This window comes from Cololabis saira, chromosome 4 (genome assembly GCF_033807715.1).
Source record: "Cololabis saira isolate AMF1-May2022 chromosome 4, fColSai1.1, whole genome shotgun sequence".
Classification (NCBI taxonomy): Eukaryota; Metazoa; Chordata; class Actinopteri; order Beloniformes; family Belonidae; genus Cololabis; species Cololabis saira.
Window position 1 is genome coordinate 33677577 of NC_084590.1, and position 58293 is coordinate 33735869.

General features: G+C 39.3%; 2 protein-coding genes across 13 annotated transcripts; one reads left to right on the forward strand and one right to left on the reverse strand.

Moving 5' to 3' along the window:
- Positions 1-10012: 10012 nt before the first annotated feature.
- Positions 10013-14385, reverse strand: zpld1b (zona pellucida-like domain containing 1b). Its single transcript, XM_061720382.1, has 10 exons — positions 14217-14385; positions 13021-13241; positions 12715-12896; positions 12250-12322; positions 11677-11774; positions 11269-11349; positions 10896-11067; positions 10710-10815; positions 10403-10432; positions 10013-10185 (listed from the first exon to the last, which is right to left on the reverse strand). Exons 1-10 carry the CDS (start codon positions 14353-14355, stop codon positions 10013-10015), a joined length of 1275 nt encoding a protein of 424 aa, XP_061576366.1. The 5' UTR covers positions 14356-14385.
- An 18129-nt stretch (positions 14386-32514) lies between these two features.
- Positions 32515-57836, forward strand: picalmb (phosphatidylinositol binding clathrin assembly protein b). Of its 12 annotated transcripts, none has more exons than XM_061719524.1 (24): positions 32515-33169; positions 41674-41816; positions 41912-41987; positions 42091-42193; positions 43476-43569; positions 43828-43939; positions 44051-44157; positions 44271-44312; positions 46327-46350; positions 46769-46854; positions 47619-47742; positions 47815-47966; positions 48710-48810; positions 48988-49140; positions 49516-49599; positions 50619-50711; positions 50878-50988; positions 52493-52609; positions 52705-52735; positions 52832-52931; positions 53362-53421; positions 53830-53934; positions 54274-54379; positions 56333-57836. In XM_061719524.1, exons 1-23 carry the CDS (start codon positions 33040-33042, stop codon positions 54364-54366), a joined length of 2241 nt encoding a protein of 746 aa, XP_061575508.1. In that variant the 5' UTR covers positions 32515-33039; the 3' UTR covers positions 54367-54379; positions 56333-57836. The 12 variants fall into 12 exon arrangements, with proteins under 12 accessions (XP_061575508.1, XP_061575509.1, XP_061575510.1 ...); XM_061719525.1 differs by having other exon boundaries at positions 41912-41975; XM_061719526.1 differs by having other exon boundaries at positions 32516-33169; positions 47833-47966.
- The last annotated feature ends 457 nt before the right edge of the window (positions 57837-58293 follow it).

Here is a 58293-nt window from a genome sequence, read left to right on the forward strand (position 1 = left end):
ACTGATAGTAAACTGAGAAGAAGGATGACAGAATTCACTCTTCTCATTTCAGCTATCTAGGGACATTGTAGATGCTGAATGCATCCCAAAATGCCTGTTGAAATGAAGGATTAGAGTGATGAGGGACTGTGAATGCAGCAGAGCCGAGCAGGACACAAAAGCAGCTTGGGACTGCGACACGTGATGCACCAGCCACCAACAAACATTTAGATAGGTCATTAGAGATGAAAATCAATATGGCAAAAACTAATATATATATATATATATATATATATATATATATATATATATATATATATATATTAGTTAATTAGTTCATATTAATGTTACAATATATATATATATATATATATATATATATATATATATATATACATATATATATATATATATATATATATATATATATATATATATATATATATATATATATATATATATATATATATATATATATATTGTAACATTAATTAAGGTAGCCATATCAAATAGGCTTGAGTAATTCCTCAGTTTTGCTCATTTTCTTGAAGAATGGCCTCTCGCAGGATCATGATATTTGGAAAATCTGAACAGATGAACAGATTTGATACTAAAGGAGAAGAGGCCAACTGTTTTGTGAGGTAAATGGAATCAAACCTATGTGAAAATGCCCTTTTTAGGGCCCGAGCACCTTCAGTGCGAAGGCCCTATTGTATCTGTAGGAATTTTTCTTTCTTTCTTTCTTTCTTTCTTCTGACGAAAGGAGGGCCTTTTTGCCCCCCTAAACGTGCCCAAAAAGTCACCAAATTTTGCATGCAAGTCAGGCCTGGCGAAAAATTTGATATTTAATGGTTTACATTAATGGGCGTGGCAAAATGGCTCTACAGCGCCCCCCGGAAAACTTTGTGCCTCAAGCCCCACAATACGGTTTGACGTACATGCACGAAAATCGCTACACACCTGTATCATGTCACAACTAAAAGAAAAGTCTCTTGGCGACATGGCCGAAACCGAACAGGAAGTCAGCCATTTTGAATTAATCGTGTCACTTTGGTGCAATTTATGCCATTCCTTCGGCAGTTAATACAGCCCGAACCGTAACGTGCCCCCAAGTGTGTTATACATCAAAATGTGCGTCTCCATCCTGCGACAACACGCATTACTTTTCTCTTTCAAAAGCGTTACCGTGGCGACGCTAGACGCCAAAAAGCGCGCCCACCCTTCATCTGGTTGGTTCAGACAGAAAAAACTTTGCGCCTCAAGCCCCATAATACGGTTTGACGTACATGAACAAAAATCGGTACACACCTGTATCATGTCGCAACTTAAAGAAAAGTCTCTTGGCGCCATGGCCGAAACCGAACAGGAAGTCGGCCATTTTGAACATTCTGAATTAATCGCGTAATTTTGGAGCAATATGAGCCATTCCTTCGAGAATTAATACGGCCCGAACCGTAACGTGCCCCCAGGTGTGTTATACATCAAAATGTGCGTCTCTATCCTGCGACTACACGCATTACTTTTCTCTTTCAAAAGTGTTACCGTGGCGACGCTAGACGCCAAAAAGCGCGCCCCCCTTCATCTGATTGGTCCATATTTGATAGTTCCCCAAAAGTCACCATATTTTGCATGCAAGCCAGGCCTGGCGATAAATTTGATATTTAATGGTTTGCATTCATGGGCGTGGCAAAATGGCTCAACAGCGCCCCCCGGAAAACTTTTCTCTGCCATAACTTTTGAAAGGTTTGACATAAAGAGTCGTGGGTGGTGTCATGGGACTCGGTATGGAGTCCTTGACCTTCATTGGCCTGAATTAGCCCCGCCCCTTCTTCTGATTGGTTGTCCCGATTTTCTGCTATAACTTTTGAATGGTTTGACATAGAGAGTCGTGGGTGGTGTCATCAGATTCTGTATGGAGTCCTTGACCTTCATTGGCCTGAATTAGCCCCGCCCCTTCTTCTGATTGGTTGTCCCATAATATGCTTATGTGGGCGGTGGCCGTGAGTGCGAGGGCCCGTTCATCGCTGCTTGCAGCTTTAATTTTATATTTACATCTGTACTTTTTAATGTTTAATGTGTCAAGGGCTCTTTTTTTACACCTACCCACTTTGATCTGGACTTCCCACAGCTTCACTGTTATCCAGACTAATCTCACCAACCTATAAACAAAAACAAATAAAGAAAAAAACTAAACCCAGAATTCCTCTTTGGACTAAAAATTGGAAAAGTCTGAAAAAAATAGATAATGTCAACCAGATCAAACTGATTTGGTTTGATAGTAGGATTTTTTAGGATGGTTTGGACTGTTGTACCAACCACCACAAGATTCATTGGCTATAGCGCAAAAACAGGAAAGAGGAAATGTACACCTTTAGAGATCAGACTTTCTTCATGTTCTGCAATAGACGTCCACTTGCTTTAGCAGTGTGAAAACCTGGAACTGTCACACCTCTCAGGAGTGATTACAGATGATAGTTTGTGTGTAATGAGAAACTTGATTTGGGAAAATCAAAGTAGGCAGGTATATATCGCATTTGAGTTTGCGATGTTGGAAGCGATTTCCTTTTATCACTACTGTGGCAGCCATATTAATCTGATTTTTCATTTTTCATTTTTGGAAAACATCCTTGCCCAAGGACCAAACATTGTCAAGTTTAGAGAAGCGGACTGAGTGAATTTAATAACTGGATATATTTTATTCAGTTGTTATATGCGCTTAAGTAAAATAAAAAAACAGCGTGACTGGGTCAAGAGTATGCAGCTTAACAAACATGTGAACCTTGGTTCAAAATTTCAGACAAAGAGATGTGTCTTGTTGATGTAGTATCTTAGTTACAAATGTATGAACATAGCAGCGTAATGCTAACCTTTCAACTGCAAAAACTGTCCAAACAAGCTTTAGCAAAAGAGAAGTCAACAGATCTCTTTTCCCCTGAAATAAAAAGCTGTTCTACAGCTCAATCTTACATTTTCATAATTATTTCCAGCAAGGTTTAGGGTCAGAGGAATTGGATGAATTCACAAACAGCAAAGTAAATTATATTTTTAAAGTGTTTCATTGTGACACCCACAGCACCTCCATCACTCGTTCAAATGATGTCTTCTAGTTGGGTTAAATATTGGGCAGCTTTTCCTTTTTGAAGATAATGTGACCTCTTATCATTTTGGAAATGGATTCTGTCTCAGATTTTCCTGATTCGGGGGTGGACAGCAGCAGTCCAAAAAGGTTGACATATTTTGCACCTTCCCATATCAATCAAGATCCAAACTTTCCTGCGGCCCTGTGAGCAGTTCGGATCTATAATCAGGACTGAAGAGACCTTGACAGAAGCCAGTCATTCAGAATGAAGAAGAGGACAGATGTTCTCATATATCCAGAGGTGGGTAGTAACGAGTTACATTTACTCCGTTACATTTACTTGAGTAAATTTTTGGGAAATGTTGTACTTTTAGGAGTAGTTTTGAATCACTATACTTTTTACTTTTACTTGAGTAGATTTGTGAGAAGAAACTGTTACTCTTACTCCGCTACATTAGGCTACGTTGAGCTGTTACTTTTCTTTTATCCCTTTTATCCACGTACCGTCAATCTCATGACATCACTGGTGATTCTTTGGGAAAAATGTTTGTTTTTGCATGTTTTGTCACATTTACACAGACTCAAACACACAGAGTTTCTATGAGTTCATGGGCTTGTTCTAGTTCTGCCTGGTTAAAAAAGAAAAGTACAAAGGCTTGAAATTTTGTGCTACTTGTGCTTAATTTTTTTTTTTTTTTTTTTTTTTTTTTTTTTTTTTTTTTTTTTTTTTTTTTTTTTAAGATTTTTTTGGGCTCTAGTGGCCCTTTATTGGAGATGCAGACTGAAAAGGGGTAGAGAGAGAGAACAGGGATGACACGCAGCAAAGGTGCGCGGGCTGGATTCGAACCCGCGACCGCTGCAGGAGGAGGACTGTAGCCTCAGTATATGGACCGCTGCTTAACCCACTGCGCCACCGAGCGGCCCCTTAATTTTTTTTTTATTCTGTTATTTAATTTATTTTATTATTTATTAAAGTACTTGAATTTGCTTTAAGCTTATTTAAATTTAAGCTAGTTTTTATTTTTTATTAATATTAATTTATTTTATTGATTTAATTTGCCTGAAGATGATTATTTTGTACTTGTGTCTGTTTGAATGGTTGTGTTAAAAAAAATTAAATCAGACGTTACTCAACAGTTAAGTACTTGAGTAGTTTTTTCACCAAGTACTTTTTTACTTTTACTCAAGTAATTATTTGGACGACTACTTTTTACTTCTACTTGAGTCATATTATTCTGAAGTAACAGTACTTTTACTTGAGTACAATTTTTGGCTACTCTACCCACCTCTGCATATATCCCCTTAAACACACGTGAGTCTGTTCATTTAATGGTATTTAAAGGTCTGTCTGATTGGTCACATTTTCTCTCTCCTGCTGTCTCAAAGTTGTTCAAAAAAAACAACAAAAAGGCGGGTTTTGCATCAGAAAACATTTTAGCAATGCTCTTTGTCTCATCTGTTGAGTTTGAGGAGACCCAACATCAGAGTCTCATTCAGGCTTGTGGAACTTCAGGATTATCAGCTGTTGCTGGGACACAATTCACATGTAGGAGACTAAATATTAGGGTGTTTTGTCCGCTGGAAGATGCTTACCTGCTCAGCATTTGAGATGTTTGGTTTGAGTGGCTGTGAAGCCTCCTGAGCAGCAGAGTCAATGCTGCATTGTTGGGATGAATGGAAACCACCTCTGTAGGTGGTCTAGAGTGGACAGTTAAACCCAAACAACCAGCAGGGCGGAGAGGTTTACAGGAATCAGTGTCCCAAGAACAGTTAACAATCCTGAAACCACACCAATCAGAACCAAGGCCTCACAGATGAAACACCGTCTAGAAAGTCCTATTTCTAAAGGCTATTGTGGCCTGGATGACTGAAAGTCGGCACCAGCACACTTTGTACATTATTTTTCCTGTCTTCTCCAGCTGCCACTCGCCTACAGTACATGACCACAAGCTATCCAAACCGCTTTTTGGTGACAGTTAAGATGTTCAGGCTGCATTATGCACCCAAGTTAGAGAGAGTGGCATCAAAAGAAGATCTAAAGACCTTCCACCCTGCCACACACTGCCCTGTATTTTTATGTTAAATGTTTGATCAACTAAATGTCTGCTTCCCTTTTGAGACCTGAAAACAACCCGTCTTTCTTCCAGTTGATCAAAAACCCACCACAAGTTGAAACTATCTAAAAAAAACGATGTTGAACTAGTTTGAAATTCACTGTTTTGTTTTTTCTTGTTGATATGTAAATATATATATGTACATATATGTATATATATATTGTCCAATTTATGTGCACCACAAAAAAAAATTATTTTAAATTTGCTGAAATGTATATTCATATTTGCCTTTTAGATGATAGCTGAATTAACATTGATGCACTAACATTGTTTCAATGTTTGATTAACCAAATATTACTCTCAATAATGTTTGGCCAACAGCTGAATCAACATTGATTTAGTATCAGTAATCACTGAGACAGGGACGTTTGTTCAGTGTGTGTACACACACACACACACACACACACACGCACACGCACACGCACACGCACACGCACACACACACACACACACACACACACACACACACACACACACACACACACACACACACACACACACAGGGCAGAGTGCCTAACAGTACCGTTGAAGGATGGATGTATGGACCCCACCACAATCCAGGGGAGAAGGGGACCTGGGACCAGCGCCATAGCAACCACAACCAACAGGCCTCTCAATGCAGAGCACACCCACGGAGTTTAGAGCTGAATACTAACGAAAATGTCTGACATAAAAATACTGGTATACATACTAATTAAATGACAGCAAAGTCAAATGTAAAATGTTAAGATATGAGATAAAAGATAAGAATTCATAAATACTTAATTAAATAAATATGTTTTAGTTGATTCCACTACAGTTGAAAGGAACAGAAAACATTGTGCACTTTCTCCTTAAGATGCTGAAAGTGTACACTTTTAGTATCTTGTAACATAAACTCCTAGAAGAGCTGAATCAATGAGCAGTCGTGTTAGAAACAATAAGAGCTTTAACTGCTCACATGATCCTGAGTTAGACTGACGCATGCTGGCATATCTGAACTACTTTACATGCATACTTCGATTTAAGAACAAAAAAGCCGTTTGCAAACCCCCCCCCCCCCCCCACACACACACATTTTAAACCACTGATAGATTCATGCGTTGCTCTTTTATGTCTCTTTGAACTCTACAATCCTCAAATGTTTAATTTTCTTCAACTATTTGTCCATCACTCTAATGGTGGGCCGCGGTCTTGTATGGTTGTTTAATTCATGATTTTAATAGATTGATAATCATGACTCCAGGCCCTGTGAAAAAACTCACAACAGGCCTTTAGCATGTATGATCCTTCCCTTTAGAGAATCACTGTATTATATCATCAAAGTCTACCCCCTGGACGCGTTGATTCAAAAGCCATGAGTGTCAGACTGTCTCTGAGTCATCCTTACCCTTAACTCATTCTAAATTGTCATTTGGGAAAAGGACCACGTCCCCCTGAAGCTGCTGACAGGCGGTGTCAGACACACAATTAACACGATGTATATTATCTTATCAAAGCATTGTCAGTTTTTGACCAACAATCGAGATTCAGTCAAAATCTCACACATTCAGACAATAATTTGTTATCTCATTACTAAATGCACATTCTGGCTTGAGCAGGACTCCAAACAAACAAAAAGCATCAAGTATAGGATTCAGACTCCTAATTAACTCATCAATAGTCGCTTTGAATGTTTGAGGTCAGCTGATAGTGTGAAACAAAACATTTCTGCACAGTCATTAACTCTATTGCCCCCTTTTGGTGGGCTGGAGATCATATTTTTGCATTTGGATTTGCGCATGGCTCATTACTATTAGTCTTCCTTTAATCTGGATTTATTGAAAGCAGAAAAAATAATTTTCTTTTAGTAAACAAATAAAAGGTAGACACAAACAAAAGAAAAATGTTTTCATTAATATAAAAGCTAAGGACCCTCACTGGCTGGAGGGACCTAGACATACAGTAAGTCCACTTTGCATGCAGTTATACTGTATGTCCTACCACCCTTTAAAAAAAATATGATCATGTTATAAAAGATTACAAACTCAGAGATCAATGTCATGGTCATTAGGTTTTTCAACTTTTATTTTAGAACTACATATGAAAAAAATACATATTCAAAAGCTCAGTGATGTTTCAAACTACAAATGAGAGCTTAATCTGCATCAATCGACCATAAATCCACTTTTTTTGCTTTAAAAACGCTGCATGAAATTCATTTGCTGATTTTAACTGTTTACATGGTTATATTTCAACACTGTTTCCCTGTGAAACAAATTAGATGAACAGTCAATTTCCAGAAAGATTGGTAAGTTTTGTTAAATGCAGCAAAAATGTTTGTGAAACTGTTTAAGCCTTTATTAATAAGAGACACAGGCAACAAATGAAATCATTTTTCAATGTCTTCACTGATCATGTCCACACTGTAATTATAGGAAAGAAACAAATGAACCATTTGATTCCAGCAGCGCTTTCAAGAAAGTTAGATGAAAGACTTATTTACCATTATGTCACATAAGCCTTTTTTCTTAATTACATCTCTGCATTTAAAGGTATAGTCTGCAATGTTGGAGAGCTAGCAAGATTTGAAAGTGGCACCTCCTCTAAGCCCCGCCCCCTCCTCCCCCTCCCGTCAGCGCTCCGTCCAAAGCCACGCCCCCACAAACTTTGGGGAACGCGCATTTGCAGGAGTCGAATTTTCCAGGACATTTTGGACAGCACATTTTCAACAAAACTACCCCATGTCTCATTCACCTGTAAGCGAGGGCGGTTTTAGGGGGGGGCAGGGGTGGGCTGTGCCCACCCAAACATGCGTCCGGCCCACCCAATCAAAGTTATAGGGATCCTTTATTTTTTTATAATTTTATTTTTTTATAAATATAAAAAAATATCACAGAATAGCTGTACCGTTTCTGATTGGGTGTGCATCATTTTTAAACACAACAATGAACGCATACCACAAAAGTTGTGTCTCGGCGGAGGGACCCGACGTCCCAGCAAAATGAGCACAACAGAGAAGTTCAGAACAGCACACAGAGCACACACTGAAGACTGATTTATGGTTCCGCGTTACACCAACGCAGAATGGTGCGCGTCGGCGCGTACCCTATGCCGTAGGCTACGGCGTACCCTACGGCGTAGCCGTGGCAACAGAGCCTGCACGGCACCGCAGCGCACCGCCACCCGCACCGGCGCTCTCCGCCCTCGCCGGGATGGAGACGCCTCCATCCCCACGGACCCCCATACTGGGGAGGTGGTATTTTTGGCTGCGTTTTTTCGTTTTCTGCACCATTCTTCAGCAAACGTGACTCGAGTGTGTGAAGTTTTCCGGCAAGATTTTCGACGTGACGAGTGCGCGCATGGGACGGACGGGGGCGTGGGTGGGACTTAAAATGAAGGCATCTGATTGGTTCTTTCCCCCCTGCCAATTCTCTGGTCCTCTGACCAATCCGTGCCACTCGGTGCGCAAAAAACAGATTGGTCAGAGTTTTTACAGGATTAAAGCTGTCAGAGAGGTCGGATTTTTTTCTTTCCTTTTTCTGAACACATTATTCACTGGCTACTCTCAGGATGGAAGGACCATTTCACCCAGTATAACAATAAATGTTTTTGAATACGATTACAGACTATACCTGAGGATACTATTGCAAGAGACATAGCAAGAGGAACCTGCGTGCAGTCTTGCTAATTATATTCATTCATTCATCCATTCATTCATTCATTCATTACCTTTCTGTTCATCTGAGATGAGCTACTTTTTTGTTTTACATACCTGGATGCAGCACATGGACTGAAAATACTTTAGGCAGCCCCGCCCCGGCAATACCGAGTCAGAACCACAGACTGTATAGAAAGAACTGGACGAACCCCAGTGACATCATCCACTGGTTTTATGAAGAGTCAATTTGAAGCCTTTTATTAGCCGTCGACTGTGGCGAGCCGTGGCTGAACTGAACATGTCCCACAATCCTAAACCGCTGTGCTGCACCTGTCGTGGGGGTTGCCTTATGGGGGGGGGGGCTGTTCAGAGATTACATCCTTTCAACACGGGTTACCACTTAGGCTCAGAGACACAGAGCTCCCCAAACTCCCTAAATCCTTTCAAAGGTTCTTCTCCAACCTACTGAGATATTTTTTTTCTTTTTGTTAATCAATGATTCTCTGACAGAGTTTTGTAAAAAGAAATGAGCCTCAACCAGTTTACACTTGTAAAAGATTTTGCCTTTTGTGAAAACTTCATACCCAACCATGGCCCCCTCATCAACCACAGATTCATCTGCTGATTAGACTCTGCCAAAACGATGTTTCTGTGTATTCTACCAAATTTTCTATTCACTCGTCTTTTAATCAAAATCTTTTGTTGTGAAATTCCAGGTTTCTTCATATGTCTATATATGATGCATATTGACTGAATACAGCGACACCGAACATAATCTCCTTACTAAATGTGACTCTTAGATAAAAGTTCAAATGTTTTTAGGTTTTTTTTTTCATTTTAGAAGACTACTCAATTTTTTCCAGAAATGGAGGTCAAACAAAATAATGTTTCTCTTTCATAATAAAAAGTAAAAACTTTGGTCCAACTATGTATTTTTTTTATATTTTGAAATTGATCCAACAATGACAGGAAGAAAAGGAGAACTTCTGTCATTAAAAAAGAAAAGTCATCCATACATTTCATTACGCAGAGCAGTTTCTATTTATTTACTGACAATGACACAAATATGTAAAAATGAAAATGAGGTATTGAAGACAATAAATACCTAAAATATAATGTAAAAAATATTAATTATATAATAACGTGTGTAACAAAGAGAGCCAACACCTGCCAGGGAATAACCAGGGAATAGTTCTTGTGGCTCATTCTATTGTACATGAATCATTTAAAAGTTGGGTTCCAAACACCTGACGAGCCAGATGTTTGGAGGCGGGACTTCTGAAGGAGGCGGAGCGACAGCAGGAAGAAGCTCACACTGATCCCACTTAGGATGACCACACCTGAGATCAGCGCTCCAGTCACAGGGCTCATTGTGTGGGAGGGATCCCCGGTCGCTGGGTAACGGAACAATTTGAATAAAAGAGAAATAAAAGATAGATAAACAATGTCTTTCATGTAACTTTAATGCATAATCCATTTGTGTGTTTCTGTTTAAACAACAATAGGTGGAATTGTTTAGATGTTGCCCAAATTAATGATGTCCTTTAGTATTTATTATCTTTACTGAGGCCATAAGTTTGTTTTACATCAAATTGCAGTAAGGTTGCTTACCTAGTTGGGAGTTGTTGACAGGAATTTCATCTGGGGAAAAAAAAGTCTTTATTAGAATATAATGTTTTTGAGATCCTTAATGGCTCTGTGTATTACAATAATCAAATCCACTTAAACTTGAATTTTATAGAAACTAACTCATTTTCTTTCTTTGATACTAGAAGAGAGTAAAACATGTCCTTATTCTTGTACACATTTCATTAAAAAGATGCAACAGTTTTATGTCTGAACACTGATTTTCTTTTTCTTTTTTTTCATTTCTAAATATGTCAGACTCTCTCTGTGTGAATCAGTTCACTGTTCATACCACTCCTGGTGATGATCGGACCAGCAGTGATAATGGCGCTCCCGGATGCTGCTGGCTGGGATTCAAGGCTCTGCTCTTCATCCCGCCTGCGTCGTCGCCCACAAATCTGCCAATCACATGTTAAGATTTCAGCCCTCATCATACAGTGTGCACACAGGGAGCAAAAGCTGACATTTTCGCCCTTACTGGCATGAGCATGATGCAGTCGTCTGCCCGGCAAAGCTTGGTGACGCAGTGCAGAAACACGGTTGACATCTTCTGATGCCTGTGTTTCACAAACCGGAAAACCTCAAAGGAAAAGCGGCCCATCTGACTCTTGCCATTCTCAAAGACAGTCGTTTGCGAGTCCTTGGTGCAGCTGTGTCAATGCAGCACAATGCAAACACTATTTTAATCATGTAAAAGCACACACTGAAATGTGGAAGCGACTGGATAGCATTCATGAGGTAGAAACAAGCAGTATTCATGAAGACGAGCCATGTTGAGAGCATGAAAAGGTTATGATTTCCTTTTGTGATTTATCAAGTGTTCATCTTGGGGGGAAAAAAAGCAGGATTACCCAAAGAAAAGGTCATAGCGGAGTTCATCATTAGGATTCCCTGAGGGGGTTGTGTAACAGTAGTCCATAAAGATATTCCATCTGCAAAGAGACAAAACTGTCAGATGGGATAGAGATCTAACTGGACATGGGAAAGCACAGATCAGGCTTTCTTTGCAGCAGACTGGCGCCTTCAAGTCCAATAATAACATAATGGCATAATGAACGTAAGCAAAGCTTAGAAAAAGAACTAAATCTGTAAAATTGATGCTGGGAAAGATGATGTGGAGGAAAGATAATCTTTTCACAAGCGGTTCTGTTGCTGTAACGCTCAAATGTCTGCGATATTAGCGACATTCATTCAAGCGGTAACAATAGCCGTTCTGAAAGGAGAAAATCAGAATTCAATAATCGGGTGATACTCTGTACCGTTTGTCTAAATTTGTGGCTTTGACAGCAGCAAACACTCTGGTTTTCAGAGCCAGCCCACTCATCGGGATAGACAGTGGCTGGTTGTACGTGGAGTCCTGCAGGGAAAGTCAATGAAAAGATAATCAAATAAAATGAAATTACTTCGAGCAGGAGTTAATTGAACACTCTACGATGCAAAATCCATGTGTTCATACTAAGACATAAAAGACACTGCAGGCTTATGCTGTCATTTTCAAAAACTCTAGGCCAGAAAATGTCTCTAGCAGGAAAAAATTAATTTAGTTTCTGGGACTAATGTTAGTAATGGATTAATACATGTCTACCCAAGACTAATGTAAAGATTAAAAATAACTATTATGACATGTCATTCTTCATAAATATTAAAATAATGTTCAGCATAATTACATGTTAGTTATGATTAAATGCTTTAGATGATAAACTTTTCATAGAATAATTACAAACAATAATAATTCAAATAATGTCAAATCAGATTATTAGCAGATTAATAGCAGATTATTGACAAAGACCTCCTCTGAACCTCATAAATGTACCTCATAATGTGCTACTTACATTGTACAGGATCATACTCAGGGTGCTAACAAAAGTGCCGTTGCTGTCCTTGACGGATACAGCAGCAGAGGAGCTGTGAAGAGATGCAACAATTCGTGGAAAGGTTTTTCTTTTTGTTTTGTTTTTTTAGATAAAAACACTGTGATTTGATGTTATGCAATAATGAACTTTTGTCTGCTTGACTAAAGTACAGAAGTTTGAACGAGGATGCATCTAAATTAGCAAGCAAGTCATTAGAACATTTGCATATACTAAAATAAATGGTACTCGAAACCCTTCAGGACACAAACCCAGTCAGGCAAACAAAGCAGGAGTTGAACCGTCATTGCAGCGTTGGAAAAACAACAAGCAAAGCTCTAAATTAAATGAATAAATCTTAATATCTATCAGCGACTAAATCCTGAAAGGTCAAGCTCTCTTTTGGATCCTGAAGGATTTCTTTTCTTTCTTTTTGAAGTAACTTACGATGCCAGCTGTGAGCTATTGACCAGGTATTCCAGCGGGTAGCTGCAGCTGAATTTATACAGCAAACCAGGCAGGTAGCTGATTATAGTCGGCGGGTCAGGGGTGTCAATGTAGCCTGAAATATTCCCAATTTGTACTAGAGACATGTTCCCATAGGCGTTGGCCCCATAGGCTGTGCTGACCTGCAGAGAGACTCATCTCAGCCACTCACTTTGCTTTCTTCCATTTCAATCAACAAAATGTGGCCATAATCAACATAATTTTAATATCATTAACATTATATTCTAGTGTTTTGGTATTCTTTACCACCAGGCTGTTACCGCAAGCCTCAAGGGTGCTGAGGCTGACGCTGAACAGAACCGCTGTGGGGAAGGTGTTGTTGTTGATGAAGCCGCGGCACTGAGAATCACTGTGATGGCTGTTCAGGGCCAAATCCACAGCCGTGTAGCCTGAGTACAGGACCGGGCAGAAATTGATCTTCAGTGTGATGGTTTGAACCCCGCAGTAAACGCTGATGTCTCGCTCAGCTGGAGAGCAGGCGGGAAGAAAGGGGAGAGAGACAAAGATCATCAAAGCATGTTCAACTTCAAAAACTGTTATCTGTTAGTTGAAAATAGTGTCAGATTTTTTTAATTCGCATTTTTTTACATCCTAAATAGTTTCTATACTCTTATACAGCAGTATTTGGCGTCATAAGTGAAACATGTCAAAGCAAATTCAAGTTTTGTAAAATCAAACAAACAAATTTGGTGATGAAGGTTTCAGCAACCTCCACCTGCCACAGCATATATATATATATATATATATATATATATATATATATATATATATATATATATATATATATATATATATATATATATATATATATATATATATATATATATATATATATATATATATAAACAAAAGATAGTCAGGACAAGAATAAGCATTTTTATCAATCAGCAGTGTCAGATGAGAATTTTTCCAATTTAATCTGCTGCTAAAGGAAGAGGTTAAAGCATCTCTCAAGGTAAATGTAATCAGCGCAAAAGAAACCAAAGAAAAATAAATTCATTTTCAAAATAGCTGTTAAATAATTAGGTTATTATTCAGAATAGTATGAATGTGATTTTTCTGAAAGGTTTTTAAAATTATTGAATTAACTAAAGTCATGTTTAAACAACTATTGACGCTATCTCACTTTAAAAAATGCAAATTCATATTATGAATTTTAACTTTAAATGACTTTATATGAATGTATTCAAAAGTATGTAATCAACCAAACCTATGCCACATGTGTGCAGATATGAACTATTGAGAGAAGACATTATTTACAATATCTAATATATTATGCAGTTTGTAAGTAAAAGAAGTACCGGAAAAAATATAAAGTGTCATAAGTGAAGATATCCTCCTTATGACTGTTATATTAACCGTCCAGCTAATCTGTTAGTTTTACTGTCTTTATAAGTATGTTATATCAGGTTATATCAGGAGAACGTTGTCCAGTTTCTCACCTGGAAACCTGCTGTGGTAGTTGGCATCACAGTTGTATCCGTTAAACTGTGTGGAGACTGAGGCGGTGTTGCTCATCAGCAGGAAGACAAAGCACATTCGTGCCATTTCGGCACCTGAGAGAAGTTTGCCCAGTGTCATCTTCAGAGGGTCGGCATGGCATCAATCACATTCCTCGGATCGATGTCAAAAAACAGTGCTTATGTCAAAATTAGACTTTTAAAAAGCAAAGCTGCCCTCGTCCTCTAACCTTGATCAAAGCGGTTCGGCTATCTTTCTCCAGGTCCCCTAATCCTTCTACTCCTGCTCTGTCTGCTCCTCTTACCGCCTCTGTTGACCCTTTACCCACCCTCTTTTAAATTGAGGTCACCCCTCTTTCCATCTCATTTAATCCCACTCCCTCCTTTTATCCCCCCTCTTCCACACCTGTTTACCTGTCTCCTGTGATTTGCAAAGTAAATGGCTGGAACCCCTCTTCCCCTGACTGTGGGGAGAGAAACGTTCACAAGTGCGGCATGCACTTTTGGTGGCATCAAGGAATTAAACTAAACCCAACGTCAGCCTTCCATGTATCTCTTGTGTGTGCAGAGATGAAAAAGATACAGCAACAAAAACCTGCCGCAGCGCAGAACATGGGAACTTCCATCGGATCTGAATGGACAGGACAAATCTTTTCACAGCGCCAAGAAACCTGAGCGTACTCGGTACGTTCCCACTCGTCTCTCCTCAGTCTGATCTCCTGATACAAATGCTGGGCCCCAGTAGGAGGGGAGGTCCAGCTTGGGAATTAAGCTGTCATCAGCTACTGCTGCAGCCCACATTCACAGGGGCACAAAAGTCACCTCACGGTCTGATGCAAGGCTGTGTGTGGATAATTGTGATGCACAAGGCATCACTTAGAGTAAAGGTGTAATTGGTGTATACCCCTGCAGCTCGGTCTGTGCAGCATTTGTAGTGCTCTTGGTTTCTCTGCCTGAAGATAACACACCCACCTTTAATTTAACAGCAGTCGATCTGGCAAATAAAGACCTTCATTAAAATGTTGAACCTGTGGCAGAACAAGGCACTTGTTTCACTCCTGAGGATATGTGTTCTCCAAAAACAACCTATACCAAGTTTACACACAAAAAAGCACACAAAGAGGGTCTGGAGCCTTGAAGCAAATAACAGAAAAAGAACAAAACCAAATGACTCTTACAATAAAGAAGAAAAATAGCTATGTTGGTTAACAACACAAAGCATTTCAGCGTCCCGGCAGCTGTTAAACTCTAAAATGCGTATTTGTCCTCCTCCATCACACTATGAATTACGCATGCATCTGCTTTATTTTTAGGGTTGGTTTTGTTTTCAAGTCACAATATGTCGTTTTTTTAAGCCATAAGCTCCGTGAACATTTGTTTCCTCCCAAATAGGCACCTTTATGTGAACTTACAATTTCAAGGGCTATTTTGGATTTTAAATGTTGGTAGAGCATTATTTTTGGTTGCTGCTGAGTTCAGTTTCTGACAAATACAAAGACAGAAACACATTTCAAGTTATGTCTGCCTGTTTGGTAGCACTGCTTTTTTTTGTGTAGTTTTATTATGCTTTTTTTTCTTTTTTGGGGGCGTTTTTTTATTCACACATCCAATTATCGGCTATTGTTATGTTTGCAGAATGTGACCTTGCATCATCTTGCTGAAAAATGCCTCGAGATTGTATCAACTTTCTTCAGTTGTTCAGTGACTTTATTAACTGTAGGAGAAGAGACGTGCAAATGTTTCTTGATGGAACTTTGTTTTAAAAACATTTCAGTGATTTTCTTCCACATTTGTTGAAGCTGGATGGAGCTGACTCTTCTTCCCACATATGCTCCACCAAGACACCTGCTGAAATCACCTGTTTGATAGAGGTATAATATAAATAATGAAATGCATAAATTAATGTATTATTACTATTAAAATGAATTTGACAGGAAATGCAAGGGATTTATCCTGTCTGGGGTGAAATGATTGGTCCTTTAAGACACTTTAAGTGTCACCGTCTGTTTTGATTTCAAGTTGCCTTTCAGACATGGTTTGGTCAGGTTTACAACAAATAAGAGGACTGTCACCCAGAAGACTGGAGTTTGTGTTCTGTCTGCTATCTGTATGATTTTGTTGTCTGAAGGCCTAGTTTTGCTCACATTTACTTTCTTTTTTTGATCATAATTTATTTCATCTGTTTGCTGAAAGTAAACCCCCAAGTAGGTTTACAGTTTTCCATCAAGGGTGCCTGGTTAGTTTTGGAAAGTTACCTTAATTTAGGATCAAATAGCAGCTTGCACAGAGGCAATGACATGTTCGAAAGCTCCATTTCCCTTTCGCTTGGTTGCCATGGTGACAGGTCTGATCCTAAGGTTGCAGAATAAAAAAAAAAGAAAAAAGGGAAGTGGGCATCTCATAATTTTTTAATTAGCACTTCCATCCTGCAGACTAGGGCTTGAGATATGCCAATAAGGCATTGTAATATTATTATTATTATTATTATTATTATTATTATTATAAGATTTTATAAGTTCACTTTTCAGTCGCAGTTTAGTTTCTTTTCAAATTCTGTTAAGTTAGGTCTGAGTCAAATAACACATTTTTACTGAGGATACCTGTGATTGTGCCTTATCTATTCCCAGTTTATATATTTTATATTATTTCAAAGCTTAAAGTTTGTTTTTTGTTAAGTAAACAATTCCCAATCAACTCAGAGCGAAGCCCCCAGGTCAAAAAAGCCTTTTAATTGGGTTTTAAGAGTCAATGACATGGTTCAATGCTTCATCCAAGGTGGCCAGCTCCAGGACAAGAACACACGTCCAACAATCGTTACGTGAACTAAAGTAAGCATTTTACATTTTGCTGTGAGGCTGAGGATTGTGTTTGTGGGTCCGCCACATGTTTGCTGTGATGCAAGGACACATCGCCTTGTTTCGCCTGCAAAATTGTGGCTCACTGATTCAATTTCTATTTCATGGACAAAAACTGATTTCATAGAGTTACACAAAGCACAGTCAGGCCCTGTTACACGGTATTATGTAGTTCACGGTGGCTTTTGAAGTTTTCACAGAACTGGTTATGGGTGAAAAATAGAAGAGTTTGTGTTTTAGGGTATATAGATGCTTTTCCTCTCTTTCTTTGCATAAAACCTGCTGTTTTAAAGGAACAACTGTGAACAAAGCACCGGGATGGAAACTGGTGTAAACTAATACAGCTTTTGTCAGGCTTTGCAAGAGAGGGACTAGAAAAGCAGGGGGCAGGAGGAAATAGACAATGGAAGGACTAACAGAAAACCCAGACCCTATTTAATCAATAAAACTTTATTTTATCGCTGGGATGAGGATCTGCCCTCATAGAGAACATTTCAAAGCTGAACCTTAATGCTCTGTGAAGCATCTCTGCAGGTTGACGTACGTAATTATGATTAATGAAAGAAAATTCAGAAAACTACTTACCACAAATCCAAGAATATAATTAATGCGCATTCTCACATGATTAACATATTATTTTTGTGGAGCCAAAAGTGATGTTCCCATTGGATATCACAATTTAGATTTCTGTTTTTGGGTCTTCTGGTCTGCTAGAAGTCTAACGTAGAGTCTGCACTGGTGTCTCACAGGAAAAGCCCAAAGGCACATCAACAAAAGAAACTTCTCTTACAGGCTTTTGGGTCATCCCAAATATCATCTGTAAATAGTGAGGAAAAAAAGTGTTTGAAAAAATTGTCATCTTTACCACTTTATGCTGCCGTAACTTATTGCAATAAAGTAACCAGATACAATAGTTTTATCAATGCTGCTATCTCTTGAAAAAACAACAACAGTATCAATAATTCTGTATGAGCTCATGGGAACACTATATATATATATATATATATATATATATATATATATATATATATATATATATATATATATATATATATATATACACACATGTACAGTATATGCATGGACTTGTACTCCCACCCACATTTAACACATGCCCTGTTGGTCACTAGGCTCAGACTTCACTGCGTCTGTGGTGTCACGTGTCTCTCTCACATCCAGACCTGAACACTGGGGAACCTGCGGTCCTGCTGAGCATGAGACGCACCGCTGGCTGCTGGTGTTTGTTATTCAATGCTTCTCACCTGACTTTCTGATGAGGTAGACTGAAATCAACTATGAAGTGCTTACAAACATACTAATTCCACAGTTGGTGGTGGTGAAACCACTACAATGCTGCTTATTTTACAAATCCCACCCAGTAAAGTACCCATTTATTCATGTGTGATGGTTGTTGAGTACTATGTTGATTATTTTCGCATATTTCAGTAATAAGATGGTCAAAAGCTAAAAAAAAGTAAAAGTATTTCACCTTATGGTCAAACTCTGAGAACTTTCCTTTTCTCTTGCAATAAAGCAATACATCTCTGTGAAAGGCAGCACGGTGGTTAGTGGTTAGCACTGTTGCCTCACAGCGAGAAGGTTCCTGGTTCGACTCCCAGGCCCAGCAGGGTCTTTCTGTGCAGAGTTTGCATGTTCTCCCCGTGCTTGCGTGGGTTCCCCCGGGGTACTCCGGCTTCCTCCCACAGTCCAAAAACATGTGTAGTAGGTTAATTGATGATTATAAGTTGCCCATAGGTGTGAGTGTGAGTATGCATGGTTGTTTGTTTATCTATGTGGCCCTGCGATGGACTGGCGACCTGTCCAGGGTGGACCCCTGACTCTTGCCTGAAATTAGCTGGAATAGTAGTTTAATTCCAGCAGATCCCCGTGACCCTGCAAAGGATAAAGCGGGTATAGAAAATGGATCTCTGTGAAACTGCTGAACGTCTTAATAATTCCTGCAGGTTGTTGTGTTCGGCGACTTCTAATGGCTCAGGAGCAGCCGCCAAACTTAGATCTGCCTGATAGCGCTGTCTCTATCTGATCAACCTGAATCATCTACACTCATCAAACAGACAACCAAATCATACGATCTGGGCTGCAGCACAAAACCTGAAAGAGTTCAGCTGTAATCCAAAGCTCCAAGTACAACACAGCCAGGAAAGAGAAGCCCTCATCAAACACCCTGTTGGGATTTTTTTGCTTTTTTTTTCTTCTTCTTCTTTATTGCAGAAGGACAAATTTACAAGACATTTGGGTAATAAGTTAGCTTTTTTGCTTGTCACAAAATATTTGCAGAACTGACAAATTTAGACAAACAATTATAACTTGACTATAATTCAGATGTTTTTTTTTCTTGAAATGTCCTCTGAAAATAATAATCTGATGTTGTGTTGTGTTGTTGTGTCTTGTCAGATTGAGTGTGTTTCTCTGTTTCTTTTGCTGGCATAAGAATTTGACAATTCCCAGGTGTGCGGGGGAAACCGGAGGGGTTGTTTATGCACGAAACCCAATCCTATATATAGAGAACACTGTGTGAGAAGCTCTGCTGTCAGTAGCATGACCTCATCCGGGATTCACAGGAAACTGTAGGTATTTTTGTCTTTTATTCATGTATTCACATTCTGAACTAGAAACTTTTAAAGGAACTGGATTCTTCGTTTCCTCTGGATAAATACAACTTCAAATCAACCCAGCATAAGACCAAAGAATTAAGTCAACATCTGGTGTATTTCGTTCCAAAACTGACTGATCTAATAAACAGATTGGAGGTAAGGATTTAGAATTGTTTTGTTGAACAAACAATTGAAACAACAATGTGAAATTGACATGAACAGTTGGATTTTTTCATATATTCATGTTGTACTTATTATCTATATTAGTCAACCCCAAAACGTTCATTAGTTACACTTCATTTTTGCCTGCACTGAGACAAAGCCCTCAATCAGCATCATGGTTGTCCGTGTTACTGTGCTGCCCTCTAGTGGCCGCTCTGTTACACTGCATGCACCATCTGCTGAATGACTCCTTTGTTGTTTTGAATTTACATGTAACCTGCAACCTGTAATTTTTGTAGCCGAACTTTCTTCTGCTCTCCTTTCCTTTCTTTTTTTCCTTTCTGGTCATGGTGTTTGGCAGTGTTGTTCTTGTGCTTTAAATGCAGATCAGATGAACCCCTTTAACCCAACATCAATTAAAAAAAAAAAGTAATATATTCACCCAGGTGCAGAAAGATATGGAAGGCGCTGATCAAGACAAGAAAGCACCTCACAATACAAGGAGCATTTCACCCCATGTCCAACACCATGAAAGTCCACATGAAGTGAAAGGAGAAATACCAGAGATTAGCAAGCGTCAAAGCCACCGTCCAGGATGACATAACAAAGATCCAGAAATACTTGAAAATAGCCCTCAAGGATGAACTTCTAAGTAAATGTCTCGGGCAGCAGAAATCCACTGAGGAGAAAGAAGAGATGAAAGTGTAGCCATAATCGGAAAAGAAGTCCACATATGGCATGCATAAGAAACCGATGAAAGAAGCGGCTGACAGTGAGAAGTCCTACCAGAGGCTGGAAAAGGTTGTTCTGAAGGACAGCTTGGAGGTATTAATCACAGCCGCACAAGAACATGTCTTGAGCACATGAGTGATAGAGGCCAGAGTCTACCACACCAGACAAGAACCCAGCTGCATGATAAGCAAAGTTATCCCCGGATACAGTCCAGCACATAATAGCTGGTTGTAAGATGCTAGCAGGTAAGACGTACATGGAACACCACAACCAGGCAGCTGGAAGAGTATACACAAACATCTGTTCTGAGTATGAATGAATGAATGAATGAATGAATGAATGAATGAATGAATGAATGAATGAATGAATGAATGAATGAATGAATGAATGAATGAATGAATGAATGAATGAATTTTATTTTTGTGTCATATCCGAAGACCCATCCCTTTACGGGATTATAAGACACCAGAAACAGAAACTCATCAAATACACAATATCACACACACTTAATTGGGAGCTGCACAATGTACACCGGAAAAAACAAAATAAATAAATAAATAAATCAAAAACCAGAATGTATATTCTTACATATATGTTACTTTTCTTCGCCTATCCCACGCTTTCTCCAAATAGTCAGCAAGTGCAAATATTTTATGATCAAAAATCCATTTGAGTCTCTCAGCATCGCTTACCCACATCAAATCCAGATTCTTACATCTATCAAATAATTTTTGACACAGCTCATGATACAGAGGACAATAAAATAAAAAATGGAACTCATTTTCAATATCATTAATATTACAGTAAAGACAAATCCGCTCTTCTTCTGGGACCCCTGGATAACGTCCTGTCTCAAGGTGCAGAGGCCAGATTCCACAACGGATTTGGGCACATAATGATCGTTGTCTTTTAGAGAGGGAGGCACAAACATACTTTTCACAGCTATAACAACTTTTTATAAAACAAAATATTCTTAATTTTGGTTTATACAATATGTCTGTTCTGAGTATGTGTCGGAAATCCCAAAGTCAAGGTCGGAGATACCTCCAAGAGTGGTGGAGAATGAAAGGACGGGGATGCTTTTAAATCCAGACTGATAAACTAGTGACGGTTAACCAAGCAGACATTGTTGTTGGTCGATAAAACTCCAGAAGAGAGCAGTGGTGACAGACATAGCAACTATAGCTGACAGCAATATGAAAAAGGAGGAACATAGGAAGTTTGAGAAATACCGAAGACTGAAAATCTGTGGGCGAAAGTGACAGTGGTGCCTGGGGTAATCGAGGCACTCAGAGCTGTGGTGGCCTTCAAGCTGGTAGGGTGGCTACAGCAGATTCCAGGAGTAACATTTCAGTCCACAAGTCTGCAGTCCTAGGAACAGCAAAAATACTCAAATTGTGTAGAAACCCGTAAGCTTCCAGGCCTTCCAGGCAACCGCCCACAGACAAATGGGTTAGGGAGGTGTTAACACACGCACACTACACACATGCACATGCATGTACATATACAGCGGGGAAAATAAGTATTGAACACGTCAACATTTCTCTCAAAAAACATATTTCTAATCGAGCTATTGACATGAAATTTTCACCAGATGTCAGCATCAACCCAAGTAATGCACACATACAAAGAAATCCAAACATTTAAGTCCATAAATTAAGTATGTGTAATAAAGTGCAATGACACAGGGAATAAGTATTGAACACGCTTACTGAAATGTATTTAATACTTTGTGCAAAAACCTTTGTTGGTGATTACAGCCTCAAGACGCCTCCTGTATGGAGAAACCAGTCGAATACATTGCTCAGGTGTGATTTTGGCCCATTCATCCACACAAACTGCCTTCAAATCTTCAATGTTCCGGGGGTCTCTTCTGTGAACCCGGATCTTCAGTTCTTTCCAAAGATTTTCAATTGGATTCAAGTCTGGTGATTGACTGGGCCATTCTAGCAGCTTTATTTTCTTTTTCTTCAACCAGTTGAGTGTTACCTTGGCTGTGTGCTTGGGATCGTTGTCTTGCTGAAAGATCCACCCTCTTTTCATCTTCAGCAGCCTGGCTCGATACTTTTCTCCAGTCATTATTCCTTCAATGATATGAAGTCTACCAGTACCACATGCTGAAAAACAGCCCCACGCCATGATGCTCCCACCTCCAAACTTGACTGTTGGTATGGTGTTTTGGGGGTGATGTGCGGTGCCATTTTTCCTCCAAACATGTTGTGTCTTATGACATCCGAAGAATTCAATTTTGGTCTCATCTGACCAGAGTATGTTCTCCAAGAATGTCATGGGTTTATCCAAATGTTGTGTCGCAAACTCCAAACGAACTTCAACATGCTTCTTCTTCAAAAATGGAGTCTTGATGGGCCGCTCGGTGGCGCAGTGGGTTAAGCAGCGGCCCATATACTCAGGCTACAGTCCTCCTCCTGCAGCTGTCGCGGGTTCCAATCCAGCCCACGCACCTTTGCTGCGTGTCTTCCCCGTTCTCTCTGTCTACCCCTTTCTAGTCTGCATCTGAATAAAGGGCCACTAGTGCCCAAAAAAATCTTTAAAAAAAAAAATGGAGTCTTGCATGGAGGCCATGGCGGTTGAGTGCATTACTTATTGTTTTCTTTGAAACAACGGTACCTGCTGATTCCAGGTCTTTCTGAAGCTCTCCACGAGTGGTCCTGGGCTGTTTGAGAACTCTTCTGATGATTGTTTTGACTCCTCTGTCTGAAATCTTGCGAGGAGCACCTGGCCGTGGCTGCTTTATGGTGATGCCGTGTTCTTTCCACTTCTGGATGATGGCCCCAATGGTACTCACTGGAACTTTCAGAAGTTTAGAAATGCGCCTGTAACCAATGCCTTCAGTGTGTTTTGCAACAATAAGGTTGCGTAGGTCTTTGGACAGCTCTTTGCTTTTACCCATCATGCAATGCTTCTTCTCTAACACCTTGCTGGTGAGAAACCTTTTTAAAAGGCATCAATCAGGACTAAACTAGCTGATATTACTTTGCACTAATAGAGGACAGGTTAACTTTCTAAATACTGACAAACTCCAGCTGTTTTCTTGGCTTGGCTTTCCACACCTTTTTACCCCTCCTTTTCTTCATGTGTTCAATACTTATTTCCTGTGCCATTTCACTTTATTACACATAACTCAATTTATGGACATAAATGTTTGGATTTCCTTGTATGTGTGCATTACTTGGGTTGATGCCGACATCTGGTGAAAATGTAATGTCAATAGCTCGATTAGAAATATTTTTTTTTTGAGAGAAATGTTGACGTGTTCAATACTTATTGTCCCCGCTGTATATATATATATATATATATATATATATATTATTTTACATTTGTGTACGTTATAGATCCATAAAAGTCTGACCATTCTCTTAACTAATTAAAATTACACATATACTTTATTTCATTAGATAAAAAGGCAGACACCATCCAGGTCTTCACTAAGTCAATCTGGAGAAACTCTAGTTGATGGTTCTATAAATATTTATTAGGCTTGGAGATATTGGAAGCTGTCAAGGTTTCATCTGACTTTGAATATTATGGATATCCGGTATTCTAAACCAAAAATAACACAACATTTGTCAAACCTTCATAATAAGACTGTATTCAATTTGTGGTCTAAGAGATGTCTTATTTCTAAACACTAAAAGAAACCCATAGAATTCTATAGCTTTACACCACATCACAAGTAAAATTATAAGATGTTGCTAAATAAATTTAACATGAAAATCTGAATTTGGGGGACAGATTACAAATCTACATGAGTAAAATCTGTAGATTATTTTGAAAAGATAGAACCAAAATGAAGCCTAACATTACAGCAGCTGTTCAAATATGATTACCGGTACGTATCTTTTGGTCCCTTCTGAAAGTGACATTTTGGACAGCAGCCTTTCCTCTATCAATGATGCTTTGGAGACATTTCTGGAAATGAAACTACAGGAGTGCTGATATGCATATTCCCCTGGCTACAACAATGAAATGTGAGCTGGGTTTTACCAGAGCAATATCATAACTTCCACCGCAGACATGCAGTTTGAGGAAGGTGTATTAAAATGTCTTGTCCCATGAAGCAAACATCATAACTCAACTGTTATTAACTTTATGAGATATCTGTTTGTCATTTTCTGTTTTTGTTTGTTTATTCCCTTATCCTTCTTCTGTGGCCAAATATTTAGCTTCATTACAAAATGTTGTGAATCAAAATATATTGCAACTAATTTTTTTTTTTTTTTTTAAAGACAGTGGGCCCATACAACAGATGCACTCAGAACAATTATAAGGCAAGTAACAATGGACTGTGGAGGTCAGCAGAATGAAGGACAGATGTGTGTCATGTTTTCTGCTGAATGACTGCAAACACAAAACAAAGATGATGCGGTGTGGATCCTGACAGAGTGGGCTGTGCATGAGCTGGCAGTTACAGAAAGAGAGGCCCCTGTGGGCCTCTGAGGGATGGTGATCGGCAGAGCCAGTTATGTTCTGCATTTTTGCATTTTTCTACAGGTTTCACACAACAGCAGTATTGTTTTGCGTCATGCTGTTGTTTTAAACAACCACCTGTGGGTGCATCACTGCCACCTACTGGACTGCATCATACTGTCCAGTAGGAAGACTGGAAGAAGAGGGTCTGGACTGCCTCTCCCTTCTGACACAAATGTCCAGGAAATGCCTGATTGTTGGAAGTTTTTAGAAAACTGCGTTATGTAAGGTTTCACCACTGAAAGGGTGAAAAAGAAGTCTTTGATACTTGAAACACAACCACTCAAACTTTAATTACCACTTTTCTAATCTCCGATTTCAAAGGCAGTAAAAGCAGTCATAAAGACGAGCGCGTGGATAGGGTGAGAGTACATGCCTGCAGCACATGACAGTGCCTGGACTTTGAACTTGTATCCAGCAGACTATAAACTTACAGATCTGTTTTTTTGCAGAAACAAACACACTCAGGAGTACACACTAAGGACCACAGGCAACAGGAAACTAAGTTGAAAGTATGACCACAAGAACTTTTCAAAAGGCTGGATCCTAAGATCCATACTGAGCAATAAACTCATTACTAAAATAACAGTGGGAGGAGCATCACATGCAAAAATAGCACACAGCAGACGCCAGACTGCTGATCGTGGGTTAGACACATTTGGAAGGAGACTGTATTACAGTAAAGGTCATGAATATCCCTCCATAAAACTATATGTCTTACAGACCCCATAAATATATATATATATATATATATATATATATATATATATATATATATATACATACATACATACATACATACATACATACATACATACATACATACATACATACATACATACTGTATGCACGTCACAAGTCATACAGTTCATCAAAAACTGTCCAATCGTTTTCATTTTTCTAACCAAAAGTTATTTCAGAGGGGGATAAACTATTCAGCCCTTGTCAGAAATTGCTTTTGGTTAGTTTACTTTTGAATGTTTCCCTTTACCTCTTTACATGGTCATGCAGGCAGTAGTTTACACTTGATTTCTCATGTTGGTCTGATGTAATAATGAGCTGACTGGACATTTCAAACTGGCTAAAAGCACAATGAACCATCGATCGGACATTCGCTTTCCAGGTACCTCTGGCTGATAGGACGTACAAAATGTAATTAGAAAATGAAAACAATGTACACTAACTCTCCAATAAAAAACATGAATTCAAGAAAAATGATTTATTGCAACAACTTATAAGGATTTCAGTTGTGAATAGATATGCCTCATTCAACATGGAAATGCAACAGCTCTGTATCGATTACTGTGACTTAAAGCTGGACACATGTCAAAATAAGTAGTTTTTTTGACAACTTATTTATGATAAATCTGTCTTTAGACTAAGCTTAACAAAGTAGCAGTTTGTGGATGGCTTGTTTGTGCAATCAGGGATTGCAGATGGTATCAAACTGATGTAAGACGTAAGATAGATGTTTTATAATTTTTCGAAATCTTGAAACATTTTTCTTTGTATGCATAATTAATATAAATACTTTAACACTATGTAGCTGCGTTTACAATAAAAAAATTTGATTGGACCACTGCTTTGTTTAGCTTCATTTCATCCAGCGGTACGGTACGGTTCTGTGCAGAACTTTACACACTTATTTGTTATTGCTACCAACATCAGTGGGTGGATCGACAAAGGACATAAATACAAGATGCTCCATTTTCAAGTCTTTTCTCAATCTTAACGTGGAGAAATAATACAATGTTCTGGTTGCTGTCCACTGTTGTCCTTTATTAAATGAGTTGTGTACTACTTCCTTTATTTTAATAACTGGAAACACTGTTTGCGCAGGTATGTTACACCTGTTACACCTGGCTGTGGAAATGCAATCAGGATCAGGCCTTAACGTTCCTAGGTGTACTGAGCTGGAAAAAAGCTGGAATGGAAAAGTAGAAACCTTCACAAGAAGAGGGGATCCCAACCTGCCGTCATTTCAGCTCATGGCTTGATTTGGTCACGTTTGAACACATGGAGTTTGCATGATCTCCATGTGCCTGAGTAGGTTTTTTCTCCCAGCTGTTCTGACTCATCCCAGCCTGCATGGTTGTCTGTATGTCTTTGTCGGGCATCTGAAGGTCTGGTGACGTTTCACTCCCAGTAGAAACAAAGACAGGTTCCAGACCCCACAACTCCAATCAAGATAAAGTAAGCATTTCTGTTGGATAAATGAATGGATACTTAGCTCTGGGCTGCTTGAGCTCATTTCTGAACCTTTAGCCAAATTTGGTCTGACAACAGTGTGTGTGTGTGTGTGTGTGTGTGTGTGTGTGTGTGTGTGTGTGTGTGTGTGTGTGTGTGTGTGGTACCTTGCATTTGTTAAAGACACAGACCTGGTCCAGTTTCAGCACCTTCACTTAACAGTTTTTTCACATGCAGTACTTGGGCCAAGTTATTTCTCTGCTGTCCAATTGGATTTGGGCCCTTACAGAGCCAGATAATTTTAGCTCCATTGATGTAAACATTTTGGAAGGACAAAAAGACCATTACCGGTATGCAAGAAAACTCTCAACAGTCAGCACTGCAAGAGTTTTTAGTAAATTAAAATGTTGTTGGTACAGAGATTATTAATCCTGCCAGGGAACTCGATATGTCATTGAAGCATAACAATTAAATTAAAGAATGAACTAAAGAAAACTTGAAATGATCAGAAAATCAGATATACATCTCCTGTGGATAGCAATGGTGTGCAATTTTTATGCATGGACCTATTTATAATTTTGATAGGAATGAGAATATAAATCAGATATGTTTCCAATAAAAAAATGCAAACAAATAGCACATAGTATGCACTGTAGATCTGAGTTAAAAATTACAAAAACGTACACACTAGTAGGTGCAGAAGTGTCTGTTTTGAACAACATATGCACATATATATTGCCCTAAATGATGCTTTCATTTGTCACACAGAGGTGTGTGGTTGAACAGTGAACTGCTGAATGGCGGTTGATGTCTAAAAGCCTTCTTTATGACCGCTGTCTGTGCAGTGTGTCATGATTGGGGCTGGATAGATGGTCCATAAAGGAGAGCAGTTTGCTGAGTGACCTCCGCTTCCTCTCTAACTCAAAAGTCCCGGGGTTCTAACCGGTGATGGTTCCAACGCTGTGAATGAGTTTATTGATCCTGCTGGCATCTCTGGCACTGATGCTGCTTCCCATGCAAGACACACACAGCAGATGCCACCTGCCACCACACTATAGAAGGGTTTCACTAAATATTATTAGATTATTTTCTCTGGTCCTATGAATTAACTGAAGAGTTGTTGTTTTTTTGGTTTTAACATGAAAATGCAATGCTTCAAGTATGTAAAATGTGTGTTTTATTCCAATTTTGAAGCAGAGCAACAAGCTTTTGTCTGAAGTGTGACAATGCTGTAAAAGCAGAATAATCATGGAAGTGATCTTAGGTTACTCTTTCACTCCATTAGGCCTGTTCTACACTTTTTTCTTTCTTTCCCTTACATTACACTGTGTCCACTCTTCAATATAAGATGCTTTATCTTTTCTCGCAGGACTCTTGTGATTGAGTATTTGCACAGGCTTTCTCGTCTGGTCCACAGCCAGGTAAAGCTCCACCTGCAATCGCAGGGGGACCACAGCGAGGTCTTCGGGGTGCGGGGCCAAAATATGGGGAAATACGGAATTGTTACGTAATTGGGAATTAAAAGTTGCGTTCCGTATTGAACCAATACGGAACACATTGTCCCATGCACGTCTGTCACACACATGAACAACGAACTACCAATAATGAACAAAATATAGGACAGGATATATTAAAGGGGACATATTATGAAAAACACGTTTTTTCTTGTGTTAACATATATAAAGTGGTCTCCCCTCACCCTGCCAGCACAGGGGAGACAAAATCCCATGAATTTCTGCAAGGTCTGTGACCCCCGCCCGACAGAATCCCCCAGTGTCACGTTATTTTTTTTGAGCCGATTGGAATCTGCGCCTATGGTGACGTCTCCCTAGGCGCAGAGGTTCGGCCTCCGCTGCTGAAACCACGCCCACAACCAGCTCTCTCCGCAGGCTGGAGCGGTCCTTCCTTGAGTCAGTCGGACGCGGCGCCGCAGCGGAGCGGATCCGGGTTAAATCATCCAGGTTCCCGGGTGGTTCGGGAGCTGGGTCCTCGGGGGTCCGTCCCAGGCTGGATCAGCTTCACCCTCCGAGATTTTCAGCCAAATCTGTCGGTTTGATCGCCGGTAACCGAGGATGCGCAGCGGATGCGCAGCGGATGCGCCCCGGAGCCGATCTGTGCGCCGGGCGCCCGCCGTGGGGTTGCGGCGCCAGCGCGCAGCATCCCCCGGGCAGAGCTGAAATCCCGCTGGTCGGTCCCCGGGAGCCCCTGCTACCAGTCCAGGCGGGTTCCTCTGGACCCGGACGGTCGGAAACAGTCATATTCCCTGGTTGAAGCCGCGGTGATGCGCGCAGCTCCAGCCTACTTCCTGGTTCCCAAAGCGGGGTCTGTCCAACTAAATTCTCCAGGTTTCCAGCCGCTTTGGGAGCAGGGATTTCTGGGGTACGTCCCAGGCTGGACCAGCTTCACCCTCCGAGATTTTCAGCGGAATCTGTCGGTTTGATCCCCGGTAACGGGCGATGCGCCCCGGAGCCATGCGCCGGGCGCCCGCCGTGGGGTTGTGGGGCCAGCGTTCAGCATCCGCCGGGCAGATTCGGCTGAAATAGTGCATAAATGTTATTTATATACAACTCATATTTTATTTTTTTAACAATAAAGTTGCCATTTGTGAAAATTCAGTGTTGTGATTTATTTACAGTTAACATGATTCATCTGTCTTGTAACATAAGAAATTATGAGAATTCTTCCTGTGTGAAGACGAGGTGACTAAAGGCTGATTTATGGTTCCGCGTTACACCAACGCAGAGCCTACGGTGTAGGGTACGCGTCGATTTAACGCAGAACCGTAAATCAGGCTTTAAGATCTGTTTACAGCGTGTAACTGAATGAGAGCGTCCGACTATCAGGTCGAGCTGCGTGACATCGGACGCTCTCTGTCCACACTGAAACTGTTAAACTCGCGGCCAGTTAGGACAGTCTAATACAAAAAAATAAAGCAATGGATTTTATTTTGTCGCAGAAGCTTCTCGCATGGGACACAGTTTGTGTACGACGCAGGCGGCTGCTCTGGCCAGAGCGAGGGTTTGTTCCCTCCCCTGCTACACGTCATTCAGGGAGCCAATCAGCACAGAGCCTCATTATCATAGCCTCCCCTCCCCTAAAATGAAGCACAGAAAAAGGGGTTAGAAGCGGTAAAACTAGTGACAGGGCCCACAGGCTGGATTTCTGATTTATGTAGAAAAAACAAGCTTTAGATTGTTTTTAAGACATTCGAGGCCTGTTTAAAATATACATTAAATGCCATAATATGTCCCCTTTAAAGACAGCAACATATGTTGTCAAAAAAAGGGAGTCCAAGGCACTCTTCTTGTGGAAAAATATAAAAAGCCTTTATTGAAACATGGCTAATAAGTATAAAAACATGGGAGCAGAGACCCACGCGTTTCGGCGCAAGCCTTCTTCAGGGTACTGCTCAAACAGGAATTCCTAATGATTTTCATAATGATTTTTGACTAGATATTGTTTTTTTCCCCAACACCAAAGAGCACCTTCAAGATTTTTTCTGAACAATTCCCTGAGCACTTCGGATTTTCTCTTCACTTGAGCAACATATGTTGGTTCGCTCTCTGTTATTTATTGACGTCATACAGGTGAAGGATGGAAAATTTGAATATATTGCAAAACTTCATTTGTTTCAGTAAATTCAACTAAAGGTGAAACAAATAGCCTACAGTATATTATCTTCCACTACATGAAAAGTGAGATATTTCAAGCCTTTATTTGTTATAATTTTGATGATTATGGCTCACAGCTTATGAAAACCCCAAAATAAAAAATCTAAAAAAATTAGAATGTTTTATGAAATCAATAAACAATTCAATCATCAATATTATAACAAATACAGGCTTAAAATATCTTGCTTTGCATGTAATGAGACTAGGTAAAATATGAGTTTCACCTTTTAAGTTGAATATAAATGAACTTTTACACCATATTCTAATGTTCCGACCTTCACCTGTATGTATATTATACATCTTGGCTGATGTGGACATACATAGCATAGGAGCAGAGGCTATTTCAGTTGCTAGTATGGTTGGCTGCAGTACTCGAGTTGTAAAAAAAAAAATCAGGGGGGATGGTGGATTTTATCATATGGGGACAGATAATTGTGCTGATTATAAATAATAAAATATATTTCAAATAATAGCACTGACCAAAACACCTGCAGAAATACTGCAGGAATGACATAGCAGCAGTTAAATGCAGCCTTCTGTAAGCTTTAAATATCCACTGGGTTTACATCAAATACATCAAAACACAAAAATAAAAAACAGTTTTCTGAACTTATCAATTTGCTCCTGTCCTTCACAGGGTAATTAAAATGGATCACTGCAAAAACTCAAAATCTTAACAAGAATATTTGTCCTATTTCTAGTTAAAATGTCTCATTTTAGTAAAAAAATCTCATTACACTTAAAACAAGAGTCATCACTGGAAAAAACAACAATTTTCACCTGTTTCAAGTAGATTTTCACTTAAAATAAGTAGAAAAAGATGTTTTTGCTTGTAATAAGAAGATCTTGTCCAACTGGCAGATATTTCTACTTATTTCAAGTGAAAATGTACTTGAAACAGATGAAAATGGTCAAATAAGTTATTTTTCTGGTGTTATTTTTCTGGTGACTCTAAATGTTGAAATAGCAGTAAAACCACATTCATTGATGAAATGACATAAAGGATGGAAAGGGGGATGGCAGTTTTACGGGGGGGATGATTTTGACTGTTTTTATTTCAGGGGGGATGCCATCCCCCTCATCCCCCCTAAACTCCAGTACTGGTTGGCTGTCTTTACAGTCATGCAAGTTCAATGCTATTACAGCACTGTAAACTTTAAATCAAAGCATTTTGTTTTTTTTTATATATATAAGATAAATACATTTGTATGTATTTTAGAAGTTTTGGGGATGTCCCTTTTTTTTGGTGCCTGCGCTGCTGAAATGGGGCGTCCCTTATTTCTATTTCTTAAAGGTGGCAGCCCTAGCAGGACCGCCATTTCCCCTCCTCAGTGGTCTTTTTTCCTCTCCCTCCCTCTCTCTCTCACACACACACACGGCGCTTTAAGCCTGAATTATGGCTCCGCGTTACACCGACGCACGTAGGTTACGGCGTAGTCTACGGCGTAGTTGAACGTCGCCGCGTACCCTACGCCGTAGGTTCTGCGTCGGTGTAACGCGGAACCATAAACCAGCGTTTAAAGCCACAGAGCCACGGCGGCGGCAGCGGGAGGAGGCGGAGGAAGAGGCGGAGCGGCGCAGCCAGGCAGGCGGGGATCCGGTGTGCCACATCGGGATGAGAACGAGACACAGACCCGGGGTCCGGTTGGATGAGTCAGCGAACGGATTTCTAAAATAACAACTATCCGTAAATAAAAAATCTAATTTTGACGGAAGCGATCATCGCAACAACCGAGTCTACTTAATTTACATATATATATTTTTTAATTTTTTTTTTATTATTATTTTGCTTGTTGCTGTCAGATTCCGCTTCCGCCATAGCCTGGTTTTGACTTTTTTTCTTTTTTTTAATTATTATTATATTTATTATATAATATTTTTTTATTATTATAATATTTTTTTTGTTTTACTCCCACCGACCGAGGTGTAAAAAAAAAAAAAAAGAGGAAAAAAAAAAGAAAAAGGAAGGAGGGGGGTTTGGTCCGGTGGAGGTGGAGACTTCACTTCATCCCTTTTTTAAAAAAAAAAAAGCTACAATCGGGACAGCAAAAGCTGGTGTAGAGTCTGGTTTTGGACGGTCTTTTGTCAGATAAAGATGTCGGGCCAGAGCATCACGGACCGGATCACCGCGGCGCAGCACAGCGTCACCGGCTCCGCCGTCTCCAAGACCGTTTGCAAGGCCACCACGCACGAAATCATGGGCCCCAAGAAGAAACACTTGGATTGTGAGTATCTGTTTTAAAAAAGGGTGTGTGATAGTTGATAGTGAACCCGCCGGAAAAGGTGGAAACAGTGCTGCTATTATGGCGATGGGGGAAGCTAGGAGGCCGCGCAGCCTTAAGGTTGATTTATGCTTCCGCGTTAAATCGACACAGAGGTTTCGGCGTACGGAGCGCGTCGCCGCGTAACCTACGCCGTAACCCTACGGCGTAAGGGTCTGCGTCGATTTAGCACAGGCTGGGAGATTATACTGTTTTCATGTCGAGGACGGACAGGCATTGTTTACACAGCACTTGGAGATGTTATTAACCTCCTTTTTGAGTAGTTGGCAGTTTTTTTAATTGACGTTCAGTGTGAGTTTTGTTCATATCTTCCCAGCGTTAGCTTGGCTAGCTCTCATATTGACTCACAGCTTTAGCCCACATAGCTATAAATCACTATTATATGCTTGGATTGTCACGTTAAAGAAACGCATATCCCTTAAACAAGGGCTTCCCTGTATTCACACACACCCTGAATGCCCATATCCAGCTTAATTGATTTAGCAACGTGATAGCAGCAGTTTATGGATGCTTTTAGACACATTAAGGTGACAGTAGGGACAGATTGTGTCTTGGGGTCTGTAGGAGTTTCCTTCAACACACACTTCATTGAATGTGAAAAATGACATGCTGAAAGTGCCCTCATGAAGGCATATGAGCCTAAACCCTCTTGTGAGACACATTACACCCTAATCAGAGTCCCAATCTGTCAGTACTTGAAGTGCAGGTGTAAGTTTTCTGCACATGGGAAGTAATAAAAGTGGTTTTATGGAGGCCATGCATGATGGTAAAAGTTCAGTAACTCTGAACCTGTGTTTAATCTCTCTTTCCTGCAAGCTCATCATGCTGCTTTGTGATTCGAAGCAGCTGTAGGTGTAATGGTCATATTGGTAATTATGGTGCATATTTTGGATAAGTGTTCACGTCGCAGGTTCCACACAAGTTGTGCTGCTGAGGCGACTGCTGTGGGGAGAGAAGTGAAAGTTGGCAGAGCTACACACTGTTGGCTCATCCAGAGACATCCAGGAGTCCAGTGTGACTGACGCACAAAGAGCCAACAGCTTGTGTGTGTGTGTGTGTGTGCAAAGACAATAGCATGACGTCCCCTTGTTGTCTTGTTTTGGGATACAGCTTGATGGTGTAGACATCTAAGATAATTTAGTATAGGATGAAATGGATGTCTTGTCTTTTTGATAGGAAGTAATGAACAACAAGGACAAGTTTGCTGCTTTTATTAACTTTGCTAGTTTGGCTAGGGGGGAAAAAATCAATTAGACACTTTAGAGGATTCCTCCAATCTATAGTTTTGTCCACAGATGTCTTCTTAAATATTCTAATAGTACAGGAGAAAAGTTGTTTTTTACAAAGCTCACTGGAATGTAAATGTATGGCAGCTATTGACTTTAGAGTTTCAAGATCCAAACACATCCTGTGCACACAGAGAAGTAGATATGCGCACTTGCTGGCAGTATAAATGGTAATTTGCATTTCTGCTTAATGGCCTGGAACAGGTAGACCACACCTTTTTAAGGTCATGTGTAACTGATACAGTGACCAAGTTTTGACGTCATTATGATAAGACTTATTTGGATAAATATATGCTGGTATATAAAGAGTTCATGCAGCACGGTGGCTTAGTGCTTAGCACTGTTGCCTCACAGCAAGAAGGTCCCCGGTTCGACTCGAGGCAGGGGTCTTTCTGTGTGGAGTTTGCATGTTCTCCCCGTGCTTGCGTGGGTTTTCTCCAGGTACTCCGGCTTCCTCCCACAGTCCAAAAACATGCATATTAGGTTAATTGGTGATTCTAAATTGCCTGTAGGTGTGAGCGTGCATGGTTTGTGTGTTTATATGTGGCCCTGTGATGAACTGGTGACCTGTCCAGGGTGTAACCCCTGCCTCTCACCTGAAATGAGCTGGGATAGGCTCCAGCAGACCCCCGTGACCCCGCAAGGGATAAAGCGGGTATAGAAAATGGATGGATAAAGAGTTCATATTTATTTATTTATTTTTTTTCAAATGCCAAATGTACAACTGTTTAAAACAAATTATCAAGAGTGCACAAGTTAAGATAACATTTTGTTTGTTTTAGATACTAGGGACTTTTGAGCTTTCAATCATTTCAGTCGGTATTAAAACAATATAAAGTTCTTTAAAAACACTTGAATACACTGCAAGATCTGGTACAGAGTAATGTATATCAGGGACAAGCGCCACCTCAGGAGAACATATTTGAGGTTTTGTCTTGTCAACTTAATTTGATGGGGGAATATGAATAGGTTGTAGGGTGTACACGATTTAGGTAATAATTTTGTCAAAATTGATTATGAAAAATCTATGATGCAGATCTCTTGGCATCAAGGGCAGACAGATTTACCGTATTTTCTGGACTATAAGCCGCTACTTTTTTCATAGGTTTTGAACTGTGCGGCTTATACAAAGGTGCGGCTTTTCTGTGGATTTTTCTTCCACTGCTCGGGGCGCTCTAACCGGAATTAGAATCTAAACAAGAAAAATACACCACTTCTTCTTTAGCAGATAGAAGTAGAAGCAGATTTCAAACAGATAAATAGATAAATAGCGGTTATTTTCTCTTGGTTCTGTCCAAGTTTTAATCAGCAAAGTTGCTGCCGTGTTAAAAGACACTGTTAGGAAAGATCTATTTAGGTACAAACATGTATATCATTTACAGTTCTAAATCCTTCTGTACATGTAGGAAATATCTAATCTAACAACATATCTGCGGCTGAAATATCTTCTTTTTTAAATAGAGCGGCTGCGGCTTGTATGCAGTTGCGGCTTGTATATCTTTTTTTTATTATATTTTTAAAAATAGAGCGGATGCGGCTTATATACAGGTGCGGCTTATAGTCCAGAAAATACGGTATTTGTTCTTTGTTATTGCAATGCACTAATGTAAGTGCAAACACTTACAAACAGAACTTATCATTGACCTGTCCACAAGTTGTAAAAATAATCTAAAGATTAGTCAGCTGAAGCCCTAATGAGTTGCTGCATTTCAAGGCTGCAGCACATTTCAAGTTGGGTAGCGAGCGATTTTAACGTAAACATTTGGCATCAGTGACTGATAATCACCGGTAATCATGATTTTGTACAAGAGTGTTGGCAGACGATCTCCACCCTTTGACAATATGTTTTAAACCACTGAACCATTTTAAAACATTGTTCTTCAAAGAAACATTGGATCTACATATTTTTCCTTTCACTGTGCATAAAATAATTACACAGTTCAAGGAACATGGAGCAGTTTCTGTGCTCAGAGGTTCATGATACAAGTATGCGTTGGGTACCTGTTATCTCCGATCCCTCACAGAGCACTGAAGCAGCTGCCGTTCACCAGGGACGGATACAACCACATGGGAAAGAGATTACATTTGGAAACCTTTGTCAAAAGCTACAGTGAGGAATTACATTTCCAAATGCTACTTTAAACTTTACTGTGTAAACAAAGGGGCCTTTATATTAACCTCTAGACCTCTGAAGTCAAGAGGCACCTTTGGACTCTGATGCCTGTAGGATGGACCATCACAGTTTAAACTTTCAACCTAAAGGGGGGGAAAGAACAACCCATCATTAATACAGAAAAATACTTGAGATTTTAGAGCAACATATGCTGCTTTCAAAGATGACATGATTTCCAGGGAAGTTCATGCATTTTTCAACAAGACAGTGTGAAACCACATTTCGCACACATTACAAAGGCACGGCTGATACTGTGTTGGCCTGTCTGCAGCGGTCCATAATAGAGAATGTCTGAAGGATTTTAAAATGAAAGATGTGTGAAAGATAACCCCATACTATTACACATATTTTCAAGAGAAAAAGAGGAAATATTGAAAGAAAAAAAGATGCCTTAAGGGCTCCACTGCTTCGTATCCTTATTGCCAGAATTCCCTCTAAGTACATTGTGACGAAATTTCAACATTACTAAAAGTTAATGTCTAAACCTTTTTTTGGATTAAACTTTCATTTATTTTATTTTATTTTTTAAGTTTGAAATGGGTAAAAAAAGGTGTGTGTGTGTATAAACATAAAATTGAGGAAAAAAAATAGAATAGAATAGAAAGCCTTTATTATCATTATACTGGTACAATGAAATTAGGCAGCAGCTCTGTAAAAGTGCACACATGCAAATACTATGTAAACAAGTACTGTAAACAACAAAATGAAAAATCAGGAAACATAAATAAAAAAAAAAAAATATATATATATATATATATACACATATACACTATTAAAAAAAAAAGAGTGAATGGGAGGATAAAAATGTACATGAATGGGTGGAGGAATATTGCACATAGATGGGTAAGGAATCATAAATGTCTTGGATTCTTGCTATCCAAAAAGAAATAATGGTTAAAATAAATGTTAAAATTAAAATAAGTGATTCTATTACTTTTTACTGTCCCATTATTTTCTAAATGTAAATGTTTTTTTCAATAATTCACAAGGAGGAGGTAGTTGGGAATGGCATGATTTGCAGACCACGTAGTCTATGACTAAGGATATTGATTATTGGTGTCAATATGAAGCCTATTGCCAAGCCAACAAAGGTAATGTACACGAAAACCCTTCATACCTTCCGTAGAAACACTTTATAGTAGTACAATCAAAAAACTCTAGAAATGTGATGAAATTGTGAAACTTCCTGTTGATGAAAGATTAAGTTCATATGACTCAGTCATAGTCCGATCAGCAAAATTAATTTGATACCCGCCTTTGGCCCTTGATAGTATTGATAACCACACCTCCACATAATTAGAGCTACAGGTTGATAAATCAAAGTTACAAAGATGCTTTCATAATTCAACCTCATGGAGTCTTATTATGATGGTGTAAAATTCTATTTTTGTGTTTTTTGTTATTAAAATAATATTGTATATTTTATAAAAACAAACCTTTTTTGCACATTCATTTGTTTGAGTAGATTTAGATAATTTTTTTTATATGTAGATTTCAGTCACATAATATAGACATTCAGGTTCCAACAATACACTTTGGGCCTGATTTACTAAAGGTTTGCGTGTGTTAAAACGTGTGCAAACTTGACATCACCCGCAAACCAAAGTGCCAGCTGATCTACTAACAGCGTGCAAAGAGGACTGCGCCTCTCAAATGCGCTAAATACCACACGTAATTCAATTAGTACTTTTGCCCTGATGAATAATCAATATGGGGCGTACCCGCCAGAAATCCTAAATACTGGGAGGGGAAGATGCAAATATCTCCATTTACTACGCGCAATGAGATTTACCAAGCCTGAAAGTAATTGCGGGGATTGTGATTGCGTCTGTATTTAATACGTTCGAAAGGAAGGTGCTAATCTCCACATGCAAAAGGATAAATATTTTATTTGAATGTTAAATTGAGTATTATTCAGCAAAAGGTTGCCACAGGAGGCACATTCATTTTTTTATTTGTGATAATAAATAAATCACGTGTTTCTTATTGTGCGCCTATATGTTCTGCAGTTGTCATACCCCGGTGTTATGCCGTATTCAGCACCCCTGCCGTGAAAAGCACCCCCTCGTCTGACAAAAATGATATTCTCATTCCGTGTCACGTTCTGTTTAGCGTCCAGTTTTGTGTTAATGATTAATGTTTAAATGCGCTCATGGATTCCACAATAGTCATACTTTCCCACAATCACAGTCACAGATAACAAAAATCGGGTAAATGGTTATTGATGTCATTAATTAATAGCCTGCTTACGGTGTTGTCTTCCATAATATTTGTAAATATATATAATATAAACTCCTAAGTATGTGTTTGTGTGAGTGTGTATATATAAATATATTGAAGTGTCAGTGTGTTGTTTTTTTTCTTGGTCTACTTATCATTGAATATACGAGGGGGTGCTTTTCACGGCAGGGGTGCTGAATACGGCACAACAATTTGCCTCTTCCACTAATATCTCTAACTCCAACTCGTCAAATTTCATTTTGCGCTTGCGACTATCCTGCTTTCCATCCACTCTCCATGGCGCAAAGTTTGCGCCAAAAATCATAAGACGTGCAACACCTCATTTAAATACTGCTGTTTGCACCTGTTATCAATTGCGCACGCAATCTTAGTTGATCACCCGCAAAACACACAACAACAGCACGTGCAAACTTTTTCAGTGCACACGCAATTTAGTACTCTTTATTTAGGATCTTAGTAAATCGGGCCCTTTGTCGTGACTTTTAAATGAATTAATCTGTCTCGTAAATGAATCCAGGTTTCTATTGTGAATGTCGACCACTGTGGATATTGACCAGGCTGATTAAAATGTTACACTGCTGTCATTTTCCTGTCACACTGTTCCTCCTCCACTTCCTCCCGGCTCCTCTCCGTCACTCTCTTCTCTGGGCGGTTCAGCCAGCCATGCTAACTGCTGCTACTGCTTCACTGGAAGATTTATCTTGGCCTACTTAAAGCCCCCTCCCGCTTTTTTGAAAAAGTCAAATATAGGACAGAAAGGGAGGCCCACTTACTGTACCCCGTCAGTTTGATCACCACTGTGAATGGCAGGGTCACCCGCACTGACGGAGCACAGCTTTTTCCAGCTAGTATCATTCAAACAGCACACGGGTGCAGAATGAACATGTGATCACTGACCAGAGGAAGTGGGACAGAACATGAGCGGTCAACATCTTAATGTGGTCTTTGCTGTTATGTTAGTGGAGGTTTCCTTTTTCGATTGGAAGGAAGAGTTTTAGATGTACTGTATAGTTTGTCTGATACAAATAGGTGATTTACTCTTTTGGATTCAAATGATTTTTGTTCTGTTTTGTTTTATTTCCCTCCATGGAGAACTTCATGATTGCATAGTTACATCGATTCTACACTGCAGGGCTCTTACAATTTTGTGTTATCAGTAAATTCTTTGCAGTAGGGCTGTGCGATTAATCGATTTTAAATCTAAATCGGATTTATTAATCAAAATCGATGTTAAAAAAGGAAAATCGGAAAATCGATTTTCCTTTTTTGCAGCTGGCTGCATTACAGACAGAGCTCGTCTAGTCATCTTTGGTCAAGAAAATTGTAAATGTTGTCACTTTACTAAACTCAAGGAGGATTTACAGTATCTTTCAATTGCACTTCATTCCCAATAGGGAAATTTGTTTGCTATTTTTCTTTTAAAAATAAAGATAAAATATTTTAAACAATTTATTCCATAGTCTTTTGTAGTTTTACCAAAAAAATCGAAATCGAAAATCGGGTTTTCAGAGAAAAAAATCGGGATTTTATTTTTGTCCAAAATCGCCCAGCCCTACTTTGCAGGCCAGTTTCGTAGCTAATGTGCATGACTCTAAGCTCAATGTCACGTCGGTGATCTTGCTCACATCAGGTTGTTTGCCCTTGTTTCTGGACTGATAATGAAAGTCACTTTTTTTTTTCCAGACAGTTTTTAGTGTACTACATAGAAGCAGATCATAGTGCAAGAAAACTTTATATGACATGTCATGACCAAATGGTGTATAATGATGTGAGTATAGATAATGTTTATGTAATGTACAGTAATAACTAAAGCACTGTAAGAAGCCAATGTTCCGTAGACAAGTAATGGAAATGGCTGCAGGGTCATTTATTAATGATTAACAAGCAAAATCAAATTACTAACTAAAAAGTTTGAGGCCAAGTGATGGTATTATGTTGGATCAGATCAACAAGTCTCGTTTAATTAAATTATACTTTCCCCATTCTTGAAAAAGGTTTATCAACATTAGGAACACAGAATAAATATCTTAAGGTGACTTACAGGTGACCGAATGGAAGAAATCCAGCTGTAGAACTTCAGGTTTTAGTTTTTAGACTCTACAGTTAATTTAATTTCCTTTTCTCACTGATCAGCAGCAGTTGTCTGCTCAACAGCATCAGTATTTAGTGTCTTTGGAAATAAAATGTTCACACATTAGGATATGTTGCTACAGGTAATGTGTTAAGGCGATATTCTGATACTAATACAATCAAAAATAATGTAATATTTGAGTGGTTTCATAATTTAGTCTGAGCACCTGCACATCCACTGTGTGATGGGATTTCTGTGTTTCATGTAATATTTGATCTCAGTCAGCAATTTAATCAAGGGAATTGATGTTCAGTCAGTGAATCATTACATTGTCCTGAGTGAAAACTGAATAACTTGAGATTCATGACAACAGCATATGAAATTCAGAAATTAAATGGTATAAGAAGACGTGATCAGTACTTTTCCCTCCTTATTTTATTTACTGATGCACTGCATCATGTTTTAATTTTACCCGTGATGACAATTGGGATAAATCTGCCCCAGTACTTTTTCAGCCGTAATTATAAAATGTACTTGTTAAGACGATGGAATACTGGAGCTGAGCAACTTTATATAATTGTTCATGAGACTAATGTACAGACTTGGACAACGGTGCTTTGTTGTCATGGACCTTTATGATTTCAATCCTTATTGTTGTTTTTGTTTCTTCTTGAAGATTTGATCCACTGCACCAATGAGATGAACGTGAACATTCCCCAACTGGCGGACTCTCTGTTTGAGAGGACCACCAACACTAGCTGGGTGGTGGTGTTCAAGTCACTCATTACTACACACCACCTTATGGTCTACGGCAACGAGGTGAGACGCCTAAACACATCTGGCTAACCTTCTCGTCCTCTAGAACCTCTGTGGTGTCGTCTTTAACCATTTTTTTTCCTCTCCTCCTCGTGTAGCGTTTTGTCCAGTACTTGGCTTCAAGGAATACACTTTTCAACCTCAGCAATTTTTTGGACAAAAGTGGGTTACAAGGTAGTATTTGATGGTAGTTGTTCACAATATTCAAAAATGTGACAACGTTTTTTTTTTTTTTTTTATGTTTTTAATTCCCTTCACTCCCGTTTTGTTGTTGCAGGCTACGACATGTCTACATTTATCCGGAGGTATAGTCGGTACCTGAATGAGAAAGCAGTGTCATACAGACAGGTTGCCTTTGACTTCACAAAAGTTAAGCGGGGGTATGTTTTTAACAGTTTTATTTTTTTTTTTTATTTTCAAGCAATTATTTGGCCATAAATGCTGTTCAATTAAGTGATTATGGTTTCCCAGATTTTAGAGATGTTTCTGTATAGCTTGTTTAGTTTTTTTTTTTCACAATATGTTTATTGTAATTTTTTTTTGTTTTTCAGACATACAACATTTACACATACATTACATAGACACACATACACTTAGCTTGCACCATTTTCAATTGAAATATAAATAATATATTGAATTAACCAATCAGGGAGGAAAAATAAAATAAATTAAATTAGTAAATTAAACAAATTAAAAAAAATAAATAAATAAATAAATAAATGAAAAAAAAATTAGAAGTTATTTTCAGGCAAATCTTGAAATCTTGCTTCATAGCTTGTTTAGTTTAATCAACAGTAAAAACGCAAGCGATTCTCTTCATGATGAAAGACGTGCAGTTTCTTGAAATCAAAAATATTTGTATTTTCACTCATCAAAGGGATCATTTCTTCATCTTGACAATTTAATGTAATTGAAAAACCAAACAAACCCAGGGATCAGCTTTGTAAGCAGAGCTGAAGCACAGCGGAGGAGGAGGAGGGGAAGGGATCTGCAAGCTGTATTTTAATTTTCTTGTCCTCCAAATTTCCAAGCCGCCTCCTTCTGCTTTATTTGACAGTTCTGCTTTATTAGGCAATTTTGCTTTATTAGGCATTAGGCAATAGTTTGTCTCACTTCCAGTACGCAGGTCAGTCATCACTTCCTCTTTGTACTGACTGGACAGCAGTTTTTCCATATCTGTTGTGCCGTTGATAAAACTGTTGAGCCTTATTATAAAACCTGTTTTCACACAACCGTGGAGTAGAGGGACAAAGTTGATTAAACTCATTGTCTTTGTGTGATTTTTATTATTTTTTTTCCCGTAGTGTATATAAGAAAACACAGAAATGCCAACATTTTTGTAACACATGGCAGTTACAGTTACTTACTTTATTTATTTTTTTATCTTTAATAAACAAATATCTAAAGATTTTGATTAAAAACAAAATGTTTAATCATTTCACCTGGGATTGTTAGGAATTACAGCAAACACTTTTTGATATGCATTTGACATTTTTAAGAACAGTTTTCAGACTAATTAAAGAATAATATTAATAAAAAGAAATCACAATCTAATAATGTAAACTAGGAGTTTTAATCATAGTGAAAGAGCACCACTATTTATCTTTCGATCTCCCCTATCCCGCTCTGACCCCCCCCCCCCTCTCCTCATGTCTCACCCAGTGTGGACGGTGTAATGAGGACCATGAATACAGAGAAGCTGCTCAAGACTATCCCCATTATACAGAACCAGATGGACGCCCTTCTTGATTTTAATGTAAGTTTAAGCTTGCAGCCGACATGATTTGAAAACTGTTCGTCTGGAGTGTGCAGGTTGTGCTGAGGTTGCTGCATATGTATGTGTGTGTGTGTGTGTGTGTGTATATATATATATATATATATATATATATATATATATATATATATATTTACATGCAATATAATAAATTCAAACCTTGAATGCTCAGACTTTGTGTGTAATCAGATGTCTGAAGATGCTTTGAGATGAATGTTTTGGCTGATTGCTCTTCCTCAGGTCAATGCCAACGAACTGACTAATGGAGTCATCAATGCAGCCTTCATGCTCCTCTTTAAAGACTCCATCAGACTCTTTGCTGCTTATAATGAAGGCATTATCAACCTGCTTGGTAAGACTTTCAGCGCTCTTTTTGTCTTGTGTTAATGTTGTCCAGGTGTTTTGTGGTCAGTCTCTTCCAATAATACTTTTTTTTTTTTAATGTATTTATTTAACCAAATAGAGAAGTACTTTGACATGAAGAAGACTCAGTGTAAAGAAGGTTTGGACATTTACAAGAAGTTTCTCACTCGAATGACTCGGATATCAGAATTCCTGAAAGTAGCAGAGGTAAGTTTATTGCACTTAGATCTGCTGACATGAGTGAGATGTGTCTTTTGGCAGTAATTAACAATAAATACATTTTGACCTTTTTTATTGTTTTATTTTTTTTCCTCTTACAGCAGGTGGGAATCGATCGAGGCGACATCCCTGACCTTTCACAGGTAAGCAGACGGAAGTCACTAAATTACTTGCTTTTTTTTTTTTTTTTTTAAGGAAGCCCTGCCTTGCTCTCTTTTTTCCTCATTTCCTGCTCTCACTGCCCTGTGTCTTCTTTTCACTTGAGCGCTTTCTATTACTAAAGTAGGCTTGGAGGTTGTTCAGATCTGGTGTTAACATGCGTCCTGGTTGATCCAATAAACAATCTGTTGAAATATCTAATTGCAATATTTCTGAAAGAGATTGTGATTGCAATTTGATTCCTGATGTAATATTTCAAGTCAAGATGATGATAGATTTAAAAATATTACTAGAACAGCACTAGTTTTGTGTGCCTTTTTGTTGCAGGGTCACTGCACTCTTGGTAGCAGAATAATCATGTTGACCAGTATAAATAGTGGACACCTTTTTGTGATTTGCTTGTTACAATTGGTTCAAATTTCAAATCTCTAAACTTTTCAGCCCTATCCTGCAGTGGCAGTGCTCAAAGCAACTGCAAGGATGCCGCCAAAGCTCTAAAGGCCTTGTCGATCCTGGGAGTCACAGGATTTTTGGACTCTGTCCGAAGGCTTAGAGCTGGGCCTTGTATAGTCTGGTTCGGGATTAAAACTAAAGCGTTTAATGGCCTCAGATTCTGTCTTTAATCTTGCAGAGGTGAGCTAATGCTAATCTTTGTAACTGGTCTTTTTTTTTTATCTGAAAATCATATTGCTGAGCTCTGAAGTATTTCGGAGCAAAGAAAATCTGCACCAAACTAAGTGTGACGCAGTTAAATTTAAACAGTTCATTTGGATCATATAATTATTATAATTTCTCCAATGGTAGCAGCAACGGACTAAATTGGCTACTTTGTCTGAATATTTTCTTTTTTGTCATTTTCAAAACAACTGGTGTTAGATGTATTGGCGATGTTTTATCAAATGTGGCTAAATTCCACCCCCTGTTGGCAGAACTGCTGCAGCAGAGTAGCTGGAGCTGGCTGTGGGCTAAACTCTCACATTCGTTGTTGTTTTCTATACAGCAGGATCCCATTAAACGTCTCTAGGACTGTTCATATATTTACAAATGCACAGCTGGCATTTCATACTGGGCACGTGGTGCTACATTTGTCTGCATCAACTGTAACTCCTTTCTACACAGAAGTCAGCTCTCCTTTTTTTTACACCTCTGTTACTACCTCCTGAGGTGTGGCGAAGGCTTTTCTACCTCTGGGTACTCTCATAACAAGGCAAAGTATTTCAGCACAGCAGTCCTGCTTTGGAAGTCTTGTATGTTAGGGATGTTGTCAAATCTGATTTTAATCAGACAGCATCACAATTTTAAAACCAGTCGCTGCTGCTTAATCTGTAGTCTTAAAAGATTTTTATTTTACTCACTAATTTGACTTATTATGCTGTTCGAAACAAAAAAAAAAACCCTTTCTAATTCAGCTGTATAAAAGTACAGAATATTAGAGCAGCCTAGATCAGATCACCCAGGACCCACAATGCCAGGTCAGAACCGTCTTAGTTACACCCAACATCGGATGCTCTTGATAAACATAACACTTTGCATGATTTCCTTCTTGGGTGCATGTTTGCCAGAGGAGGTATTTTTCTCGTTTCTTTTTCTCATCCTTTTTTCTTCCTCTCCTTACTCTGAGTCTCTACTCTTCTTACCTCTACTTTCTTCAGTAAATAAAGGTGTCAAATCTACATTGTAGTTGCAGTCAGTTAAGTAAGTCTGCACAGCGACGATTATTTGTTTCCAAATTAAGTAACAAACTGCACATAATGTTGTGCACACCTGTAGGGTTGCATTTTGCATAAATATTATACCCTGAAGAATTCAAGTTACATGCATTTTCCACTTGTCACCACCTTTATATTCTGTATTTTCCCCTTATCTTTCCACTTTAGTTCACAGTTTGTGTAAGTACTGTTATTTCACTCTTCTTCTGTGACCGTGACATGCCTCAGTGTTGTCTTTTTGCATGCCTCTGCTCCGACTCTGTCTCTCCTACATCGTGGTGAAAAACAGTTGAAGGAAAAAACACTCGCTGTGGTAAATTCTGTTCACTTAGGTCGTGTTGTTGAGGTGAAAACAAGACTAGCTCATCTAGTGTAAAATGGCTGCCCTGTTGTGCTTAGAGACAGCCGATTCAACAACGCCGGGGTTGTTGAAGGTGCTGTGGTGCAGTACGTCATCCCACACATATGTTACTTTCATTCAAAGTAGCTTTTTGGCTGGAATGCAGTCATTGATCAGTGGTGGGTGACTGATGGTCCAAATTTGATCAAAACGTTTTAATAAAAATCATCATAAATTGACTACCTACACCTCAGGGTTCAGGTTTTCAACGGGGTGTTGTTTTCAGCTCAATCTTGGTCCCCCACCACTGTCTGTTATGGTGTAAATGTCTGCACACAATATTTTTCTACATATCAGGTCATCGCTGAATGCGTGTTTTCTGTCACAACAGGCTCCCAGTAGCCTTCTTGAAGCTCTGGAGCAACACTTGGCCTCTTTAGAGGGCAAGAAAGTCAAAGACTCCACTGCAGCCAGCAGGTATGTTCATTCTTTCATCATCATTGAGGAATCCCCCCCCAAATTTAGATACTGCTGTAGTATCTATATATTTGATTAGGGCTGGGCGATATGGACCAAAAGTCATATCTCGATATTTTCTAGCTGAATGGCGATACTCGATATATATCGATATTTTTTCTGTGCCATAATTGGGGTTTCCCCCAAAGCATTATAGCATAGCATCTCTGTTAGCTTCATTTTTTTCTGAGGCAAAGCCTTAAAATAACAGTCAGTTTTAATACAAAGCCTCGTGCCAAATGTCACACAGGTACCTTTTGTTAACAGAGGTCTGCACAATATCAAAATGTATAAAACAAATGAAATAAAAATAAACTGCCTGCATATATAGAATAAAATGCTTCTTGAAGAAAATAAAACAAATATCCCTTTCCTGCATAACAATTAAATTAAAATACACTGTGCAATTAATACAATGTAGACAGTAACAGGGAGACTTTTCCACTGAGGTTGACAGTTGTGCAAATAACAAAACATTTGTGCAAATCTCAAATAAAACACTCAAGTCAATTTGTCACAAAATAAGCTATATCAAAATCATAAAAAAAAAATGTACTTTTTTTTTTTTTTTTTTTTTTTTTAAATCGATATAAACGATATTGTCTCGTACCATATCGTGTTTGAAAATATATCGATATATATTAAAATCTCGATATATCGCCCAGCCCTAATATGTGATCAATGATTGTTAATATTCTGTGCTGCATCTGCCTGTTTTCCTGCAGGGCCAGTACTCTATCAAACGCAGTGTCGTCGCTGGCCAGCACAGGGATGTCTTTCACTAAAGTGGATGAGCGGGAGAAGCAGGCAGCTCTGGAGGAGGAACAGGCCCGACTCAAAGCTCTCAAGGTTGGCATAAAATCAACAAAAAGACGTTTTACATCTGACGTACAATAATAAATACATATGTGTCTGAACTAGATCTCTCGACTCACTCAGGAACAAAGGCTTAAAGAGCTGTCCAAGAGGCCGTCGTTTGCCACCACTGATACGTCACCGATCTCCACCACTGGGGGCACCATCAGCACAGCACCAGCTATCGACCTCTTCTCCACACCAAGCTGCTCTAATGGGTACAGTTCAGATCTACAGATCCAATAATTTACTTTAGATTTTTCATTAGAGGCGAATCTTGGTGAATACACACCAAATCATGGCTTGACACCTGAACTCTGGTCTGTCTGGTGTGGTATGAGTAGATTGAAAAAGCATTGCATGTCAAAGTAGTCAGGACATTCAGTTCTCAGTCGTAGGTTGCCTGAAGTTGTTTTGTCATTGCAATGCACGAGGAGACTGGAAGACAAAGATGCATTTAATGAAATTGATTATTGTATTCAAAATGTACAACACAGTAAAGCTTGTGTACAGTACGCTGTTGGGACTGTCTTATTGTAATATTAACAGTCCCACGTCAGAACTGTTGCCATTCCCATATGTCCAGCTCTGGTCCTCCACTGGGCTGCTGCAAGGAAAAACGTCGCCCTCTGCAGGACACATCTGGAACGAGGGAAACTGTGACAGTAACATGCAAATGTCAGCTATAATGCATCATGATTTAATGCTGAATTTCTCAACTTTGAGTTGGCGTTGTAGCACATTAGTGTCATGGAGATCTGAATTGCTCACTGAACGTCATATATTTAGACCCAGGCAAACCCAAACAAAGTGAAAGGGTTGTTGGTGCTCATCTCAGCCATTTGTATTATCTTTAAGGAGGAACAGTTGTGTTATTGTTGTGCTGTTTTCATAATGTGTTCTAAAATTAGCGTACCTTTTTAACAGGGTGGAAATGTTTCTTTTCTTTTTCTGTATTCAGTGCAGTGAAGATGGAGAGTGATCTTTTTGACCTGCAGTCAACTTTCCAACCTACAGTGCATTCAGGCTCTACAGGGCTTCCAGTGGCGACCGCATGGGCAGGTAAACTTCCGCGTCCTCAGCGCCTCCGACCAACATCTTCGTCTCTGGATTTCAGTCACTTCAGTTCTGCATGCACTCCTTCTCTTGTTGTTGTCTGACTTTTGATATTCACCTCTTCCTCTCCACTCTCTTCTGTCTTTTTTGTTTTTGCTGTCTCTCTTTCCTCTGCCTGCATAGATCCTTTCACCTCTACTGAAGCTGGAGATGATTCCATGCCAAACCTTAACCCTTTCCTCTCAAAACTCGTTGTCGATGCCACTCACTTACCTGTCGTGTCTTCAGACGGTGTTAGCTTTTCCTCTAGGACATCTGGTCATGAAATGTTTGGTGGTAACAACTCATTTTGTTTCTCCGCTTGTCACTGTTGCTCATATATCTGTAGTTCCTTATTTGCACGAGTAGCCTGCATGTATAATATGCTCCTGAAGCTTGAATGTTGATTGTCTGTGCAAATGTCTAAATTTTCTCATCCTGTCACTGCTGTTCATACTAAGCTCAGATTTATATACATTTATTTTCTTTCTTTAAAGCCTCTTAACTCAACCAGGGCTCGCCATATTCCACTGTAGAAGCTGTATATGCCCATGTAGTTTGCAGCTACTGCTCGTGCTCTTTTTATTGAACGGTTTGGTGTTGCATTGTAGTGCAAAGATGCCGTAGAGCTTTAAGTTGAAACCTGTTCTTACACTATTTTTGATTCTCCAGATCGTTACAATCCCTTTATTGACACAAACTCATCAGTTTCAACCAATTACAAACGCACAGTGCGGATAGAACACTCCATCTCAGGTACTCTAATGGCTCACCATCTCAGCCTATGTTTCCTGGTAAACATAGTCCTATGCAAATCCCCCAGAGCCATTATTTTGATATTTATGATAGACATGAAGTAGTATTAAAAGAAAAGTGTGATATTTTGGGAAATGCTTTGTAATTTTCCTGCTTGGAGTAAATTTGGAAGATCGACACCACTCCTGTAATTCTTGGCTGCAGCCTGTAAACTCCTAGTTTTGTGCACTACTCCGAGGAGCCAAAATTATAATGCTACACCAAGTGGAATCTCTCCTCCCAGTTCATACAACTAACATTTAAAAAGGGGAGGAAAAAAAAAACTTTTTACATAAACATTTATCTGAATCCTTTGACAAGATATGTTAGTTTAGTCACCATATTTTGAAAACTGGCAAAGTGAGTTAAATTCATTAATTAATTATTATTATTATATTATATAATATATAATTATTAAATCAATTAATAAGAGTGTTTCACAAAAATATTCAAATCATACCAATTTTTTATTTTAATATTGGCATATTAACAGTTCAGGACCATATTATTACATTTATTTTGGTATGGTCCTACTTGGTCTACAGGTGTTTTGCTGGGACAAAAAAAAAAAGATGATATAAACTAAAGTAATCTGGATGTTACACAATTCGAACAAATATCTGCATACCCCAGTATCTGGGTTCAGCCCTAGTTGACGGTGCAGAAAGGAGTTCGGTCGATCTGATCTAATGCTCAGCAAAAGAAAATTTACCAAAATGTCACATGACCCCTTTAACCCCTCCCTTTGGGTTGGTATATTATTGTACTGCAGTATTTTCTTTTCCTGTTTTATTAAATTCCCTTAAAAAGTTAGCCCCTTTTTGAAGATGTTACCAGTCTTCTTCCTCCCTGTGCTGCTGCTGTCTATTCTCACCCGTCTCTCTGGCCTGGCCTTGAAATGCCTTGTGCTTTTTCTTTTTTCTTTTTGTTTTCTTCGTCTCTTTATCTTCTTTCTCTTCCTGCTTCGTGTGGCGTGTCAGACTCCTTCTGTGGTCCAGTGTCCGTTGCCCAGCACCTCCCACATCAGGCTCCTTACCCCACTGAGCCCTCTTCTGTAGCAGGTCTATTCAGAGGTACTGAAGGCTTTCTGCAGCACACTCGGCAGCAGATGACTGCCTGTTTTCTGCTCCGCTGTGGAGTCTTTCCTTCTCTGTTCTTTAAGTATCTTGTACTTTTTATGTTTGGGAAAGCTTGGCCCATACCTGTAAACACAGCTGTCATCTTAATCTCTCTCTGAAGGTTACTCAACGCCACAGGCCCCTGCACAACAGTCAGCAGGAGGACTCCAAGTGGACTTTGAGTCAGTTTTTGGAACCAAAGCCGCTGGCAGCAGTAGCCTCAACTCTGATGGTGAGGATCTAATTTATATAAGCGGACCTAAAGAACCTGCAGACTGGGATTCTGTCTTTTTGTTTGGGGGATGCGTTTAATTGTGGTTTGAAAGGACTGAGCACTGGTGTAAGTGGCCTCCCGATTTGGTTGCCTGGTCATGATACCAGTCCAGCCATTGCTGCTGATGCTCTGCCTGAGTGGCCCCGCTGGGCCTGAGCTAGGAAAGTGATGGATGGCCCTGGTAGCTCCCGCAGTCTTCATTTCATTTGTTCACAGTAGGGTTGTCCCCATCAGGATTTTTTAGCTCCCGATCACTTGAGTTTGAGTATCTCCCGATCCGATACTTTTTCCCTATCAGATACATTTTGGCAATGAATAAAAACAACAAAAAAAAAAGGAAAAAAGGACTAAAACTAAATTATCCCAAGTTTCTTTTCTTGTCCATTGGAGAACAACATGGACATATATTTCAAAAAAGCTTATCAGCACTCGTGCCACAAAATGTAAAAATATGAAATTGTAAACTAAGGGTGCTTTCACACCTGTCCCGTTTGTTCCGTAACAGGGAGCGTTTCCCCCTAAAGATCGGAACGTTTGGTATATGTGAACACAGCAATCGCGCTCTGAAACAGCACCCGATTCCATTCGAGACCTGAAACGGTTCATTTTTTTTATTTGTAGTGAGAACATAATCGACACAGCAACCTATACAACTCCATTCATGTGTATGTGCAACCGCGGCGCAAGGAGAAGTGTCGGTGCAGCCTCCACCACCTTCTCTCTTATTGGACGTGCCGAGATGTCGTCCCAGCGCGACACGGTGAAATTAAACAATGTTCAATTTGGGCAGGGTTTGCGCAGCCTTGTGAACACAAACCCCACAAACCCCACAAACGAGAAACGGAACAACTGTATCGATTTAGCCCCTGAATCGGAACAAAACAAACGGGCCACAGGTCTGAAAGCACCCTTAAACAAAAAGTGCAGAATAGTGCAATAACAAAAATAAATAAATTAAACTTCAATAGAGGTAGTTGAATGACATCCAGTCAAACTCACAAACACAAGAAAATTAAAATACTTTTTGGCTTAACCTTAGTGCAACATTCTGAATGGCATGAGATGAATAACAGCAGCTTAATGAACATGAACAGATATAAAACTTCACAATTCAAACATGTAAACCATGTTAGTTTCGCTTACTTCATCACTTCCGGCCGCCGACCGGAAATGACGTTAAATGCAACGATATATAAAACGATTTAATATATATTAAAAACATTAATAACTAGGTTTGTCCCGATACTTTTTTGGCCAATACCGATGTTTTGAAAATGCCGTGATCGGGCCCGATCGGGCGGTCCGATCGATCGGGACACTAGTTGACAGTCATCGTTCCAGATGTCGCTTCAGTGGTGAAATCTGGAGCGAGGTCTCTTCTGAGTTGTTGTGTACTGTGTTGATGCATGACTCAACAGTACTGGCAGCATTGCCTTTAAGTTCTTCCCATTTGTCTTGTCAGATATTAGTGGAAGCATCCTGAAACCGACTCTTGCAGGCTCCAACCAGATGTGCAGTCAGCAGCCTGAGAAGTTGGTGTCCGATGACCTTGACTCCTCCCTAGCCAACCTTGTCGGCAGTGAGTGCTGACGCTTCACTATTATTAAGTTGATTCATAAAGCGACAAAATGACTAAACAGCTAATCCTTTTATTTGTTTTCTTTTTCTTGTAAGACCTCGGCATTGGAAATGGCACGATGAAGAAGTAAGCGTCGGCTCGTCATGCATGTGCTCCAGCATCTCTGTGCTTTCGGGGGAGTTGAGAGCTGCTGTTGCTAACATGAGCTGTGTTAATCCACAGTGACATGCACTGGAGCCAGCCGGGGGAGAAGAGGATGACTGGTGGCACCAACTGGCAGCCCAAAGCAGCACCGACCACGACCTGGAACCCTGTCTCCATGGTGACGCATACAGACATTTCATTTGTTGAGCTCACTCTGTTCTTTGGTTTTGTTTTCCCATCATAAAAAAAATAAAAATTTAATTCCTTATTTTGGTTTTGTAAATAATAAATCATCATTCAAAAGACTAATGGTATTATACAACTCATCATGTCTGCTTTTAACTTCAGGATTTTTTTACTAATTGAGATTAAACATTGGATTTTATTGATTTTTATTTAATATTGATTTAGCAGTAAGAGAGCTCTTTGAGATTTTATGGAAATGGACCACAACCTTTACCTTCATGTAGGTTGTGGCCTTTTTTTATGCTTGCATAGCTATTAAACTTTTAAAAGGTTCAGTCACATGCTGAGGAACAGAATTGATTTGATGACTGACTGTGATAATGTTGCCTTATTCTTGTAAAATCTCAACTGTCTCCATTCAGGCACCGTCAGTCATGGCTTTCCCTGCCACCACACCAACAAACATGATGGGATATGGTATGGTAAGTGTCACGGCTGATGATGCATACGGTGCTTTCGTTTGGACGCTTTCACCTTTTAAAGGGGAAAATTAGTCTGAAAGTGTGCAGGCAACATTTGATAAGTCCTTTTTTTTTTATGTTTGTTTTTTTTTTTGTTTTTTTTTGTCTTTTAAATTTGAGAAATTAAAAAAAAAAAACATACTTGGGCAAGTGAGTGAAAGCTTTTCTGTTGTGATTATTCTTATAGGTTTTATAAATAAAATGAAGGTGCCTGAATTTCAGTTTCAGGAGTTCAGTCAGGTCATAAAAGTGAATATTAATCTACTTTCTCTTAATTTCAAGCAGCTGCATTTCAGTTTTAAAGGATTGAACTTGTTTTGCCGGCACCATTTTACAGCAACTGAAGTAACTTTTCTGATCTCTTCTCAGCCTCCACAAATGGGCTCGATGGGGATGATGAATCCACCCACCATGATGTACTCCCAGCCTGTGATGAGGCCACCCAACCCCTTTGGTGCTGTGTCAAGTGCTCAGGTGGGTGCACAGCAGCTCGACGACTGTTTGCACAGTTATCAGGTTGAGTAAATAGGTGTATCCATTGTGACGTGAACCATACTTAGTCACTGTGTAAGCTTTATTGTCTATGTGAATAGACATGATGACAGTTTTAACAATGAACCCTTCACTCTCTGGAGCTGAAAGCGGCAAAACTGTTTTATCATCTCCCCTGTTTTGACTCCATGTTCCGAACAGCTCCTTTTTATATGAGCCCGTCTTTCATACATCACAGCTTCTCCAAACTAATCTCATCCCTCCCTTCAGTCTCTGTACTGACTCTGACTTCTCCTCTGGTCCTCCTACTTCCTGTGTTAGCCCTCTGCAGCCTCTAGTCCTTCCAGCCAGAGTCCTCTCCGAGCCCCTGGACAGGACCCGTTTGCACACCTCTCTCTCAAGGATTTCTTGTAGAGCATCTCTTTAGGTACATCATGCTCTTTGCTTGCCGATGCATCTGCATGCGCTGCTTGTCCAGCACTAATACATGTTTTTTTTGTTTTTTTTTACATTTGAACACTTGATGCCCTCTCATGTGATCAGATGTTGAATGTCCATGTACAGTATAATTCCCACTGATCTTGTTTTTATTTTTGTTGCTTTTATCTGCCCTCGTTGCCCTGACGTCTTGCCTGTTTTGACGGGTTAAGCCAGGCTCATTTTGACCCTGTTTTCCCACTTCCATCATTGCTTACTGGTTTTCTCTGAAGCTTGTAAACGCTGCTGAATGTAAATAATTGCCTGTTTGCTGAATTTTGTTCAATGCGGTTTATTGCAATAGAGCAACAGATTCATAATTCAAGAGTTCAGTATTTTTTGTAGCTGTCTTGATCAAGCCTGGCGTCAAAAGAGCAAAATGTCAGCAGGTATAAATGTCATTATCGCCATGGCGACTTGCAGATAACATGGCTTTCTTCTTATTCTGCAGTGCCTAGCTAATATGCTGTTTCTTAATAAGTTGGCCCTTTTGTGTAAGATGTTAAAAGAAACAGAATATTGTGATTTTTTTTTTTTTTTTTTTTTTTTTTTTTTTTTTTTTTTTTACATTTTAGTTGTTAAAAAAAAAAAAGAAAAAGAATTTCTAACAAGAAAAAAAACAGAAACTCAAACACAAGTCCTCGAGCTGTTAGGGCTCATGGCGCTTTCTAAAACTTTTTTAATTTTTTTTTATTTAATTGATATTTCTGAAGAGATATATATATATATATATATATATATATTATATTATATATTTTTTTATTTATTTTTTTTAAACAAGAAAAGAAAAAGAAATCCATAACTATTAAAAAAAAAAAAAATTGAGCTTAAATTACTTCACTGCTTTCTGTTTTTGTTCACGTGGTGATCCAGCTGTTTTGGAAACAGGATTGTAGTAACACTCTCCCCAGTCCCCAATCCCCCCCCCTTTTTTTTTTTTTTTATTACAACCATGAGCTCATGCTGTCAGAGTCACCTCCTGGCGGTCCCAGAGGGTGCACGACTGCCTCGGCCCATTTTCGCTGCAATTTTCTGCTGTGATCTCGACACAAACCTCAGGTCCCACCAGAAGAGATTCAGAAGCAGTTCTTCCATTCGCTGGCTCCTCGGCTGAATTACTGAGATTACAAGTTTAACAAAAACTTTTAAAGCTGGAATCCTGTTAATCTACTCATTTAAATACACATTTGACATCTTGTTCTGCCCGTTTGGCTGTTACACATAAAAATACCAAGTGGTGTTGAATAAAATGTACTGTTAGATGTTTCTGTATATGGCTGAAATCTCTTTTGACACCTCGGCCATCATGGGTTAATGTAATGTCTGAGAGAATCAAGCCCACTGTGATGTTTTATTTTAAGAATGGACTAGATCTTCTATGACATTTTAGATCTCGCCATTATTAACAGGCTAGTTCTCAAGCTCCTCTTTGGCATGTGAACTTAATGGCACGAGTGTGAACCACCTGTGTGTGTGTGTGTGTGTGTGTGTGTGTGTGTTTGGGCCTCAGTAGTTTAGTATGTCATACAACCAACTCTTTATTATTCACTGTCATCTACTACAGAAGCCCCAGAGCCCATTAACTGGTATTGGGGCCATCTCGACGTTCTAGTGTCCGATTTCCTGGCAGCTCAGTCTGTCATGTGTTCAACTGACGTATCTGAATGGCAAAATAGACTGGACACATGACTTGAGCAGGGCAGGCGGTCAGGGAAGGGGATGCTTCTGAAACGCGCTGCAGCGTTTCTGGTGGGACGACTCATTTACCAGAATAGCTGTGATGCAGCTGAGCTTTTAAGCCACATTTTCCAGCCTTAACCTTTTGTGTTTGGTTTGTAAACGCTGCCCATTCATTGCATATCCCAGCCTCACTCTGACTTCCATCTGTCGTTTTTTCTTGCAGATGCAGTTCATGTAATTTGAAGGAAGTGTCTCTCAGAAGACGAAGCACTTAGCAGCAAAACTTTGTCCTGGTTGCAGTCTAACTCTTCAGAGAAACATCCGCGCACCCCCAAATACAGACACGTCAAGAACACAAGGTGCAACAACTGTCAGAAACCATGGTAATCAAGTCCAAATGATGTTTGGCGATAGCTCACACCCATTATTCTGTAATAACTTGTCCGAGACATCGAGTGATGCTGCCGTCTAACCCCCCTTAAGAGGACTCATTCATTTTACAGTGTAATCTGTAAAGATAGTTTGGGTGCTGAGAATCGTAAATGTTATGTATTTGGAGATACTGTGGTTGGCTTTGATGTTCAGGAGGAGGGGGTGGAGGGAAAAGAGGAGAGTGGTCCTTCCCTTTCTTGATCCAATCATCAGTCATCCATGCCCTGCGGTTATTTAACTGTCACTAAGTAGTGATGCTAATGACGTTTACACCTGTTTAGTTTTGTCTTTTTTACCGTGTTTACAGTAGACATTCCTTGTGTGTTGTTTGTATTTATTTATGATTATTGGTTTAAGATTGGGGGAATAAAAAAAAAAATCATGTAAAATCTACAATACGTTGAACACATGTGGGAGTGCTTCAGCATTAACAAGGATCTCAGACTATCATTAAGAGGTAGAGTTTAAAATAGATATTATATAAATTACACCTATTAAGCGGAATGATAGAGCACTAAATATTCTGAGTTTTGTGTTAAGAAGATTTTTTTACTAGATGAAAGGGTTCACAATCTCCATTGTATTTACCGTACAGGGGTTAGAGTACGAGTCAGTTAACAGTATATAGTCGATTCTGTGCCTAGGGTTTTACTTTGCAATGGATCAGTCTCCTGACTAGTTGAAAAAAAAACACGTCATCCACGAATCTGAAGCGTCGCACTGGGTGGTGGGCTCCATTTGCTTTAAGCTTGGCATGCCATTGACTCACTGACTGTAATCAAGGCTGCCTTTACTCTGAATGTGAAAGAGTTGTCTTCATGTTGCACACATCTTTCCACACTGCAGTTCCTCATAGGTGTTGGGGTGGGTGGGGGTGTGTGCAGAAGTGTCTGCCTGCTGGTCATCTAGTCGTCGCAGCAGTAGGAGGGGTTTAACAACAACAACTACAACACACACACACACACACACAAAAAACACACACACAAAAAGGAGGGTCACGGACTTGATGCGAGTTAAATGTACAAAAGCTCCCGAGGAGCCGGGGCGGAGTGGAGCAGCACTGTTGATCGGTGCACCGTGTATATAAACACTGACTGTTCTTTGAGTGCAGAAGTGAAAGATGTATGAAATATGAAACCAATTCAATCAAATTTGACTCTACCTAAGTTCAGGATATTCTCTGCGTTTGTCTCCGCAGATATTTTTTTTTCTTTTCTTTATGTAATTAGAACGTGTAGCAGACAATGACTGAACTCTTTTTCTTTCTTTTACAAATAAAGAGCAGCTTCCACAAACTGATGTCTGATTTGTATTTCTTGAAATAAATGTGAAGCCTGCACAGTTTCACCTGACAGCACTGTGGAATGCAGTTAGATTATAAATGCATTTATTTGAATTAAGGATGTGCTACGAGGATATCAAATATTCAGTCTCAACTTGTAAGGTCAGTTACTATAAATAAAATAAAATCTACCTGTATGATACATACATTTTTGTCATTGTTCATGTGCAATTCAACTGTAACGGCACTTTAATGTTCAGATTTAACAAAGTTGTATCACCTGTGTACTATTATTATTAAAGAAATTGTAAATATTCACTTGTGACCAATCAAAAACAAAGATTTTTTTTTTTATTCAGTATATTTGATTATATTAAAAGTGAAGTGAATATACGTGAGATGACTGCTAGTGGATGGGTGAGGTATTCACTAAAAGTAAATGTGATTTGTGTTTATAAATTGCATTTGAA

Bases quoted from the DNA above. Each gene is read 5' to 3' on its own strand.
- zpld1b (XM_061720382.1), bottom strand. From the start codon at position 14,355: ATGACACTGGGCAAACTTCTCTCAGGTGCCGAAATGGCACGAATGTGC. The intron at 12,897-13,020 runs GTAAAGAATACC...GTCTCTCTGCAG, and splicing joins CTTGCGGTAACAGCCTGGTG to GTCAGCACAGCCTATGGGGC. The intron at 12,323-12,714 runs GTAAGTTACTTC...ATCTCTTCACAG, and splicing joins AATAGCTCACAGCTGGCATC to CTCCTCTGCTGCTGTATCCG.
- picalmb (XM_061719524.1), top strand. From the start codon at position 33,040: ATGTCGGGCCAGAGCATCACGGACCGGATCACCGCGGCGCAGCACAGC. The intron at 50,712-50,877 runs GTACTGAAGGCT...CTCTCTCTGAAG, and splicing joins TGTAGCAGGTCTATTCAGAG to GTTACTCAACGCCACAGGCC. The intron at 52,932-53,361 runs GTGACGCATACA...GTCTCCATTCAG, and splicing joins CCTGGAACCCTGTCTCCATG to GCACCGTCAGTCATGGCTTT.